This window comes from Odocoileus virginianus, chromosome 6, assembly GCF_023699985.2.
Source record: "Odocoileus virginianus isolate 20LAN1187 ecotype Illinois chromosome 6, Ovbor_1.2, whole genome shotgun sequence".
In the NCBI taxonomy this organism is placed as follows: Eukaryota; Metazoa; Chordata; class Mammalia; order Artiodactyla; family Cervidae; genus Odocoileus; species Odocoileus virginianus.
In genome coordinates, this window is record NC_069679.1 from 72,995,056 (window position 1) to 73,065,732 (window position 70,677).

A 70,677-nucleotide genomic window follows, 5' to 3' on the forward strand; every position below is an offset into this window, starting at 1 on the left:
TCAGAATGAAGCCATGTTTCCATCTCTTGTGGCCATAGCCAACTCCATGACTACTCGTGAAGCCTCTGGGTTCCTGGAAAATAACAACTGTCTTTCCTCTGCCACCCGCTAGTTATTCTGACCATAGCAGGAACCCTTTGATTGCTGTTAGTGTTGGAGATACATCCTTCTTCCCATTCACTCAAGATTTTAATTTCATTCACTGATCTGCAGGCCAGCCCCGTGCTGCCAAAATCAACACCTCAGGTCTGCTTTGTCTGGGAGAGTAAGTTAAAGGGGAGCCGGTCCCAAGATGATGGACTTCCCTTTCCTAGCCTTTCCCTGGTACTGCTCAGGTGTGACGGCTTGTTTATGGCACAGTGAGGGGCTTGCTCCTTCGCTCTGTTTGGAATCCATGTTGCAAGGGTACTTACTTTTTGAAAATCAACAGGGAGATGAACTTCCCTCCCTTTGGGTATGTGTAAAGAGCTCAACAAATTTCACTTGCGCTGTTACTTGACACTTAAACTAAGACCTCCAAATGCATAAGCAGAAATATCCCCCCTCCCCACTTAAATTAAACAGGAACGACAGAAACTATGGGAGTGGGTGGTGATGGTTTTGGGCGCTTAAGCCTTGAGGGAAGGAAACCCTAAGGAAAATGAATTGTTTATATGTCTGTCTCCCCCACGAGACTGTGAGCTGTTCAGAAGCAATGATCACATTCTATCCTGTGTGTCCCTAGCTCCCTGCCCAGTGCCTGATCCACAGATGTTTACTGAAATGCACAGATGCAAAGAACTGAAGGGAAAAGCAAAGCCATAAAACCAGGGAAGGAACAGAAACATCAGATTTGTTTTTGATAGTGGTGGCAAAGGAGGTACATTTATAGGAAATGAAGTGACAATTTAAGAGTAGAATTAGACCCAGGATTTATGAGAACTAGCACAAAATGACAACACACATAATCTTCCTCTCACACAATAACACAACATTTTGTTTTCAACATAACATGAAAACCATCAAAGGCTCTCCAGCTGGCTTGCAGATACTGCTATCCCTGACTCTGTCCCAAGACATTCTTCTATGGGCAAATAGAAGAATGTCTTGGCAACTTTTTAGAGTGGGAGTTCTGAGTAGACAGCGAGCATTGTTGTTCCATCAAAAGATGAGAAGATTCAGAAAAAAAAAAAAAAGATGAGAAGATTCAGAAACTTCTCCGTGTGCAAATCCATAATGCAGATGACACGGCAGTAGCTGAAACAGTGACCTCACCCTAGAGGTACAGGATCCCTCACCCTGCAGAAGATACTGTGCTTAGAGTCTCAATAGAATCAGTCTTGTTTGAGGTGTGTCTCCCTTTAACTCTGGCATTCTTGAAAATGTTTGCTTCCTCTGCAAGATAACCACCAGAGATTTGGCCTTTGCCGAACAGTGCTGTGTTTCATGTAAGGGGAGTTTAGAGACAAAAGATTTAAATGAGTCTTTTTCTGCAGAATTTGTTACCAAGAGATAAACATCAGGGTATGTTGTACCATGTCTGACCTCATTCTAACATTTCATTTGCGTGCAATCAATGGATTTTCATCCAAAGTGGGGATATTAAAATTTCAGGCTTTTCTTCTTCAGTTATAGCCTCCTGAGTGTCATGTATACTTTATGCAAGATTCCTTTAAACTTGGAAGTCACTTCACTCAAGTCATTAGTTGATATTCTACGGAACTTTCAAACACAAAAGATTTTAAAGCTACTGCCAATAGCTGAATCTCTTAGAAGTTCTGCTGAATCAACAGGGTCTTCTCCTCAGAAATCCCAAATCCTCAGACAACTGGCAAGTAAACAAAGTGTTCATCTGTCACAGAGTGTCACCAAGTATATGTGAGACACGATCAGTGAACACAGACAGGTGGCCTGGTGACTGGGTTGTTTCTCAGTCTAAGCTAACCTTAGTGTAAGCTCGACACAAACCCGCCACATGGAAAGAGTTTGGGCTTTGATATGAAACAGACCCATGTTCAAACACTGCTCTGCCACTTACTAAGGAACCCTGGCTGCTACTTGTCTTCTCTGAGCCTCAACTGCTTCACGTAGCATGGAGAAAACAACTCACCTCACAGGGTCGTCAACAAGAGACAAGATAACCACAGAACGTGGTTTGAGATGCAGTCCCCTCAGATACTTCCTTTGGCCTATGGAGGTTCATATGAAGGAGAGAGAGGAGGTCTTTTGTGACCTGAGTTCTTCGTCCCACAGGTGTGTGGACTAGGTGTCCTGAACACCCATTCTCTCTGGCCTGCCTGGACATGGCAAGGTGGGACAAGAGCCCCACCCTATACTAGTCATCCACTTTAGCATCCCCTGATGCCCCGAGATCCGTATAACCTCCTAGTCTGGCAATTACAAGGGCCCTGAGCTATAATCAAATCTGAAGAATTGATGCTTTTGAACTATGGTGTTGGAGAAGACTCTTGAGAGTCCCTTGGATAGCAAGGAGATTCAACCAGTCAATCCTAAAGGAAATCAATCCTAAATATTGATTGGAAGGACTGATGCTGAAGTTGAAACTCCAATACTTTGGTCACCTAATGCAAAGAACTGACTCACTGGAAAAGACCCTGATGCTGGGAAAGATTGAAGGCAGAAGGAAAAGGGGACAACAGCAGATGAGATGGTTGGATGGCATCACTGACTCGATGGACATGAGTTTGAGCAAGCTCCGGGAGCTGGTGATGGACAGGGAAGCTTGGTGTGCTGCAGTCCATGGGGTCGCAAAGAGTCAGACATGACAGCAATTGAACTAAACTGAGCTGTAATCAATATGGTATCTCACACACCTATGTAGAAAAACTTTTTTCCAAGGGCTCCAAGTTATTAGTCAATTTCCTTTAGTTAACAGCATCATTTTGCAGGTCAGAAAACTGATGCTAAAAGACTGTCTTGCCCAAAGTTGAACCATGAGAGTTAAAATCAGTTCATGGCTCTCTACTCTTTTGAGGAGATGCAAAAGGATTCATGGGCATCTTCTTTGAGAAAAGGCCAGATGTCAGGAGAGGCCTCTCCCACAGGGGAGGCTGGAGGCCCAGGAGCGCTGGAGTCAGAAACATAGAATACAAGTAGGTTCCCAGCGTCAGGAAGAGCCACTTGGTCTAGGACACAACAACATTTAGAAAAGAAATTTGTATCTTTGCCTAGCGCCTTGAGTTGTCCAAGACTGACTTCTTCCTAGAATCACCCTTAAGAGATGAAGTCCTAAGACCTTGCTCACTCAGAAAGTTGCCTAGTTGGCCAGCCAAACGTAGTTTAAGGCATTCATGGCCATCAAAGACCACAAAGGCCACACTGGCCTGCTAACTGGGACTCCAAAGAAGTAGCAACCACATCCACAGGCTTCATCCTGAATAAATTATCCAATTTAGAATATCTGGGGGAACCTTTGCAGAGACTTGATGGTCTCTGAAATGGTCAAATTTCTGGAAATTTGGATGGTCAAATATCTGAAAATGGTCAGTTTTCATTCCAATCCCAAAGAAAGGCAATGCCAAAGACTGCTCAAACTACCGCACAATTGCACTCATCTCATACGCTAGCAAAGTAATGCTCAAAACTCTCCAAGCCAGGCTTCAACAGTACATGAACCATGAACTTCCAGATGTTCAAACCAGATTTAGAAAAGCCAGAGGAACCAGAGATCAAATTGCCAACATCCACTGGATCATCAAAAAAGCAAGAGAATACCAGAAAAACATCTACTGCTTTATTGACTATGCCAAAGCCTTTGACTATGTGGATCACAACAAACTGTGGAAAATTCAAGAGATGGGAATACCAGACCATCTGACCTGCCTCCTGAGAAATCTGTACGCAGGTCAAGAAGCAATAGTTAGAACTGGACATGGAACAACAGACTGGTTCCAAATCGGGAAAGGAATACATCGAGGCTGTATATTGTCACCCTGCTTATTTAACTTATATGCAGAGTACATCATGGGAAAGTGCTGGACTGGATGAAGCACAAGCTGGATTAAGATCACTGGGAGACATATCAATAACCTCAGATATACAGATGACACCACTCTTATGGCAGAAAGCAAAGAACTAATACAGATGACATCACTCTTATGGCAGAAAGTGAAGAACTACTAAAGAACCTCTTGATGAAAGTGAAAGAGGAAAGTGAAAAAGTTGGCTTAAAATTCAACATTCAGAAAACTAAGATCATGGCATCTGGTCCCATCACTTCATGGCAAATAGATGGGGAAACAATGGAAACAGTGACAGACTTGATTTTGGGGGGCTCCAAAATCACTGCAGATGGTGACTGCAGCCATGAAATTAAAAGATGCTTGCTCCTTGGAAGAAAAGTTATGACCAACCTAGACAGTATATTAAAAAGCAGAGACATTTCTTTGCCAACAAAGATCTGTCTAGTCAAACCTATGGTTTTTCCAGTTGTCATGTATGGATGTGAGAGTTGGACTATAAAGAAAGCCGAGTGCTGAAGAATTGATGCATCATATCTGGAAATTTGGATGGTTAAGATGGAATGCAAATGGGTCTTTTCCAGATGTCTTTTTCAATACTTTGGCCACCTAATGTGAAGAGCTGACTCATTTGAAAAGACCCTGATGCTGGGAAAGATTGAAGGTGGGAGAAGGGGACGACAGAGAATGAAATGGTTGGATGGCATCATCGACTCAATAGACATAAGTTTTGAGTAAACTCCAGGAGCTAGTGATGGACAGGGAAGCCTAGCATGCTGCAGTCCATGTGGTCTGCAAAGAGTTGGACACAACTGAGCAACTGAACTGAGTCTTTGAATATGACTGATTCATCAGATTCAGCATCAGGAATCTGAACTAGATTCTCATGGGGCAATGATGGTTTCAGATGACTTTTTAAACTAACTGGAGAAACTGACCTTGGTTAGCATCTTATCAAGGGACCACATGGGCTCATTCCCTCCCCACCCCGCCACTGTGATTTTTGGGACAGGCTCATTGAAAAGGGGACTGGTGAAAAAAGTATTCTAAAAGTCAGAAAAACAGTTACCTCCGGAAGGGTGAGGTAGTTGCTCTGCAGTGCTGTAATGTACTTTCTTTCCTGGATGATGGTTGCATATGCACTTCTCTTATAATTATTTGTTAAAGTGTATATGCTGTATGCTTTTTTGGTATATATGTTCACTTCCAAATAAAAGAGGAGTTATTCATTTTTAAATGAAAGTATATTACAGGATACCTGGAGCTGGTCTGTTATGCTTGAGGGTCTAAGTGAAATCAAAGCAGAGGTAAAGAGCCCTCTGGTCAAGCCACCTGGAGAACCTCCATTGTTTCTTAAGAGAAGTGTGGCTGAGCAGAGGTCTCAGAGCTCAAGCTGCTATGGCTTGGAGGTAACACTGCATGAGAAGCTGAAGGCAGTATTTTATTGTGTTAATCCAAGAACAATCTACCAGCCTCTCGAGTCTTATGAATAACTTCATGAAGGGATGAAATCACTCAGTGATGAATGTTCATCAAAGCCACAAGAGCAGCAAGTGTAAAAGATTTAAGACTGTTAAATAACCTTAAAGTGTAAAGCTAGAGGGAGAGAATTTTGTTTTGTGTGTTTAAGACATCTCATACTACTCAGGAGAGCTTGATGAGGTGGGAGTAGATTGAATGCACTCTAAAGGAGTAATTTTCAAGTTAAGATTCCAATTTGCTGAGTCTGGGAGGTGGGGTCAGAAAGGAAAAAAAAAAATCTGTATTTTAGAAACAATTACAGGGGAATTCCCTAGCAGTCCAATGGTTAAGCCTTGGTGCTTTCACTGCTGGGTCTTGGGTTCAATCCCTCCTTGAGTAACTAAGATCCTGCAAGGTATGCAGCGTGGCCAAAAAGACAAAACAAGCAAAACACAACAAAAACAAAACAAAACACAATTATAACGGGGAATTTGTTTTGATTTTCCAGAATGAGAACCAATGTCAAAAACAACATGCTCACTTCCCCAAGAAAGCCAAGGTCCCTAACATTTCTCCTACAAGGCCTGTATCAGAGGTCTGGTTTTCTCTGCCAAGCTTATCTATGGTTGGAAAAAGAATATATTCCACCTGCCACCCCAAAACTTTTGAGGAGCAGGGTTTTTTTTTTTTTTTTTTTTTTGTCATACTCAAAAGCACTTATGGGAGAGTCAAGGGTTGCGGGGACTTTGAGAAATACATGTGCAATTATATGCAAATACCACCCACCAAAGTGTTCTTCCCTCTGGATGGCAAGTAACTTATTTTCTTGTACTTTGTTTTTAGTTTCCAAATTTTCTACATTGAGTTTCTTATGCAGTAAAACAATAACGAATTAACATTGAAAAGACTGATGAGAACAGACATCCTCTGTTTTTGCCAAACTGGTCTCTCCCCCTGGAGCTGAGTACAAGCACTTGTCCCAGCTGTTGGCTCCCAGTGCAAGGAGGCACCGAGGCCCTGTGGGGCATCACGGACAGCAGTCCGGGAAGGGTGAGAGGGCAAGCAGGTCTGGACCAGGTCAGGGCTCCGGGAGTCCATTCTATCCCAAGCTGACTGCTTCTGAAGGGTTACTGGGGAAATGCAAAAACATTTCTACAGTTTTCTTTTCCTTCCCCACCTCCAATTTAAACCCTGAATCATCACATACAGCAGTCACTTGCTTCTTAGTCCTTTTAAACATTCATTTATTCACTGTACAAAATATTTACACTACTGCTGCAACTGTGTGGCCCTTTGGTCTGGCCTGACAACTTTGCAGCACGGCTTGGTCTCTGCTGGAGTTCTAGAAACATGCCAACACTTTCCTTGGTGTTCACTTGGTGCCTGTTCTCCTTCACTAGCCAGGAGGTCAGCTGGCCGCCCAAGTACCTGGGCCACAAGGGCATAAATAAAAGAACTGACCAAAATAAGAAACGTGAATAGGAAACACTTCCAATAACAGGCACTCTTTCTTCTCTCTGACACGGTGTACGTCTCCCCACACCGGCTAATTTCAAAGCAGGATTAGAAAAGAAGGTCAAAGGAAAGGGCAAAAGAGCAAAGATACTTTTGAAGAGCTAGGAGAGAGAGAGAGAGAGAACACTCGAAGAATACAAAACCACAACAGTACCAAACGGTTTTGTGAAACAAAGACCCTGGGGCTAAGGACCACCACAGGCTGCAGCTGCGCTGCCATGGTACCCAGGATGCTCTGAAACGTGCTATGACTAGAGCTCAGAAAGGACAGATGGAGCCAAGAAAATCAACTCGCGCTCCAGCATCAGTCTCTGGAGGGGCGGGGGAGCACAGGGTTTGGAAGAGGAACAACGGCCAAAGACAGCAGAGCCAGCCCACGTGCCCCCAGCTGGAATCCCTCTCTGGGCCCAAAGGGTGGCATCATGCTTCCCAGGGGGATGATGAAACTTGCCTGTACATATCCCATGGGGCAGCACCTTGTCCTGGTCCCTGAGGAGAGCAGTGACCGTGTGGTGTGGAGGACCTGGGGTAGAGAGGGCCCCAATGCTGGACCCTGGACCCCAAGGGTGAGTGAGGTCAGCATTCAGCACCCATGCCAAGGACAAATGACAACTGCGAAGGAGTGAGGTCAGGCAGGAACTGTAGCAGCTCAGAAAGGCTTGTTCCTTGTGATCCCTGGGAACAGGAGGGCTCAGACGTGCTTCCAGCAGGCCAAGGCATGGCCTCAAGTCCTGCCTCATCTCTGGACTCTTTGTACTTGCTGGTTTTGGCAATAAAGATGGCTTGTTAATGTTCTCAGAGTCGAATGCCCCATTGGGAATGGTCGCTTGCAGCAAAGCCTTCTTAGAAACAGAAACTTCAGAATTCGATGAGATTCTGAGTCTTGAAAATGTCTTCATTCAAATCATTAATGGCAAAGGTTGTTGTCATCTTCCAAGAAACAGCTGCAGGCTCTCTTCAATCATGTCACAGTGAACCTACTAGTGTGTCTTCCTCCCTCCTGAGGTGCCCTTGCTGGTAACTGAGGGAGTGACAGAAGTCACTGGGACAGCGAGGCGTTTTATCGTCTGACACAGCTCCTCGATGTGTGTCCCTTGTGTCCTGACCCTAAGGACCTCTGAGAAGCAATTACTGATCCCTTCTCCCTTGCCTCAGTGCTGCCAGGGAACACCAAGCAGAGAGAACCAGGGACCAGTGGCATGCTATCAAACTGGCATGCTATCAAATTTCTTGCTCCAAAATTTTCTTCAGTGGAAACCTAAAGAATGCCCAGCTCTCAGCAGACAGCAGCACAAGTTGGAGGTGAGGAGCCAGGCCCAGCGACACCTCAGTGTAAAGAACAAACTCAGGGACAAGCATCAGTCGTCTTCAAGCCAGTCACATGCCAAGAAATGCCTGACAACCCTAAAGGAGTATCGCCTTCAGCACTGGCGGCTACAGCCCGGCTAGCTTTCACATTCTTAGGTCTGTCTCAAAGGTTTATTATACTCAAAAAAAAAAAAAGCTTACTAGGGAGTTCTTCTTTATGAATTAAATGATCATTTCTGGAAACTTTTGCAGGGAAAAGCTCCTTTTCCAGTTATGACGCCACAGAAAAAAAGGACCCTTTGGTACTATCAGTAACCACACAAGCTAGTCCCATGCCTGCACCGGCCGTTGTGCAGAGGGACAAAGCTGAAGTCTGTCTGTCGCTGTGGGCCTCCTCCGGTCTGTGCTCCTCTTGGCGAGCAGTCACCTGTCCCCGAGAAGGACTCACAGACTCTGAGTCAAGGGGCCACGGAGGGAAGCCCTGCGGAGCATCGACAGAGGAGGCTGAGCGAGAGGCAAGGACCCCAGCACTCCCAGAAAGGCCGAGCCTCGGTGTCGCCTCCCTCAGCGGCTGAGGCAGCTCCCGCCTCTGAGCTCCTCTGAGAACCAAGGGTGAGCGCAGCGGGCCCCCACCCTCCTCCTGCGACTGAGCCACTTGCTCAGGGTAGGGACCTGCCAGAGGGGGCCGTGGGGGGAAGGCGGGAAGGGAGGGGGTGAGGGAAGGACGGGGCTGGGAGGTGACCGACTGCTCCACACGCCGGCTGATGGTTCTGTGTCTGTCGGGGTCAGCGGGCACGCCGCCTGCAGGCTCCGGGAAGCCACGGGAGCCGAGCCGACGGCGGGGAGCGCGGTCAGAACATGCCGAAGCCCTCGCAGCCCTCGCTGATGGCCAGCTGCAGCATCCTGTGCACCTCTTCGTAGGAGTCATACGTAGGGAGGCATAGCTGGTTGAAGCTGCAAGGCCGAGGGGGGGGGGGGTTAACTCACGGGCAGGCCACGCCGCCGCGGGCTGCAGAGACAGCCCTCTGTGACAGCCTGCACCGGGCCGTCGGATACCCACCACGTGTGTGCAGTTGGGAGTGTGCTGTGGGTCGGGGCCGCGATAATCTGGAAGGAGGGACAGAGGGCGGCAAAGCCTCCGGGTGGCAGCTGAGAGGAGCCTGTGGTGAACTGCAGCAGCCGCGCCAACTCTTCCTGTGTCAGACTGGAAACCACGGTCCAAAACCACCTCATGACCTGTGGGGAGAGCACGAGGCTGGGGTCACACCCAGGTGTGGCTGCGGATCTGACCCCTGGGGCAAGGAATGGGGTGCTCTGAAGTGGGAGGAGGGGGCCCCGGTGACTTGCACGTAGGTAGGAACGGCTAGAATCAACAACCTCTTTAAGAGGGAGTGATGCGGACACAGCCTGGAGGGCAGTCCCTGACTGCTCGGTTCTATCTCTCTGTCTTTTCAACATTATTGCTTCTGGACGCAGCATCAATAGCCCTTAAGGACAAGGGTTCCCGTCTGTCTGGATGACCACCTGCCTTTCCCCATCATGTATCGTTTTTTCCCAGTTAACATATCTGCTTCTCAGCTTTTTCTGAAACTTTTTCTGTATAATATGGTACAAATTCAACTGAAAGAATTTTGGCCCACTTACCTTTTCTCTGAAATGCCACGAGCCACCAATGACCACTGCGTGGGCTTTGAAGTCAGATACACTGATGTCCCCAGTCCCACACATCAGCAGCTGGAGAAGACAGTCAGGTGTTTACTGGGACAGTCAGAGGGGTGAAGTCCCATCATAAGGTCAAAACATGTTAACATGCAAAATATGGAATACAGAAACATCAATAAAAAGATGTATGGTGACGTCATAATCCAAGAATACTACTTTAGGAAAATCAATTATAATAGGTCAATGGTTCCTAACCAATGCAGTAAAACTCACAGGGCTTTAATCTACATATATAGATATATAGTTGGCTATAGCCTTACCCCAGACCTAGTGAATCAGAATCTCTAGGGACAGGTTACAAGCTTCTGTACTTTGAAAAAGTTTCCCAGGTGTTTCTGATGGGCACCCCTCATTAAGAATTGCTGCTTTATGTATCATTTTGATGAAACAAAGGACAAAAAGGGAACCAAGTGTTTACTGACTGCTCTGGATGTGGCCTGGGAATACCAGCGGGGAAAGCAGGCCCCTCTCCTTCGATGAAGACCCCAGCCCCATTTACTAATCTGTTAGGTGGCCTTTCCTTTTCCCTAAATCCACCCTTCTTTTGTAGACTGAACTTTTACTACTGTCCCTTCAGCTCCACCTCTACTTGATCAGATAAATGAAAATGAATGCCAAAAAATGAGAACATTAATGACATCAGAGCCCTAAACATCTTGTCGATGTCCTAATTTGGTTCAGGATCCAGCAAGTTACTTAGCAGACTATGAGTACTCATCCAATAGCTGTAAAGGCAGTCCTAATCAAGAGACAAGAGAAGCCCAAATGAACTGTGAGAACCTTGGTACCTTCAAAAAGAACTCGCTAATGAGTAACTAAGAGCAGGACGGGGAGCAATCCTGAGAGACTGCGCCTTCCTCCTACACACTTTACCAATTGTTAACGAATGTTTTGCTTCAGGATAAAATCCACCAGTAGCTGTTTCTCAGCCCGGAAAATGCTGGCACTAGGTGACAGTTCTGCCGGAAACTTCGGGCTGAGAGGTGGAGACTGCATTATTTGGATTTTATACCTAAAGGTACAAAACGTGCTGAAAATTATCTAAGACGTTGATTCTTGTTCTCAAAGCCAGTTCAGTTAATAAGAATAAAAATGGTGCAAGACTACCTGAAATTCCTGATTCCTTTTGGGGTGGAGGGGGAGGGGGCATACTTCATGGCATGTGGGATCTTAGATCCCCAACCAGGGATCAAATCCATGCCGCCTGCATTGGGAGCGCAGAGTCGTTAACCACTGGACCACCAAGGAAGTCCCCTGTCTCCCCATTTTTAAAGAAGAACTTCCTCACTGTAGGAAACAGCTTAGAGAAACTTTAATAAAGACTATGGGACGTTAAAGCTAGTAACTTGCATTATATGTATCATGTGTGAGCAGTGGGTAAAAACAAACTGGTTTTACTTTTTGCCTATACCCAAGTTCATGGAACTTCAGTCTGTTCATTATAGCAAGGTATTTACCATCTTACAGTGCATTCCGGTTGTCACAGGATCTAAAGGAAGACTATATTAACTCTGTAGTGTTGTCAACCAAAGCTATGACAGGCCTCACATCCTTTGGATTGTCTCCTTCACTAGAATGTGGCTCCATGAGCCCCCCAGTTCCTCAAAAGCACTTGCCATATAGGAGGCACTCGATATGAATAGTCTCTGAACAAATAAATGCTTCTAACCCCTTAAATCAACTTAAAAGTTCATAGGATTTATAAAGACTGTACAAGATACCAACATTCTTTACCATTCAACCAGTATCAATAATATTTGATGAGTAAATAGTCATTATTACTATTTATCAATAATTATTCCACATTCAAATTTTTTTAAAAGCTGGAGAAAGGGTCCATGACTGGAAGAGCAACAAAAGTGAAACCAACTCTGAAAGGGCTTTCTTACCGCATCTCATAACAGAAGGTGCAGGAAGCTGGTTCCTGTGGGCATAATAAAATAGCAAGCCAGGGACAGGGAGTTCCAATTGTAAGCACTTACCTCAAGCTCATTCTCATCAAAAATAGCCAAGAGGTTTTCAGGGACTAACTCATTCAGGCCTGAAACAAAATATCCAAGTTAAAGCTATATCCACACCATGTGATACAGGTATTTACACCTCAAAGCCAAGAGACAACAGAATCCTACCTTTTAGGAAATGTTCCACCTCCTCTTTCACTTGGCTGGCCAGTCGATACTGGGCCAGCAAATTTAAATAGAAGATTTTATTTGCGTTGGTGACAGGGGTTTGAGCTCCACCTGTCATAAGTTCTACAACCTGAAAGAAGAAGCGAAAGACAGAGAGAGCGTGTGGATGGGAGTTTAAAAGACGACAGCTACCCAGCATGTCCCACAAACAGCACATTATTGAACTGCACCATGGTCACACGTTCCTGCTCAGCATTCAGGTTTTCAACACACTTGGTTTTACTCAGTAACTAAACTTCAGGGTTCCTACCACTATTGCTGTATTCTACTCACTACTGTTTCTGAAGTGGGTCTCTCAGGGAGTCTTCTCTGACCTGGTCAAATAGTGGCAATGCAACAGGAAGATATGTATGTTTCCTTGTTAGCAACATTTTAACACTCCTCTGATCCAAAATTAAACCATTACTGACCTCTTCTCTTAAACCCCTGAGACAACTGAGGGAGATACCTATGTTTCCTTGTTAGCAACATTTTAACACTCCTCTGATCCAAAATTAAACCATTACTGACCTCTTCTCTTAAACCCCTGAGACAACTGAGACTCTATAAAGCCAGATAAGTAGTAAAGAAGCATAATCTCAGAAATTCCAAGACGTGCACAGATGTTCCCCTACATTCTTCTATTTCTAACGTGAGGCAATAGAAAAAGCCATGGCTTGATACCTGGAGACTAACTACCTATGGAGTTTCAGTCACTTAGCTATTTGGACTCCCAGTTTTTCCATCTGCGAAGAAAAGGCTGAACTGTATGATTTTCAAATAGAACTGGCACCCTCCTCCAATAAGCAACTCCTAAGGGAGCCACCTTCCCTGGTGGCTCAGACGGTAAAGTGTCTGCCTACAATGCGGGAGACCCAGGTTCAATCCCTGGGTCGGGAAGATCTGGAGCAGGAAATAGCAACCCACTCCAGTATTCTTGCCTGGAAAATCACATGGACGGAGAAACCTGGTAGGCTATAGTCCATGGGGTCGCAAAGAATCGGACACGACTGAGCAACTTTACTCACTTTAAGGGAGCTTTGAGGAAGCCCTGAAACAGTTTAAAGTTACCCTGGGAAACCTGTGCACAATGAGCAAGGTTGTCTTCACAGGTGAATGAAGGCCTACATTTAGTTACAGGATCATATTTTAAGGTCCTGACCACGGCATGGGAGGGACAGAACTTTGGTCCAAAGCAAAGATTCTCAATGGATTTAAACATGTAAGACTTTTTCTGTTATTGTGTGCACAGCTCTGGTTATTTTTACGTGTGTAAGCACTTCTAACTATTAGCCTAAGTAGTGACTAAGATTTAGTATTCATATCAAATCCAATTAAAATCAGTACTCCCCTAGGCCTGCAGACCCTAATTCAGTCTTCTATTGACTCGAGACGCCTTGCAGTGCTGGGTCAAGAAAATGGGCTCCATCCACACAGGTGTGAAGGCCAGTGGCCAAGACCCACACAGGGCTCACAAGGGTATCTGATTATCAGTTCAGTGCTATTAGTGATCACAAACTTTCAGTCATTGCTATTTTGCTCTCAATTATTTCTAACTGCAACTTCAGGTTTGTCATGATCATTTGATATTATTTAACCCCAGAATGCAAACAAAATCACATGTGCATCAGAAATACTTTTGGCCGTTTTCTAATAAAAACCTTAAAAATAAATAGGCACAGTGTTAAAATGGGAGTCAACTACCTCCCTGCTCCTAATGTTGAGACAGACACTGTCATCCCTTCCAAAACTGCCTGTGCAGTGACACTTCACTATCACTTGGTTCTTTTTCTACTGGAAAGGAGGGACTCGTGGGATGGATGGTGTATGTCTCCGGTTCCATTTAAATAGGCCAAGGCCATACAATGTGGGATACAGTGCCCCAAAGCTACACTGTCCGATACGGCTGTCACTAGTCACAGGTAGTTAATTTAGAAATTCAGGTATTTGGTCATACCAGACACATTTTGGGTGTTCAAAAGTTTAAATACAGAACACTTCCATCATTGCAAAAGGTCTACTAGACAGCCCTGATGCAGAGGAGGCTGGGAAATGGGACCCACAGGCTTCAGTTCTCTGTCTCACCTTATCCAATTGACCTGATTTATTATATTTCTCTTCTGCAAAGACCAGCTCCATCTCACTCATGTCATTGTTGAGGATGAAACAAACTTTAGATTTGTAGAATTCTGGGTCATCTGTTTCAAAATACTGAGGAGACAGAAAGACACAGAACACAGCATGACCACTCTCACCCAGAAATAAAATTTGTAACTGCTTGGAACTACTTACCCCCTCAAACCTCAAGAATAATAAACAGAGGGTGGAGAGATTCCAGAGCTAATGGCCAGGGGACTTAGCAGAACACACATACCTAAGACCTTACCTTGTAATGCATGCGCAGTCCTATGATCTGGGCCAAGAAAGAACGGGTAAAGCGAGCGCGAACCAGCTGCTTGTAGTTGCCTCCTAGAGAGGACTCATAGAGACACTTGCCCACCAGGCGCCCTGCAAACTCGTACATCTTTAGGCGCAGGTGAGTGGGGCGATTAGGGTTGGGGTGCACCTGTCAAAGAGAGAGATTAAAAGGTTGTGGGTCGTTTTTCTTCAAGCCTAGTTCTGGAAAGATTCTCCCTCCACAACTCTATCCCAAGGGAGCAAAAATTTCAGTGTTAGGATCAAGGAGCCCATTCAAATGGCATTGTTTGGTAGCCACCACTGAGTAATTCAAAGTGACTGGAGGATAAAGGACAAAGATGGACTTATAATAAACTGAAAAATCTTCTATTGATTTTGTGGTCCCTGGCTACAAACGGAAGTCAATCAGTGGATGATATAATGCCTCTTTCCTAAACCAGAACCTCTTCCAGCCAGAGTCTACTTCCCTACCTCCCCTAGTCAAAGACCTTGTACAGAGTTCAGTTGCTTCAGGGATGTTCTGAAAAAAGTGGCTTAATTATTAAAATACTAAGGAGTAGAACAGCCACTGCACTATAATGCTTTTTATTCATCTGTCTGCATTTTCTCTTAGAGATGAAATAAGGAAGGCAAAGAGGAGGGAGATAATCTGATTAGTTCAAATTCTTACTAGTCTCTCCATCATAACATAATTCACATTTTGCTCCCACCCCTGGGGAAGTCACAGACTCACTAATGCTTGGTTGGTGTCACTGAATCGGGTGAAGAGCTGATTGGTGGTGTCAAATAGTGCTTTGCAGATTAACTCAAACCATTCCCGACGAGGCCCTCCCCAGTCCAGAGCTGGAAAGGATAATAAAAATAAAAAGTGACACTGGCTTATCACCTTTTATCATTTTTGTTCATTTATTCATCATTTTATACTCTCTGATCCTTCCTCCCTCCATTCCACCACCTTGGTGTCCCATATTCCAACCCACCTTAACAGTGGACTTTTTTTTTTTAATCCCACCTCATTCTGTAGGATTAAAGGTATTCCAATCACTAAACTGATGCCCTCTAGCGTGGGAACACAGATCAGAGATCCCAGGAACTGATGCTTCTCATGGTACTACAAAGGTTACTCTGCCCTTCTACTTCAAACTCCTAAAAGCTCACCCTCCAAATCCTTGGCCATCTGTGCTCTACAAGCTCAACCAAGCCATCTAGCCAGTAAACACCACCCTTTTGGTCTTGACTCATGACTTCTTTTTCCCAAGGAAAAAGAAGCTGGAGCAGGGGTGGCAAGCATGTGTAGGAGGGTTGTTCTCAGTTTCTGTGGATATAGTGTAAGGAGATAGGGAGGAGTGGGAAGGAGAGTTAAAAAAGATGAGTGGGAGATTTCAAAACTGACCTTCTTCATCCTGAAAAACCACTTCAAAGTTCTTGCTCCAATCTGAGATGGAAAAATTCCGAGTGGCTTTCAGAGACTGAAAAGCAGTAAAAGAAAAGAAATTGTCAGAACACTGGCCAGTACCTCTTGGGTGTTTAAGACAAAAACACAAGAACATTACCACTGTCCATTTAATAGTCACAAGTATTTGGAGGCAATATATTACTCAAAAATAAGCTTTAATAATACCATCTTAAATTTAAAATGCACATATCTCCAGAAGAAGTTTAAGATAAAAAAAATCAAATTCATATTTACACCACTGCTTGGCTGGAAAGTTGAAACTTTTTTTTTTCTAACAGTCCTCATTAATGAGAAAACTCTTAAAAGAAATAAAAACGGCTCAAATCAGTAAGCTGTCAGCAAGAGAATCGAGGAGTCTTGGTTTTCAGTAAAGTACAGTGTCCCCACTAGACATCTTAGTCCACAAGGCTAGGTTCAGACAGGGAGCCATGCCACAAGGAGAAAGTGGCTGAGAAAAGGGGTTTCCAGGCACACCTACCAGAGCCAAACATCACAAACACTTTCTGGACAGGGACCAAAGCCTCCTCATTGTCAAGGAATGTGAGAACTATGCCAGTGTCTGTGTAGTGGAGACAGAAACACATCAGGTGTTCCTTTCCCATCAGACCAGAGTGACAACAAAAATCATTTCCTTTTAACCCCGTAAGAGCTCTTCTTAATCCTGGGATTCAATAACAGGAACTTCCTTCTATAACAACAACTTAATACCTGCCTCACATAGGAAGTCCATGAGATTGTTCGGCAACTAGTCAAGAACAGGTTTTACAGCCAATGTGTCAGCTAGTCTCTCCCCTCAATTAACATAGCTGCAACAAATCTGCCCCAAATTCAGTATAGCCAAACACAAAGAACAGTGCTTAACATGTTTTAAGAAGACAGAGATGTGTTTCATAAAAACAATAACCTGCAGGATATAACCAAATAGCACAAAGGTTTCTAGCTGGAAAATTCTGACAACTGTTCAACTGCTGACATGAAAAAAACTTTACTCACTGATTCCAACAAGGCATGTCTGCTGACCTTCAGGGTGACTTTAGAATGTGGTCTTTTCATATGTACCTGCCGAAGCTCTCGATGGAAAAAGTTCACCTTGTCCTGAAAGGTCTCGGAGCCTCCTGAGGAGCAGCAATATCCAACGTGATTACGGTCTCTTTACAAGACCCCTGTGAAGGCCACCCCTATACCCTCATGCACTCAGGGTATCTGGAGTCACTGCCTTCCCCATCAGACTCCCTATCCAACCTCACCTATGTTTTTATGGAGCGAGCGGATAAACGTGGCTGCTAAGATGTTTCTCTCCTTACAGCTGAGCTCCACCGGAGGCTGAATGCCGTCATCCACCACAAGGGTGAGCAGCTTATGGACAGGGTCAGGGCCAAGGTATGAAAACTAACGAAAGGGAAAAAAAAAAGAAAGAGTTACTCTATGAAGCCCTCAAATCCACCAAAAACCCTTCACATCCCTTCCCTTCTGCACCAACCAACAAAAACAAGTTAAGCCTATTTTTTCCAAGTAAGTACCTAAAAGGAGTACATTTCCTTGTTTTTCACTTCAGGTGGGGGTCAGGGGTGCAGCTCAGTGGTAGAGTGCATGCATTGCATGTATGAGGACTGGGTTTCATCCCCGGAACCTCCAGGCATTGATTCCATTTTGAGTCTTTGTCCTCTACCACTGTGCCAATGGTAAAGAACCCGCCTGCCAATGCAGGAGACACAAAAGACGTGGGCTCGATCCCTGGCCTGGGATGATCCCCTGGAGAAGGAAATGGCAACCCACTCCAGTATTCTTGCCTGGAAAAGTTCATGGACAGAGGAGCCAGGTGGGCTACAGTCCATGGGGTCACAAAGACTCAGACACGACTGAATGACTGAGCATGCTCTATGATTCAGATTTTATTTTAAACTTGAGTCACAGAGACCACCTGTAAGGATCACAGGCAAGGTAAGTAAGGATCACAGGTAAATACTACAGACTTTCAAACATAAAATATAAGAAGTGTGAAAGCCATAAGGATATGTAAAACAGCAAATGAATACCTGAATAGGTTGGGCAAACTGGCTGGAGGAAAATGATTTGCCAGTAGATTTCAAAAGCTCAGAAAAGTTAAAAAAAAATTAAATTTTTTTTAAATGGATGAGACTATGGTGCTGAAACAGTTAGTTTTGGCACATTAGGAAGCCAAGTTCAGGTCAGAGCTCCAATACCCTCTCCATTAGCTTAGTCTTAGGGGCAAGAGAAAGTTGTTGAAGTATTCTGACTTCTACTAACTACTGTTTCTGTAGGCATGTGTCTTCCTACAACTATAGCCTTCATGAGGAGGTAGCATCTGCTTCTTTATTTGGCAATGAATCCTGTGTGCACAATGAGAATTTCCAGAAACACCAAAAGCCCTTCTGGGAAAAAATAAAAGGTTGGACGCTGAAGCCTGTTCTACACGAACCGGATATAAGGTTCAACTTACTTTGGTTCCAGGGCACACCCGGAAGGTGTAAAGGCGCCAGGGAATGATTTTCAGGTAGAACTCCTTCACTGAGAATTGCTGTAGAACCAACATAAAGAAAATGAAATGAATGATTAAGAGGTTCTGTTTGGGTATTGTATTTCAAATACCTGTCCCCATCTGTATGTTCCATGATAGCCCTCTTCCTCTCTAAACAAGGAGGATAATTTAGTCAGGACTGAAATCAAATAGAAAACATCAATTCCACCTTAAAACAGGCAAATTTAAACTACTGTTGTCACACTGCAATTTCACAAAGATATCTCATAACCTTAATATCCAGGTCTTACTCAGTTCAGTTCAGTTCAGTCGCTCAGTCGTGTCCGATTCTTTGCGACCCCATAAATTGCAGCACGCCATTTCCAAATATCTGAGATCAGGTTTTCACTTAACCAGTATAGAACATTTCACAATCAACATTTCATTTCACAACAACATTTCACTAGAAACAATTAGACTCTCCTCCTGCTTAGCCAGATACTTCTCAGAGAGACTTCTTCCAAATCAGTGGACAGGGAACACCAGTGGCCCCTGCCCACTGCTTTATCCCTATTAGAATGCCACCAAGGATGCGCTGGGGATGATGGTGTTGGGGGGTGGGAGGAGTCACATACAAAAGAGTTCACAAAAACCCTATAGGTAAGAATAAAAAGAAGTCTCTTGTCATTTACAAAAAAAAGGAAAAGATAATGCAGTAACTTTTTAATTTAAAAAGACCCCTCCATTATCTGAACAAATAGGTCAGGTTTTTTTCTTGATTTTTAAAAAAAATTCATTAAAAAACATTTCAAACACATACTAAAGAAAACAGTACAATGAATTATCACCAGCTTCAACAATAATCAACTCATAGCCAATCTCATTTCGTCTCTACCTCACAATTTCCCTCATTGCCGTTCTCCAGGACAAATGAAGGCTAGATGTTTAAATGATGAATGGTACACAGTGAAGTGTTCTGAAGTAGAACAGAATTAGAACTCAGTTTTCGCTATGAGATTAAAGGAATGTAATGGGATGGTTCAAGTCTCGTTTTTCTGAGGTCTGTATGAATAAGCAAAATACAAATACTAAAAAAGAAACTCCCTAACACAAAGTGTCTCTCAGCTCAGGGGCCTTGGGAAGTTCACCTCCCTTGTCTCTGCCAAAATTTCTCTATTCTAACCCTGTACCCCGATGATGACATCTCTTGTGGTTTCACAAATCACAGCATGAAAGATCAAATTGTTCCCAAACGGCACAAAGGGCCAACAGTAATTTTTATACTAGTGAGAAATTATTAATGGTTAAAAGTAGCTTTCTTTAAAATCTAGAGCCATGCCTTCAAAAATCTTCCCAGGAGCGATCAAACAGCAGAATGCCCCAGGTGGTCGAAAGTACCAAAGCACAGACTCTCGGGACAGAGCTGTAATCCAGTCCAAACCGGAAAGAGGCAGCAGAAGAGGAGGTACAGCCTCTTGCTCAATGGGAAGCCATCTCTTAGTATCCCTGAACCACAAGGTGATGATCGCACCCTGATTCTCAGACCATTGCTGGGCGGGTTTTGTTACCAAATAAGAGCAAGTTCAGGCAGGGGCAAGGGGGGGTGCCAACCTTTGGTGACACGTAGCAGTACACCTTCTTCGGTTTCTTCACCTTCTCAGGGGTGTGACACTCAGAGGATGAGTCTTCATCTTCCTCCTCCAGAGCTGTGGAGGACCGGCGCTGGGCAGAGCTCGTGTGCATGGGCGGAAGGTGCCATGGCGTGCTGGTGCAGTTGGCAGCATTATACAGATAAGCTTCAAAGTAAATGCTCACTCCTGAGGTGGACACGTTGCGTTCAACGATATTCCTCTCATTCTCTGAAGTACAACAAGGAATAAGGTTTATAGTGCAACACAGGAGAGGAAACTGCCCATCACTAGACCTTCAGTCCACAGGTCTCTAAACCAAGTTTTGGCTCAAATACCAAACATTTGGGGTGGAGGGGTTGGTCAGATGACTGCGGATGTGCAAAGGACAAGTGGCTTGGGAAGAGGACTAATTCACAGCTCTCCTCTCAACTCACCACTTAGGACAATGATGTCAAATTCACCATTGTTGATTGGCTGGTTTTGGTATGAGATGCAGGCATGGAAGCAGCCTCGAGAATGCAAGGTGAGCCTCAGGAACACCTGGCAAGTCTGCCGGTTGGATGTCACTGACTTCTCAAATGAGACACCGGTACTCTCCTCTTCTGGAGGACCAAGCTACAGGAGGAAAACGAAGCCATCAACAATCACACATAATTTTCCCTGCTTGTGCAGAAATTTACAAAGAACTTTCCTACCTTGAGCTAATCTAAGTCTCAGAAGGCCGGAACCATGGTCAAGGAGGAGACGGATCGAAGTGACCTAGATGGGAGCCTGCTCACCTCATGAATGGACAGGCTGTAGTTGTGCTCATCTCTCAAGGACGTGGAATTGTTGGTAGGGTTGTCATACTCATCTCGGGGCACTATTTGAAGAGTGTGCGGCTGCCCACAGGTCAACACCAGGGTAGAAAAATGACACACGATTTTGGTCTTGGAAGGAACCACCATTCCTGGAATAAAGACAAGGGAAGGTAACGTCAGAGAGGTGATTTTCAGGGCACAGAGATCTACTCAGTCAGTAAGTCCTAGAAAGCTGGGTGCCCGCCCAATTCCTAGGGATAAACAATACCATTATGAACCAGAGAGAAAGAAAGAAAACAGAGATTAACTCAAATGAACTTTTGGGAACTCATTTTTACAAATTCCTAACCACTGCAAGCACTAAAAACAATGACAGAATAACTTGGAGGAAACAGAAGTGAGAGTTACAGATATAGTGCCTAGAATCCCACTGGGAACCTACATGTGAAACTGGCCTTAAAAATAAGTGAATAATTGTAAGACAAACAGACTCAAAATATTTAGGGGCAAATCTAACAAAACCTGTGGAAGATTTGTATATTGAAAACTACAAAATGTTGATTAAAGAAACAAGTTCAGAGGCATACCATGTTTATGAATTCAGAGACTCAACATAGTAAAGATGTCAATTCTCCCCAAATGATATTAGGTTTAATATAGTTCTTTTTGTTTGTTTGTTTCTAGGTTTAACACAGTTCTTATCAAAATCTCAGAAAGATTTTTTGGTAAATTTAGACAGTATTATTCTAAAATTTATATAGGGGGGCGGCCGAGGTGGTTTTGCTGGAGCACCAGGCGGCGGGGCCCTGGCGGTGGAAGATGGTGCAGCTCGGCAAGAAATACTGCGTGTACTGCCTGGCCAAGGAGGACACGGCAGCTCATGTCGGCGCTTCCCGGACCCCCCAGGAAGTGATGGAGCATTACGTAAGCATGTACATCCACGGAAACCTGGGGAAGGCCTGCATCCCCGACACCATCCCCAACCGGGTGACCGACCACACCTGCCCCAGTGGGGGCCCCCTCTCTCCCAGCCTCACCACCCCCCCCTGCCTCCCCTAGACATCTGGCCTTTCAGGGACTTGGGCCCGCCCAGGCCTCAGACAAGCGGGGCGGGGCCTCGCAGGTCACTGGGACACGGGCTTAAGTCTGAGAACTACCGGCTTTAGCCGCTCCAGTGTCACCGATTTTCTACAACAGATTCCTAGTTTGGTGAGGTTTTAAATTTAAGTCTTATTTTTATACAAAATGATTGGCAGACTTTCACTAATCTTGAGAAGCAAAAGCTCCATGTAAAATGTGCGTGGACCCCACCAAGAGCTGTCAAACGATAAGTTCTGTGCTTAAGCAGGTTTTCAGTGTGTGTGTCTTTTCTCGATGGTATGAAGAATTTATTTAGGCTTGACTGTTTTAAAACACCATTAATGAATGTATAATTTATGTTGAAAGTGTGAACCCTTTGTTACAAGGGAAAAGTAATTTTATGATTGGTTGCCTCTTGCCCCATCAACTCCGGCTATTACTGTCACATTAGTCCCGCCCCTGCTGTTTGCTTGGAGCGTTTAAATTTCTGTATTTAATTCTTATGATAAATGAGTCACCATAATCCCATGGAATTAGGTCTTTTCAAAACTGAAACTCTCTCGAGTCACAGAAGATAATCAGCTGTTCAGAATGATGCTCTGGATGGCCAGCATTCCAAGAATGTATTCAGACCAAAACTCTGCCTACCACCTCTTTTTTCCCTTTTTACACATTAAACAGGTTGAGAACCAAAAAAATAAAATAAAATGTATATAGAAAGGCAAAAGTTCTAGAAGAGCTAAAACAATTCTAAAAGAGAAAAGTGGAAAGAGTCAGTTTACCCAATTTCAAGACTTACTACACAGCTACATCATTAAGACTCTGGTATTGGTGGAAGGATAGACACATAGACCAATGGAACAGAACGAGAACCCAGAAATAGATCACCATAAATATGCCCAATATATCCCTGACAAAGGTGCAAAACCAATGTAATAGGGGAAAGATAGCCTTTCCAATAAATGATGCTGGAGCAACTTGGACATTTATAAGAAAAAAAAATACTGACCTAAATTACAAAAGTTAACTAAAAATGGATTACAATCTTAAATACTATAAAACTGGAAAATTTTACAAAAAAAAAAAACACAGGAGAATATCTTCAGAACCTCGGACTAGTCAAAGAGTTCTCAGATACCAAAACATGATCCATAAAATGAAAAATTAATAAACTGACTTCATCAAAATTAAAACTCTTGTTCTGTAAGAGACCCCATTAAGGGGATGAAAAGAAAAGCTAAAGATTGAGAGAAAATGTTTGCAAACCACATCTGTAACAAAGGACTTAAAGAACTCTCAAAACTCAATAGTAAAAAACAAAAAATCCCATCAGAAAACAGACAAAAGACATTTCATCGAAAAGGACACACAGATGGCAAATAAGCACATGAAAAGATGTTCGACACTGTTAACCACTAGGGACATGCACACTAAAACCACTATTCATAATGACCACAGACTGGAAAACAACCCAGATGTTCTTTAACTGCTGAAAGATTAAATCAAGTATGGTATACTCACATCAGGCAATAATGCCACCCAGCAATAAATTTTTAAACCATTAAATTGTGTATTTTAAATGAATGAACTATAAAGCATGTGAATTAAATTTCAATAAAGGCATTATTTAAAAAGCAAAGGAGAAAAAAGGAAGGAAGGAATGGAGGGAGGGAGGAAAAAAAACAAAACACCTACCAGGCTGAAAAATCTTGTAGTAGGGACTATAGGCCACATTTAATCCACCCAGCTTCACTGAGATTTCATACCGCCCAGCTTTGCGCACAGTGAAGGCCACCTTGACCACATTGGAACTGGGCTCGTGGAGGACTTCCTGGGTCACTGGAATTTCCACTGCTAGCTCAACATGAGAGATGTGGACTCTCAGTCCCACAGGCCGGTGTGCAGGGAAGGGCTGCCCGTTCTTGTAGAATAACTGTGGTGGGGAGAAGAAGGACACCTGTTGGTAAGCAGGGGGACAATAGCATTTCCTGTGCAACTTGAGAGAGTATGGGGTGGGGGGGGTGGCTGGTAAATCCCCATGCCCACCTAATCCTACAGTCCTGCTCACACAAGGAGAAACAAATTCTCTCCATGCTTCAAAGAAAACCAATAAATCACAGACAAATTCTTAACCATTTCAGAGGAAGGGGTGAAATATACCACTGAATCCACTTCAACTTAATGAACCACAGAGGCTGCCTCCCCTGTCTTACTCGTCCTTTTTTCTTACATTTATCACTGCTAGCTCAAACATAAAGGGAAGTCAGTGGGAATCACTGGCACTGAGTGAACAAAAGCTCTAGGCAAGGCTGGGGGTTTCGGACTACGAAACCAAGAGGAAGGCTGCAGTGCAGAAGTCACCGCAGAGGCAGCAAACTTTCTGCAAAAGGCCAGAGAGTTAATACTGTTAGTTAGCAGGTCATACATAGTTACTCAACTGTGATTAATGTCTCAAATGTGACAGCATCTATAGGCAGTACAGGAGGATGAATGGGTGTGACTGTGTCCCAATAAGCCTTATTTATAGAAGCAGGAAGTGAGCTTGATTTAACCCTTAGGCCATGGTTTGCCAACCCCTCATCTACAACACCTACCCTCTTCAGTAACATTTTTCTCATTTTGAAAATGTAACATTAAGCTTTATACTTCTTCTAATCTTAGCACCTATTAAAGCCAAATGATAGAAAAATTGACTCTTCAGATGTTAACAATTCCCAAATTCCAGGGCTGGGGGGAGTAGGGGGGAGTTGAAAAACAAGGGAAAATATTAACCAGTCCAGGCCAGACCGGACTGACAGACTGGACTGGGCTCTGGAAGGCAACTGACTCAGAAACCCCAGTGCGTATGAGACAGAAACATTCCCTTACATGCACTCGGAAGGCCATGCTGTGGCCCACCTCATAGGGGTCCTTCCAATCCCAGGAGACTTTGCAAGACCGGGGATCCAGGTAATTTCCCCGCACGTAGTCATATATAGTCCGGTCCCCTCGGCGCTCTCGGTCCTCATTCTGGAGGAAGCTGACTACACGTGCGGCAAGCTCAAAGAGGAACTTAATTGTGAAGAAGAATGCAACCACAGACACTGTGATGCCACCTATGTGAAAGAGAGAACACACACCACCTGCCAGTTACACATGACAGCTTCTCCTTACGGAACAGGCCAGCTATCTGTCAGGGGAGAAGTCCAAAGACCCACTCTACCGGGTCACCACCTCTGTGGGTGAAGACGGGAACTTCCTTCCATACCAGGGTCAGAAACGAAGGTCCTTGGGCCAAATTCCACCTACTGCCTGTTTCTGCAAATGAAATTCTACTGAAACACAGCCCCACCCACTCATTTACTATTGTCTAGGGCTGGTTTTGCCCTAAAACCACAGAGTTCAGCAGTGGTGACACAGAGTGTATGGCCTGGGAAGCTGAAAATGTTTACTCTTTGGCCCTTCATAGCAGAAGTCTGCCAAGCCTTGTTCTATACCATGGACCGTATACAATGCCTGCCCTCAAGCTCCCTGCTTGTGCTGGGCCCTGACAAGAGGAGTAAAAAGAACGTGTGTTCTGTTCTCTCCAGTTGGAAGCCCTTCCCTTCCTTGTCCCCTTGGCAAAAGCCCCCCCCCATCCCCACCACAGTTAGGGGTTCCTTCTTCTGGGCTCCCGCAAACTCCTGTACATTCATTCATCTACTCAACATTTCTCCCCCTTTGTGTTACGAACTTCATGGAGGCAGATTTTTGCCTTATTTGACTTTGACTCGACAGGAAACAGTGTCTGGCACCGGCTATAATTACTCAATAAATATTTCTCAAATGAATGAATTCTGCTGCTAACTCTGTGAAGGTACATTCTGGCATGATTGGAAATATTTCTAAATCTCTTTTCAAGGACAAAGAGGGAGGCAGAAAAGGATATAAGCAACCCTAACCAAAAAAATGAGAGAGGGCTCTCTCTGTGACGTACCAATAACGTAAAACATCAGGTCCCTTCAGTGCCAACAGACAGCCGAGGATCACAGCTGCAGCTGCAAAAGAAAACTTGTTTAGTTTTCCCTGACTCTTCCCTGCAGCCGTCTCAGGGAGAGACAAAGCAGAGCATGTGGCTTGAGCCAACCATCTCTGGCCTTCCTGTCGCTGCTCTCTCTCTAGCTTGACAGGTGCCCTACAACATTGCAGAGAAACAGACTGCATCATTGCCCCAAAAGATTTCCAATCTACCGACCACCCTAGGAATACCACAAACAGCCACTTCTAATTACGAAATGCAGTAACATGCCTTTCATCTTCCTGGATCCAGGGCCCCAAGACAGTTTCCCTCCCCCATGCAAAGTAGTGCTAATTAACACAAGCAAAGAGGATAATGGAGTCACTTTCCCCTTACATTTGCCTTCTGGAAGTAATTCATCTAAATAGAAATAGTTATATAAAATGTGGATTTTTTAAAGCAAGGATTATTATCATCATGTTGGCATTATGTAATTAAAATGAACTCTGGGTCATCTCAATAATAAGCAGTGGGCATGTAAGAGAAGCTGGCTTTTTTTTTTTTTTTTTGCTGTTACCAATCAGACAAACTAATGGGCCTTGTGAAAGATGAGCCCAGCAGAGGCCAAGGAGAGGAACCAGAGGAGGAGACTGGACTTCTCATCCCAAGTGATGTCTGCCAAGGTCAGAACAATTCAGACAGGGGCCAGAGTCTGAGGGGAGACTTTCACTATTAGTAGACTTATTTCCAGAGTAAGACTTCAATCTTATTACTCATTTGAACCACCCAAGGTACTGCCAAGGAAAAATGCAATGCACACTGACATTCCTATCTCATCACTGAGTTCTGACCTTAGCACAGGCTATACTGTGCTCTCCAATTCACAATGCACTAAAGTCATCCTTTCAAGTCAATAGATATTAAGGTTATTGATATGATCTCAAGCCAGCACCTTTAATCAGCACTAATATATAATTTAGAGACAAGACATATGAAAATTTCTATGCTCAGATTTGGGAGGAACCAAATCATTTTTTTAAAACAGCTTGTGCTTTGATGTCTAACTGTGCTGAAAAAATTTAAGAGAAAGAGTGGCTGAAAATGGCCATTAGATCCTTTGATAACAATATATCCAGTGGAAGCCATAGGGAGTAGGTAATATGAGGAGTGACCGTGTCAAGTCTCTTAGAAATCCCTATTGAGACTGGTGTCTCAAGTCCTACCATAAAAGAAATCCACACAGGGAACATTAGCACTATCAATACACATGGGTTACACTGCTCTCCAAAGGGTCTATAGAGACAATATACTAACTCAAAATTTGAGATCACAACTAGTGAGTCTCCTTCGCAAACAAGTACTCATCTCCTAGGCTGAAAAGCTGCTATCATTTCTCCAAAAGCATCTGTCTGTGCCTCACAGGATGTACTAGGCGACCTGGTAGAATCAGAACCAGCAGTTTAATTGTCCCAGACACTCCCTCATTTGGATGTCATTCAATCTGATCCTGGATGTGAACATTCAGTCCTCAGCAAAGTTACAGCACTCAGTAGAAAATGAAGTATATGTAGGTGATGCTACGGACTTGTGTCTTAAGTCTCTTACTCCTTGGAGGAATAAAAGCAACGCTAAATTTATGGCATACATTATGAGGGCTGGGGAAATTCCTATGTATTATCTCTCTGACAACTACAACAACATTTCTGTGAGAGGCAGCTGACAAGCAGTAAGTCAGAGCCCAGAGACCAACTGTATGACCTGTCTAAGCTTCAGAGTTCTCACTGCTGTAGAAAGAGTTGAGGTTTACTAATTCCTATGGTACCATCTCCTTTAGTGTGATAGGACTTCAATATCACTCTCCACAACTATCAAGACTCTTAACAAGTATAGCAAAAAGAATAAATACAGAGGATGAGGGCATAACTAGACTAAAGCTAGACTACCTGGGTTCAAATCCATTCTCTGCCACTCACAACTTATTTAATCTCTCTATAATCTGCCTGTTTCCTTATCTATCAGATGGGGCTAATATCTGTGTGTACTTCATTGGAGTACTGTGAGGATGAAGAGGGTTAATATGTGTAAAGGGTTAATACGTGTAAACAACCTAGAATGGGGCCAGTAAGTTCTCAGTTTTAAAACTATTACTATAGCTGTTAGCAATAGTAATAGCAGCGTCACTGCTTCTTTGCTTCAGAGCCAATACAAAACTGAGGGAACCTCTCTATAGGGTCAGACTTCATTCAACAAGAAACGCATCACAACTACAAAAAGAAAGGCTTCCTCAAGCCTTCCTAACCATACTTAAAACCTCTGCCTACACTGGCATTTTTATACTGTTCTAATTTCATGTTTGAAAATTTTTATAATCAAGAGTTAAAAAAAATTTGTACTAAAATAATTCATCCAACAAATATTGAGTACCTACTTCATATGCCAGATACTGGGGGGATGGTATTATACAACAGCCATAGTCTCAGTCCTCATGGCTGATAATAATAAACTTGACTTTGTTAAGACCTTGTCACCTTCCCCAACTCACTTACTGCTCAACCAAATCATCGCCAGTGATCTAGATCACCTATATCTTTTCCAATACGTCAATTCTACTTTTCTATTCCAATTTCCTCTGTTATTTAAAACTCAGCATACCAATTTTTTTTTTTTTAATTCTCTTCTCCATGAAGCCGCCTTGTGACCAGGGAATTAGCTCTGTCAATTCATCACTCATTAATGTGATCTTTATGAACTATCCCACTTCTCTACAATACCATTCCAAAAAACCCCCTAACAATACTTTACCCAGCTCTCAATTTTGCCCATGGTCACATTCTAAACTTGCCTTCTGCATCTTCTCTCTTTCTGGATGCTGTCACAAAGCCTCCAGGCTTTTGGGTACAGGGTTTCCCTAAAGGGTGACTGCTCAAATCACTTTTATTCCAGATTCACTTCTTCTGTGGCAGTTTCTGTCCTCTTACTGTACCTGTGGTGTGCTCTCTGCCCCACCTCTCCTCCTGTCCCACCTCACAGTAGTAAACCCGTAACTTGCAACCCCCGTTATTGATTCATTACCACAAGCCAACAGTGTACTAAGTGTTTCACAAGTTAGCCTAAATAATTGTCACCAATACAACTTGGTAAAATGAGCATTATTCTTCTCATTTTACAGACTTAAAAAAAAAAAAAGCTAGGGTTGGAAAAGTCGACTTGCTGAACATCTCCCAGCAGGATAAGTGACTCAAGCCCATGTCTAACTCTGAAGCCCAATGTTCTTAACCTCACATAACTGTGAACCATGAATCATGAAAAAAGAGTGGAGTCATACGGATAGTTAAGTATTCGGGGAGAGAAAAGATTTAAGAAAACAGGTAAAAGAAAGTATGAAAAACATTACCCAATCTTACTGAGGCTAAAATTAGAAAGACAAATGTTTATGGCCTCCTTTTTAATCTTTTGAAATAAAAATAAAGCATTACAAAGGAAAATGGAATGCAGTACCGATTATCTAATGCAGAAATACCACTTGCTTACTAAAAGATCCCGGGCAAGCTGCTTAATACTACAGCACTTTGGCTCACATTATCTACAAAAGAGGGAAAGGGGAAATACTTGAAGCTATTTGTCTCAGGGGAATGTTAGAAAGTTGACTAACATGCATATTCTAAAACTTTTTGCCTTTTTTTAGTACAAAGATTTATAATTACAGTATCAAATAAATTTTAGCGCTAACACTGAAGATCCAGTGTGAAAAAGTCAATTCCCAGAAATGGAGAACTCATTTCTTCATACTTGAATCTGCCCTGCTGGGAGCAAAGTCAATTCTAATCGCAACTGTGCACGTCGATGCTAGCTGGCCCTTGCTGAGAGAACTCAGAAACTGGTCACTGAGTCCATATTCTACATCCTAATAACAAGTGAACCTTAACTTGTCTATCACCTTACCTTTAAACGAGGGCCCATGTTCTAAGAACCAACGGGAGCACGTCTATTCACCAAAGCAGGTACCTTTCGGCCACTTTCACCTTGTCTTCCAACTTCCACATGAAAAAACAGCTGCAAGGTCAACAGAAAGTGTTTGTCCATCAGATCTTCAGGAAAAGGTGTGTCACACAAGCAGAGGGTCAATGTTTCTGGAATGAACTGCATGAATTCCAGGGGAGAGAAACAGAATCCCCAAATATATCATCCCTGGACCTCTTTCTAATGCGGGGTGCAGTCAGCTGCAGAAGGGTGCATCGGGTCTGCTGTCTTAGGATCCTATCCTACAAAGAAAAAAAAAAGAGTCAATGGGATAGGTTTTTATTTCTCATAGAGAACTCCCAGCAAACAACAAAGAAGAGGTACAGAATAGGCAGTGGAAACACTGTGGCACTAAAAATAACCAAAGGCAGGTGAACTCTGACCAAGTTTTTCCCAATTAAAATCACGAGAAAAGCCAAGAGGTGATCTTCCCACCTTAGCTGGTCACTTCCCAGAAAGGAGCTCTGGCACTTCAGTTGATTCTAACCCTTCAGCAGAAGCAGACTAGAGCAAAGACTTAAGAGTGAGTCTCCTCCCAACCACACAACCAGTTTCACTTTAATGGGACTGGGAACAAGGTGAAGAGAAATGAAAGGAGACGATACGTGGGGCTGGGTTGCAGGGGGCCTTATAAGCCATGAATAAGGAACCAAGGTATCACTCAGCTGGAAAGGGGAAACCACCCAAGAGCTTAAAAACTTAATCATCCAACTAAAAAGTAAATTAAATAAAAACCTGATCAGTCAGCCTATATACAGTTTGTTCCCTTTGTGCCCATGTATGCATTTCCAAGACAGGGTTAAACAATACTGACTTTAATACTGACTTTATCTTTAAAATTTTAATAAAATTTGCTACTAAGAGTGAGGGGAAATTTTCTGTGAACATTCAAGATAAAGACACTGAGTAATAAAGTTGAGTAAAGTCAATCTTTAACGACCAAAGATATTCATGAACTAAATGTAGCAGAAAGGGGGTTCTGGCAAGAACAGCCACCGAACAAGAGACTACTGATACTAAGTGAAAAGAGACAGTCCCTTTCCACAGGGCAGAAGCTGTTCTCAGGCCTTCACATGTATTAACTCACAACCCGCACAGACACAATGATCTCTATTTTACAGATGAGGAAACTGAGGCATTTTCTCAAGGAACTTTCTCAAGATTACCACAGAACACAGTAGACTTGAGTCAAGCCCAGACAACCTGGACTCAGATGCCATGCTTTGGATGACCACTCTACTGCCTTTCGATAGTGGGAAACTAAGAAACAAAATTAAGAAATGCTAACAAGAGCAAAAGAACAGAATGCGTGAAAGTCACCAGATCAAATAAGTTGGCAAACTTTTATAATTAAAAATAAATAAGCATGTGTTATTATTTTAAAATATGGTGATAGACTTGCCAAGTACATCAGCCAAAACCTGGGTCAACTAGCAATTGGAACCAGTTTAAACGAGCCACAAACAAGAATTACATAAACTATAAGAGATCCATCAGAATGTAATATAAGCATTAAAAAAATGACACTTTTAAGGAATAACAACACAGTGAATCACTCACAAAATGTTAAATGAAAAAGCAAACACAAAATTATTTACATTTACATTGTTAAAATATTACATTATATAAAGAAGACTGGAAAGAGCAACATAAAAATGTTCATAGTGGTCATCTCTTGGTGTCTGGAATTACAGATATTTTTTTTTTTCTAACTGTACCTTTTAGTGTTTTCCAAATTCTTTTCTTTTTTTTTTTTTTGCTCTCACCATGTGGCATGTGGGATGGATTGAATCCGTGCCCCCAGCAGAGTCCTAACCACTGGACTACCAGGGAAGTCCCCCAAATTCTTAATGATAGGAAGACATATAAGAAGTTTCTATTTCTGAACAAATATTGTTTGGTTTTCTGTTTTTTTTCTAAAAAAGGGAGAGAACAGGCAAGAGATCTTTATTTTTCAACCAAGGAAACAGTATTTTAAAACTAGTTAAATATAATAGAATGTACTGAACTTTTATTTTTACTCATAATGATCTCAGTGGGTCTCCAACCCTGTGATCAGCTATTTGATTATTAAATCCAGTAACTCCCAGATCCAACATCATCTTTATGGTGCCCCACCATGAACTGCCACACTTACCCCGTTCCCCATGCTTCAATGCCTCTAGTGAGCTTCAAGACTCAATTCAAGCCCCCACCCCCTTTCCTGGTCCAATTCCTAAGACCCTCTGAGGACTCCCCACACCAGGCAGAACCAATCACTTCCTCCTTTGTGATACTCCTATGCTGAAGATACCTCTACTGAAACATTTATTAGTCTGTATTATAATTATTTGTTTATTCAGCAGTCTCTCCTAATGAACTGTACACTCCCTGAGGACACTTACTGGGTCTTACTCATCTTTGCCTCCCAGTGACTAACATGGTGTTCAAAGTCATCTCAGAGTCCATACTTTTACAAGTTCCGCAGGTGATTCCTATGCGTCTTAAAATTCAGGAAGCATGGCCTTGACTCTAGAGCAGCCAGCCTGAGAAGGCACCTACTACTCTGCACCTCTCTGAGGTTCACAGGTGATGCTGACACTGCGGTCTGCAAACCATGCTTTCAGGAGCAGCAAGGGTCTACAGCAGGAGGCGTCGGCAACTACAGCCTGCAGGCCGAATCCAGACAGCCACTGGGTTTTGTTTAAAAAAAGGAAAAAAAGTTTTGTCAAAAAGAATGAATGCAGCCAAGTTCCTTCGTTTACATTCTATCTTTGACTGCCTTTGAACTACAACACAGAGTTGAATAGTTGCAGCAGAGATGTATGGTCTACAAAGCTTTCCTATCTGACTGTCTGTCTACAGAAAAAGTTTACCCATTTCTGGGACAGGTGACTTAGTTTTAAAGTTACATAAATGTGTAGTATTAATAAACTCATTTTTATGTATAAAAAAAACATAAAAATCACCTTCCAGTTCTACTGTCCCCTCTTAAGAAAACAGCTATAAAACTGGCAATTTTATGCAAATGTGTCTCCTGGCTAATTTCAACTGTCATTCAAAAGTTTTATGCCTTCCATACCCCAAACAGGCATTTTATACAACCATTTCCCAAAGTATGTGCTTCATACAATCATGCTTAGATTTCATCAAGGCTACAATTTCCTAAAACCAACGAGTACCTCAGGGACCAAATACTATATCTGGATTTCTAAAATTACTGCCATACATATTCACTCTGTCGCTACTTTTAAAGTGCTGTTCTAAAAAGCTGAGATCTACTGTATAGCACAGGGAGCTCTATACTCAGGACTCAGTAATGACCTACAAGGGAAAAAATCTAAAAACAGTGGATAGATGTACATGTATAACTGATCCACTCTGCCGCACACCTGAAACTAACACAACATTGTAAATCAACTATAATCCAATAAAAAATTCATTAAAAAAAAAAAAGTATGTGAACGTCCACTTCAGAATTCAGATACATAAAGGGATAAAGGGATAGGCAGCACACAGGAGTACCAAATAACCACCACCAAGTCCCACAGAACGAGTCAGGACAAGATAAAGATGTGTGCTTTGTAAGATGTTAGTCTCCAGCATTTTCTACACAGAGAAGTGCCGACCTCAAGTCCACGGAAGTCGAATAAAAAAACACAAATCATTCAATTAGCCAAAGGCCCACAAGTTAGAGTGGCCCAATTGAGGATGTTCCAAGAAATAAAGTGCACTATCAGACACTTGAGATTGTTAGTTTACCTTTTCCTTTGCTTAAATTTCACCCTTGGTTTATTCTCCCCACTCCTAAATCCCACCATAAAAGACCACCCTCCCCCGTCAAGTTTATACTCTTGAGATATTTATACAGTTGTGTATTCCTGCGACCTTGGCTCAGCCAAGTTATAGTTTTCATTTGTATTCTTTCCTCATCCATCAGCCCCTCCAGTCTCTTCATCATTCCTGTGGGTCTTCTGTGAACTCTCTCCAGCTGCTCCCCAGCGATCTGGTAATGAGGTGCCTCCAAATGACTGCAGCCCTCAGGAACAGCCTCGTTAGTCAGAACAGAGTGAGCTCACCCTCCTCGGTTCCATGACATAATACTCCCAAGCAGACGACCCTCCAAAACAGAAAGCTAGAATGCTGCTGTATTAGACTATAGCCCATTCCATGCTTCCTAGATCTGGGCAACGGGGCGTGCCAGAATGTGGTAGGAGACAGAGGATAAATGGACATATTTCCACTTGCATCTAGCTAGAGGATGAGGTGGATGGGAAGAAAAAAGTATTCTCATGTTATAACAAACTCATTTAGATAACAAAATAGGATGCAAAATATGCATGAATTTCTAAAGATAAAACATGGAAACATGGACATGAACATGGGCATGTTCAAAACATTCATATGCTTTGTGTCACTGAGGCAGAAAGGCTACTTCAAGCTCTGTTCCCAGCCCCCAAAGGGTTACACACCCACTATCCTCTACCATTAGAGGTACCAGAGCTGAAAATTTTGAAAAGCACTACAACCCCTTCAACTACTGGTATACTACCCCATTACCACTCATTTCATATACTCACATTTTATTTTTTCTATCTTCCTCCATCCCTAGACATCTGTATTTTCTCTTAGCTTAAATGCAGTTTTAGCAAATTCACTACTGACATCTTTCAGTTCAGTTCAGTCTAGTCACTCAGTCGTATCTGACTCTTCACGACCCCACGGACTGTAGCACACCAGGCCTCCCTGTCCATCACCAACTCCCGGAGTCTACTCAAACTCATGTCCATTGAGTCGGTGATGTCATCCAACCATCCCATCCTCTGCTGTCCCCTTCTCCACCTGCCCTCAATCTTTCCCAGCATCAGGATCTTTTCAAATGAGTTACCTCTTCAAATGAGGTGGCCAAAGTACTGGAGTTTCAGCTTCAAGGTCAGTCCTTCCAATCAACACCCAGGACTGATCTCCTTTAGGATGAACTCGTTGGATCTCCTTGCAGTCCAAGGGATTCTCAAGAGTCTTCTCCAATACCACAGTTCAGAAGCATCAATTCTTTGGCACTCAGCTTTCTTTACAGTCCAAATCTCACATCCATACTGGAAAAACCATAGCCTTGACTAGCCCCACCTGTGTTGGCAAACTAACATCTTTAGGTTCTTCTGTATCATTCATTCTTCATTTTTTTTTTTTTTTTAAAGACTGTGTGCTAAAAGCTAAGGTCACAAGGACAAGTAAGACAGTCTTTTCTTTTTTTTTTTCCCCCCCCTGGTGGTCCAGTGGTTAGGACTCAGTGCTTTCACTGCTGTGGCCCTGGGTTCAATCTTCAGTCAGGGAACTAAGATTCCGCAAGCCATGTGGCTTGGCCAAAAAAATTTTTTTTTTCTATTTTGTAGTTTTAAAATAACATGTAAAAAAATAAAACAACATATATATTGAAAAACATTTTAAAAATTGCAAATGTGTAAAGTTAAATGTTAAAAATTCCCCTCACTTCCCTTCTAATGCAGGTGTCAAAAGCAAATACCAGCAAAAACCATTTTAACAACTTTATTGATATATAATCCAAATATTTTACAATTCACCTATTTAAAGTGTACACTTCATTGTTTTTTTAGTAAATTCACAGGGATGTGCAACCATTACCACAATCAAATTTAAGTACATTTTTTTATCTCTCCAAAGAAACTCAGTACTCATCAGCTTCCCATCACCACCTCTACCCCCTCCCAACCCTAAGCAGCAACTACTAATCCACTTCCTCTCTAAAGGTTTTTTTTTTTTTTGCCTTTTCTTGGACATATCATATAAATGGAATCATATAATATGTTGTCTTTTGTATCTGGCTTCTTTCACTTAGCATGTATTTGAGGGTCATCCATGTTGTAGCATGTATAAGTATTCCATTCCTTTTTATTGCTAGATAGTATTCCATTGTATTAATACTGCATGTTGCATTTATCCAGTCATTAATCAACTATTAGCAATTTAATACCTTTCATGTATTTGTTCAGATTTGCCTGGGTTTAAGTCCCTACAGGCCTAGACGAGTGACTCTGGGTAAATTATATCTCTCCAAGCTTGGTTCAGTTTCCTCAGCAGTAAAATTTGGATAACAAAGGAATCTACGTAATAGAGTGTCATGACTGTACTGTCACAGTAATTATTATTTGTTGAGCACTCAATATGTGCTAGGCACTTTAAACTGATACATGATTCATACACTAGGGAATTAAGGTTAGGAGAAGTTACATAAACTCCCAAGGTTACTCCCAAGGTTACCCCTAAGAAAGTGATTGAGGTGAACAGAATCACAGGCTGCCTGGAAAACTGTTAAAATTATGGAATAGCAAAGCACTTATCAAGAACCTTGCAAAGAGAATGTTTAGTAAATGATAATTGCTATAACTATAAAAAAGTGGGAAAAGATTAGCAATTGACTCATTGTCTAAAGACACCAACCCCGCAAACTTCCCTGGTGGTCCAGTGGCTAAAACTTCATGCTCCCGGTGCAGAGGGCTCTTGTTCTATCTCTAGTTTGGAAACTAGATCCGGCATGTTGCAGCAAACACCCAGAGAAGCCGAATGAACGAATGAATGAATGAATAAAACTTAAAAAGATAGCATCTTAAAAAAGCAAAAGACACCTGTCATTCTCATTTTGGCATATTTCCTTCCAGTCTTAACGGAATATTTCAAACATACCAAAAATCCAGAAGATAATAAACACTGATGGTTCTGTTGATGTCTTTTTTTAAGAACACAAAACTTAGTAGATTAGGTGGTTCTAGCGCCAATACTCTTAGATATTTTTTCCCCATGCTTATTTTTCCTTAAATTACTAGTCATACCACACCATTTTCCATCTTTTAAAAATCCTATCCTGAGCATTTCCCCAGCATATAAATTATGCTACATGATTTCTCATGTTACATATATTATACTGTATGGGTAAAACAAGATTGATCAATTCCTCATTGCTGAGTATTTACGCTCTGTCTCAGCAACATTATCATTGCACATTGATCTTTCTTCAAGTATCTGATAATTCCCTTTCAGCAAATTCCTAGAAAGACCGAAAGGTCGGAGACCGTGCTTCTCATTAAGGTTCTTTACACTTCCCTGCTAAGTAATTCCGATGAATGGGAAATGGAAGGAGGCTGAGGTTTGTTTCTCCCCCCACCTTTTAGAATGTTTTATTCAAGTATAACACACATACAGAAAAGTGCACCTATGCATGCAGCTCACTGGATTTTCATAAATGGAACAGAATACACCATGTACCCAGCACCCAGGTCCTGAAATAGTGCGTTTCCAGCAGCCCCGGGCTGCCTCGCCCCTCGCCATCGCTACCATCTGAGGAGTCTTTAATGCTGGAAAGACCTGCGAATCCAATTATGTCTTTGGAAACTTACTAAACTAAGTTAATACTACTTCTACACAACCTAGACAACGAATACGTGAGCTTAATGTTCACCAGAACGCTTAACATTCTGATTCCAAGACAGTCTTTTCTCAACCTCTATTAACCCTGTCCAGTGTGGGAGACAGATAATACAATGTAGCGAGTGCACAAAAGAGGAAAAACCAATGTGTGGAAGGCAAAGGAAGGAGAGAGGTAATCTTGCCTGTGTGGGGAAGTCTTCACAGGTCTGGTAATGGGGCTGTTACATAACAATGAGTAGGCCATTTGCAAGGCTTTGGAAAAAACCACCACCAACAACCAGTATCCTAGGTAGAAGGAACAGCCTAAGTAAGAGTACTGAGTCAAGAGAGAGTGATGAAAAGCATTATGAAAGCGAAGTGTTTGGAAAACCATGGGGCTAAACCAGGGTGCCTGATACTAAGTACAGCACAGTGCAGTGGTCAAGAGCATGAATTTTACAATTAAGTGATCCTGAACAAGCTATTTAGCTTCTCTTCCGTTGCCTCGAGTATAATATGGAGATGCACTGAGAAAAGGAAGGAATTCAGCTGCCCTCGGGGAGCAAGACTTGGAATTTAAGGGAAGGGAAGGCGGGTTGAGACTGGAAACTAAGCCCAGGTGACTTGGCACGGCAGGAGAACCCCAGGGGACATGGCTCAATGTGCTACCCAGGCTTCGGGCCTGCCAGGTTATGACGGCGGTTTGTGCCCAAGCCGCCCAACCCAAACAGATGAGCAAGATGGCAGTGAATGTACCTGAGGGAATTTGACTCAGCCAAGTTGCACAGCTTTCACTTATAATCTCTCCTCATCAGGAAAGGTGAGAGATCCAGAGAAATCTCATTTTGAACCCATGACAGCAACAACCCAAAACACTAAGTTTTCTGAATTCTTTTTCCAGTATGATGATAAAAACAAGAATCCACCTCTACTGAGGACTTACTACATGCCAGCAGTTTGAAGTATTTCGTGTATCATCTCATTTAACTCTTATAGCAACCGTGTAAGGTAACCATTTTATGATGCCTATTTTATAGTTTAGGAAACGGAGGTACAGACAGCTAAAATAACATGTCTGTGGTCACTAAGTTGACAAGTCAAAGGACCAGGCAATGTGATCCCAGAGTCTACCCTCTTATATAGGAATACTGATGCATCAAGAACCTCCAAAAGGGGTAGGGAGGGAGAGACATTCTTGAGATAGGAAGAATGAGAGTTCAGAAGTATTTAATTTGGAATTTTAAAGGAATATGACTTCATTTGATTAGACTCTAAAAAACAGCAAGAAAGCCACAAGATAAGTTTTTTAACTAAGGGAATAACAGGGTCACACATTTAAAGAGAAGTAACTCTGGGGGCAATGTGAGACTCTGAAAAGAAAGATCAATGGCTGAGAAACAAGAGGATGCTGTCCAAGGAAGCTTCTAGGCACTGGTCATGACGTAGACAGGAAGAGAATAGAGTGTGCTCTGTTTCTGTCAGAAGCAACAGGATCAGTGATCTTCGAGGCAAAAAACTCAAGGAGAGCAAAAAGGCAAGGACAAGTCAGGATTTTCTATGCTTGGGAACCTGGATGAATAATGACAGAGAATTAAGAAGGCAGAGCAAATATGGAGGGAAGGTAACGAGTGCAGAAGTGAACTTAAGTTTAAAGCGTCTACAGGATATCCCCTGTCAATGCAGAAGACAGGGGCTTGATCCCTGGGTCAAGAAGATCCCCTGGAGGAGGAAATGGCAACCCACTCCAGTATTCTTACCTGGAGAATCCCATGGACAGAGGAGCCTGGCGGCCTTTAGTCCATGGGTTCCCAGGATCGGACATGATTGAGCAACTAAGCAGGCACATAGGCAGAACATATCCAGATGAGGACATCCACAAGACAAGTGGAAATCAGCATCTGAAGCTAGAGACACCAGGATCCAGAGGGCAGTCAGAAGACATGGGGAATGAAGAAAGACTGCGAGAGGGGACCAACTTTATATATATCCTGCCCTTGCCTCCTCAGAGGAGCGAGCAAATCAAAATGAGAAGAAACTCAGAGGAAAAAAATTTTAAAGTAATTTATTGGAGGCAAAAGGAAGTGACTATTCCTAGAAAGTGATGGTGAATTGTATTAGACCAAGTAAAGATTTAGGCAAGAGGGGGGAATTCAAAATCAGCCCTCAAGTTTTTTTCCTTAGTTATTTGGAACTCTCATTCTCTGATACAGCAACTTCTTCATGTAAAATTTATATTTTATCTCCATCTATTTTTGCGAATAATATTAATTTAAACTTGACCCAACACATAACTAGTAAGCTCTCTGCAACTCAGTTCAGTGATATTATTATTTCAAAATTATTTTAATGTCTATAACAAATTCAAATCCAAACTTTAAACCCATTCTCTAATCCTATATAAATCACTAGTTAAAAAAAAACAACAACAAAAAAACCTCTTTGTCAAATCTCTTGTCAAAATCAGTTTCCCTAAAGTGTCATTTATATGTAGTAAGTCACCAATTCAAAGCATACAATTAAAAGAGTTCTGACAACTGTATAAGGTAATGATATAAAATACAATCATGATCCAGAGCATTTCATAATCCCCAAAAGTTCCTCAAGACCCTTTGCAGTCAGCCCCGCTCCTCCACCCTCCTGTACAACCACTGATGTACTTTTACTTTGCTGTAGTTTTGCCTTTTGCAGAATGCCTATAAATGACATCACATTGAAAATATAGTCTTTCATGTGTGATATAACACTTTTGAGCTCCATACATGCTGTTATTTGTATCCGTAGTTCATTCCCCTTTGTAGTAGTCACCCATTATGTGGGCATACAGTTTGTTTATCCATTCCCCAGGAAAGGACATTTGGATTCTATCCAGGTTGGGGCGACTATGGGTAAACATTAAAATACAAGTGTAATGTGGACATATGTTTTCATTTTTCTTGGATAAACAGCTAAAAGTGGGACTGTGGGGTCATGTAGTAAGTATACATTTAATTTATAAAAAACTGCCAAACTATTTTCCAAAGCGGCTGTACCACCTTGCATTTCCACCAGCAGTGTATGAGAGCTCCAGTTACTGTATCTACCTATGCTTGGTATTATCAATCTTTTAAGTTTTACCCATTCTAATAGGTGTGAAGTGGTATCTCACTGTGGTTTTAATGTCCCAAGGACTAATAATACTGAGCATCTTTTCCTGGGCCTGCTGGCTATTTATAAAACTTCTCTGGTATCCAAATCTTCTGTCATTTTTTAAAACTGAGCTGTCTTCTTACTATTGAGTTGTAAGAGTTCTTTTAAGTTATGAATACAAGCCCTTTTTAGATGCACATTCAGCAAATATTTTCTGTGAATTGCTTTTTCATTTTATTAACAGTGTTGTTTAAAAAGTTCCTAACTTTCCTAACTTGATGAAATCTAACTTATAATTTTTTTCTTCCTTCTATAGTTTGTCCTTTCCCGTATCTTATTTCTTTAAAAATCTTTGCCTAACTCAAGGTCACAAAGATTTTCATCTAGAACTTTTATCTGAAAGCTTCATCTAAGAAAATCTCATCAAAGTTTTTAACAAGATTTTTCTTTAAAATGCCTGCATTCCATTTATCTCATAATTAGTCACACAATTTTATTATCCCTTTGTTTCTTTTAAAATCAACTTCCCACATTACCAAACACTATTGAAGTTATAGTCTATTTCAGAATTGGAAAGATTTTTATCTTTTAACAGATGTTCCCCTTCTTCAATCTAATAAATGGCATTTCTAAATGTAGGCAAGATTTTAGTCCCTCAGTTCTCTTCAAATTGACATAAAACTTCTGGACCCCTGACATTGGTTCTTAAAAGTAACTTTACATTTCTTAACTCAACTTGGATTCCATTACATCAGTCTCTTTAAAATAAGCCAGAGCTCTTCAGACTCCAAATTAAATGAACAGGGTATACGACTTTCTATTCTATGAACCTTGGAATAAAATATAGTTCATAGGAGGAAAAAGGTATACAAAGCTAATGTGACTGAAACAGGGAGAAATGAAATGATAAGTTATCATTGTTCATTTCCTAACTTCACAGGACGTCTGGAGAAAAATAAAATAGAACACTGGCTCATCTAGGCCTCTGTCACAGTCTTTAAATCAAGAAAATAGCAGCTCTGATTTACAACTCCCTCTTACCCTGATGTTTTTTTCTATTTACCAAGCTGACTCTACTGTACCCGATCCACAGACTTAGAACAGGCCCCTGTGTTCCCATACCATGGCAGCTTTTATGCTTAGGTGACCCTGGGCCACCGAATCTTGGTTTTAACAGGAAAAAATTTAAACTAATTCTCTGAATCTGACAAGCCGTCTCCCTCAATAAGTCTAGGAAGTTTTTATTTCATTAACTGTGCATGAAATGGCAGGCAAACAGCCAGATCTACAGCCCAGTGGGGTGAAACTGCAACTATCACACACATACTCGAAAGCTAACAGTTTCTACCTCTTCTACCATCTATTGGGCTTCCCAGGTGGCGCAGTGGTAAAGAATCAACCTGTCAATGCAGGAGACCGAAAGACACGGGTTTGATCCCTGGGTCGGGAAGACCCCCTGGAGAAGGAAATGGCAACCCACTCCAGTATTCTTGCCTGGGAAATCCCACAGACATAGGAGCCTGGCGGGCTACAGTCCGTGGGGTCACAAAGAGTCAGACACAACTGAGCAACTTAGCACACGCATGCACATGCACACACACACACTACTATTACTTTCAATTCTACTCTTATTTTTTAAGGAAAATAAATTGTTTATATAATCAGAAGAAAGAGCAACCTTAAATGAGTATTTTATACTTCTCTGATTAAGATTCTGGGAAGAAACACTCAGCTGGCCACAGAAATGGCCACTTAAGAGGCCTCTATTTGAAGGAGAAACTCAACACATGTGGCATTCAAAACAAAACTTCTGTTGACCTAATAAATAATCAATGTTACCAAACGAGGACTTATTAATTTCTTCAAATGTGTATTAAGAACCTATTACATGCCAAGCAATATGCTGGATGCTTGCTGTTGTTCAATTGCCAAGTCATGTCTGACTCTTAGCAACCCCATGGACTACAGCAAGACAGGCCTCCTAGATTCCAAAATAAGTAAGATAGTCCTTGACCCCTTAGAAACACACAATTCAGTAAAGAGGAAGACAAGAAATAATTGGGGATAGTTCCATGTAATAAAATCTATAAGGTAAACACATGGTTTTAGTAGAAGCCAAGAAGGGACCCACAATCAGGATCAGCTCTTAAGCTTCTCAGGAAACGTCACACCACCCTCCTGGGAGCAAAGCCAACTCTTCCACTGGCTTAACACTGCTTTGAGCATCAAAGGCTACAGAAACCACCTATGTGGTACTGTTTATTCTCAAGGTCAATGACTTTCCTCAGCACTGGTCAGAGAGGATTATTGGACCACATACATGGCAAAGAAAAAGCTCACTGAAAACCCCAATCTATTTATCAAAATCATACATGATCTAAATGCAGTGTGGTATCCTGGAACCGAAAAAGGATATTGGTGGAAAATTCTGTGAAATCCAAATAAAGTCTGTAGTTCAATTCATATCAATGTTAATTTCTTAGATGTGACAAAATGTACCACGATTATGTAAGACATTAACATTAGGGAGAGGTTTGGGTAGAAGGTACAACAGAAACTCCTTGTACTATTCTGCTTCTTTTCTATAAACCTAAAATGATTCCAAAACAAAATCTGGTATTAAAAAAAGTACATATGGTTCCCCACTTTCCATTCACACTCCCCCTTAGGATTCTGATCATGCCTCCCAAGTCATTGCTCCAATTCAGGTAATGCTTGCTTAAAACGTTCTCCAAAGCCTTATCTGTTAAAATGGTTTTCTACAAACCATTTATGTAGCCCAACCGGGTTTCCTTCTTCACCAGGATATGAAAAACCAGATCACACTTGGAAGGTTTTAACTGTTTTCCTAACAGTTTTACCACATACACCAAGGGGTATCCTCGGAGCTAATCCTTCAAGCTAGGCTTCAGCAGTATGTGAACCAAGAACTTTCAGATGTACAAGCTGGGTTTAGAAAAGGCAGAGGAACCGGAGATCAAATTAACAACAAATTCTCTGGATCACAGAGAAAGCAATAGAATTTCAGAAAAACATCTACTTCTGCTTCATTGGCTACACTAAAGCCTTTGACTGTGTGGATCACAATAAGCTGTGGAAAATTCTTAAAGAGATGGGAATACCAGACCACCTTACCTGCCTCCTGAGAAATCTGTATGCAAGTCAAGAAGCAATAGTTAGAACTTATGTGGAACGACTGACTGGTTCAAAATTGGGACAGGAGTAAGAGAAGGCTGCATGTTGTCACCCTGTTTATTTAACTTAGATGCAGAGTACATCATGCGAAATGCTGTGCTGGATGAATCACAGGCTGGAATCAAGACTGCCGGGAGAAATATCAACAACCTCAGATATGCAGATGACACCACTCTAATGGCATATAGTGGAGAAGAACTAAAGAGCCTTTGATGAGGGTGAAAGAGGAGAGTGAAAAAACTGGCTTGAAGCTCAACATTCAAAAAACTAAGATTGTGGCATCTGGTCCCATCACTTCATGGCATATAGAAGAGGAAAAAGTAGAAGCAGTGACAGATTTTCCTTTCTCGGGCTCCAAAATCACTGAGGGTGGTGACTGCAGCCATGAAATTAAAGACACCTGCTTCTTGGAAGCAAAGTTATGACAAACCGAGACAGCATATTAAAAAGCAAAGAGACATCTCTGTGATGACAAAGGTCCTTAGAGTCAAAACTATGGTTTTTCCAGTAGTCACGTACAGATGTGAGTTGGACCATGAAGAAGGCTAAGTGTCAAAGAATTGATGCTTTCAAATTATGGTGCTGGAGAAGACTCTTAAGAGTCCCTTGGACAGCAAGGACAGTAAACAAGTCAATCTTAAAAGAAATCAACCCTGAATATTCATTCGAAAGACTGATGCTGAAGTTGAAGCTCCAATACCTTGGCCACCCGATGAAAAGAGCCAACTAACTGGAAAAGACTGATGCTCTGAAAGACTGAAGGCAAAAGAAGAGGGCGGCAGAGGATGAGGTGGTTAGACAGCAGTGCTAATTCAATCGCCATGAGTTTGAGCAAACTCCAGGAAATACTGAAGGACAGAGAAGCCTGGCGTGCTGCAGTCCATGGGGTCGCAGAGTCAGATATGACTTGGTGACTGAACAACAACAATCCTTGGAGTTAAACTTCCCTAAGTGGACAAGCCAGGGGTTTTAAATAACCTGGGCTGGATCTCTGGATAAAAACAAAGGGAGGGACACAATAGAAAATGCTGTGTATTATTAAGTTATCTTTACCTAATCTCTGACCAAAAAGAATAATGAATAGAAAACACAATGAAAGCACGAGGAAGGACTTTTCCAGAAGCCAAGAGCAAACTTAAACCTCTCATTTCATTGACCAAAATTGAATCGCATTTCCTCTCCTAAATTAGAGACTGGTAAAGATGGATGGAATTATTCTTAGCCAACCAGGCCCATTCTTTGGCATGAAGATGTGGTTGGCTTCCCCTAAAGCACATGGCTGCAAGGGAGGAGAGAGAATACATGGAAGAAAAATCTGTTGGGAGGAAATGGATGCTAGGGTTAGGGAGGTGGAGAAATCAACAAAAAGAATCCTCTGCACTTTATAACCACAGTAGGCTAGCAATTGAGGAATTTTAAGTGTAAAAGCAATTTTTAAAATGTGATTACTTTTGCTAGCACGTGTATTTTCTCTTGCTTTGTCAAAGTTCTTGGGGTGGACAAGGGAGCTTATACAAGTGCAAAAAACAAAAACAAATATAGAGAAGTATGGCTAGTAGATATCTAAGAGTAGTGGGCTTAGCGTCTGGTGGGTAGGATATGTGGGGCACCAAATTCATGTTCCTTGTATGGTTCAGGTGGAATCAGATGGCCTTGAAGACATACAGAAGCATAAAGACAAGTCATCTAGTTAAGCCAATCCCAATTTTTCAAGGTAGAAATATATTTTAAATGCTTTTTAAAGTGTTTTATTTCATTCTTTGTTTTTAAGACTAGTCCAAAAAGAACTACCATTTATTAAAGGATAAAAATAGATGAATATGCATTGGGAAGAGAAAGTAGAAATCACATAGGAACACTGTATAAGATCTTAAGAGTACCTAAGTGAGAAGGAATCTCAAAACCATTAGTTGAGTGAATATACTAGACCACTTAAGCTTTTAATAAAATTTATTGTCAGTATTTTAAAAAATACAGTGAACAGATGTTGACAATTAGCATCTCAACACCAAAATGCAAACTGCAGTGAAATGAATGCTTCAGCTAAAAGCTCTGAAAAACATGGTACAAATTTCTCAACTTCTCAAGGTAACAAAAATACATATTAAAACCATATGACACTGTTCCAATTCAGGCTAGATGGCAAGCCATATGCCTACCATAACTGTTTGGTTTCTAATAACTAGATGAATACTTATTTCCTTCTGTTAAAGCACATTTTGTAGTACAGGCTTCAAGAGTCCCACCAGGAAAATGTCATGGAGACACAACACCGTATCAAGCCTCAGGCATGCTCACATATACACACACACTACAATAAGGTTAAACAACCTCAGAACTTTGGAAACTACTATGCAAAAGAACATTAGTGAAGCGTAAACAAAGAAACAAAAGAAAGACAACTGAAATTTACATCTAAACTATTTAATGACTGAAGTCATTTAAAAGATAAATTGATGTACTAGAATCCATTATGGTCATAAGATTCAATCTGTTATATGTTATAGCACTAAATAAATATTACATAACAGTACTCTGACCTGGTCCATTTCCATAAAGATGAACAGGTAGAATAAATTCTCTACAATATTTCAATTTGCTACCCCCAATACAAAATTTAAAAAAATTTTTTAAATAAAATATTTCAATTTGCATACCTTGGTTCAACCACCTACCATAATTTATCTGCTCACAGCTCTTTCTCTAATACAGGCCTGTGTTCTTGAAGAATAACCAGCACATTGCCTGGAGCAGAATGGGCCTCCAATAAATGGCCCTGAATGAATGAACACGCAGCAGTAACACACTTCTCAAGTATCCTGACAAACCAGTTCAATATCGATATCTTACAAACAGACTGCTGTACATATACCATGCTACCACATTTAGATGCAGTCAAGCTAACTGAGAAATAACTAACAGCAACTAATGTTTGTTGGGGAAAAAACTCCTATTACATGAGACATAAAAGTTAGTGTAAAGGGACTTTGCTGGTGGTCCAGTGGCTAAGAATCCACCTTGCAACACATGGGATACAGGTTCAATCCTTGGGTCAGGGAACTAAGATCCCACATGCTTTGGAGCAACTAAGCCCTCACGGCTCAACCAGAAAGTCTGTTCACAGCAACAAAAGATCTCACATGACATGACAAAGACCCTGAGTGCCACAACTAAGATCTGATGCAGTCAAATAAGTAAGTAAAGAAATAGATACATCTTCTTTAAAAAGTGTAAAAACTGTAACTTGAAACAGAAGAAAATATATGTGATTTTTTTTCTTAATGGCCACAAAGTGAATATACATCGAACTTTCTAACACTGACATACAAGATTCATCATCCAAAATTTTAAAAAGCAATTTGTTAACAACTTACATTAGTAAGTCAGGGCAATTAGTGAATGGAATGAAGTCCAAGCCCAATTATGTGTTCAAACTGTGGGTCGAATGCCTTGAGCAATTCTTTCTCTTCAAGACTGCAGAAAAGAACCAAACAACCCTCTTGACTGTTGAGAAGGACTAAAATCACTAATTTTTCTCACAAGTATGTAATCAAAATCAATTACTTTCTGCTCCCACCCAACACAAAGCAACACCATCTGTCCCTCCCATCACTACCAAAATATGCTATAGGATATCCTGGTACTTTAATCTTAGAACATAAGAATCTTGGATTGGAACAAAATTACAAAGCAAAAAAAAAAACAACAACAAATAATATTTTCCTAAGTATGTTCTCATCCTCCATAGTGTTCCCACACTAATTTAGCTCCCTAGCAAGCTTTAACAATCAAGGAAATCAGAAAAGTCTCAGAATAGATATTACACACTACTTGTTTTTTTAAATTTGTTATTGTTCATGGAATTCAAAATTCAGGGTACACATTACCAAGAGAGTGTTTTTCTGTCGATGCCTGAATTTAAATGCAAATTACTATTTAATTATATGCAATTTTCTCTCTAAACCTATATATAATACTAATCAGTCTCCAAATGTTCAAAATAAACACACAGATCATGTTTACTTAAAAAGCTTATTGCCTAATCACCATGAGGTTCTAATGCATCAGAAAAGTTGTGGCTATCGTGTCACCATGACAGCTTGGCAGAAAGGCTGTTTCCAAAAGATTAGGAACTTCTAGTAAACCACAAATGGGGTAAAGCAGGAGGCATACAGAGTATCTGTAGATGCTTCTATAACAAAATTATTTCAATGTCAAAAATTCAGAGCCTACAAAGTCAAATATGTGCCCTACAAAGCTATCTACATGCATGCATGCCTAAAAGGGAAAGTAGGAATAAAACTGTGTACTCAGATCAACTCAAGAAATCACCCTGCAAATGAGCTTTTCAAGAACTGAAAATGTAATAAAGTTCTTGAGGTTATAACACACTCAAGTTCCAAAACTGAGCAACTATATTAAAATACCATTGGAATACTTCGACAGAAGACACACAATGATAACAGAAAATACTTTAATAGGGTTTACTCGATGTGACCACACTTCTAGGGACTTCCTGCTTTAACTCACTTAGTCCTGATTACTGACAGCCATTCTTGTAAGACAGATACTATTTATTTTACAAATAAACTGAAGCACAGATAAAATCACCCAATGACATACAAGTAATTAGAGGTCAGAACAGGGATTTTTAAAACCCCATCAGTCAGACTCCAAAATCCATGTTAATACAAAGTCCATGTTAATTTTTCATGATAAGGCTTATGCTGCTATCGTCAGCTTTTTTTTCTTTAACCTCATAACCTCTTTGGATTTCAAACATCAGGACAGCTTTGTGCAGTAAGTACGGACTGTGGAATTAGACACAAACAAACCCCTGAACAAAGTCTAGGCCTCAGCTTCCCATATGTAAAATGGGGGTAAGTGAACTAACTGTGAAGGTCAAAGAAGGTAATATAGTTAAAATACCTAATACAATATATAGGATCAGGGTTCTTAACGTCAAGCGCAGAGACCTAGAGGGTTCACAGATAGGCTTTGAGGTCACCAGTCTCATAATTGTATGACAAATGTTGCAACGTGTACCCACTTATTAAAGAACTGTCCCTGGATCTTCGAAAGGTTAAGAACCACCAGAGTACTTAAAAAGGTACTCAAAAAAATGGAAGTTATCTTACCCTTCTTGTTCTCAAAAACTCTCATCTTTTCCATGAAAGATAACACACCAAGGCTTCAAAATACAATGCTAATTATTTCCCAGCATTTTCCTGGCTTGGTAACTATTAACACTGGCAAGCGTCTGTCTCGATTTTTCTAGAGACAGTCTAAAGAAGGCCCTCAAAGCCCTCAAATGCTGCTCCATCCCTCATCCCTCCATCCTTCATGGCTTCACCAAGACGAATACACGGTGTTCACTCGGGGGAAATCACGAGAAGCGTCCACTTGGCTACTCCAAGCACAATGCCGGCTGGGAGAACCAAGGAGGAACCAGAGCCTCCGCGGAGAACGATAAAGACCTGATGCCGCCGCTAAAGGATGAGGAGAACGTGTTTCCCCCAAACCTACTGGGCAACCCAGAATGTCGTTCCCTCTACCCTTGTTCTCCCTTCTCTCTAGAACTCTACAATGCAGGCAGCTCCTCTGGGCTCTGCCTCGTGCTGAAGCGATGTAAGAGGGAAACATTACCCAAACTGGGGGTGCAGCACGGCGAAGTCTCAGCTCTGCTACCCTGGGAGGCGGCGGCAGCACCAGCAGAAAATACGGCCCTAGACCCTCCCACTCAAGAGAACCCAGTACAGACTCCCCAGCCAGCAGCTGGGAACCCGCTTCTGGGCTTTTCCGTTTCCCAAAGCGGCTTCCGCTTCCGGGCTAGCCTTTGACGGAAGCGGCGTACGGATGACGCAAACGAGCCGCGCCGCCGGTGATTCCGGAAGTAACAAGAGCGTGGCGTGAACATGGTGAGACCCCAGGGAATCCGAGAATGGGCATTGTCAGACCACGTCTGGGAGGAGATTCAGGGAGTGGCCCTTGGCCAAACTCCCACGAAAGTCTCCTTGCTTATTTTCATTCCGATCTCACTTTTTAAACTGCGGGAGTAGTGCTTGTTATGTTTTAGCGAGTTGGGAGGATGGGTTAAGTCAGTTCAGTTCAGTCGCTCAGTCGTGTCTGACTCTTTGTGACCCCATGGACTGCAGCACGCAAGGCCTCCCTGTCCATCACCAACTCCCGGAGTTTACCCAAACTTACGTCCATCGAGTCGGTGATGCCATCCAACCATCTCATCCTCTGTCATCCCCTTCTCCTCCTGCCTTCAATCTTTCCCAGCATCAGGGTCTTTTCAAATGAGTTAGTTTCTTCGCATCAGGTGGCCAAAGTATTGGAGTTTCACCTTCAGCATCAGCCCTTCCAATGAATATTCAGGACTCATTTCCTCTAGGATGGACTGCTTGGGTCTCGTCGCCGTCCAAGGGACTCTCAAGAGTCTTCTCCAACACCACAGTTCAAAATCATCAATTCTTCGGCACTCAGCTTTCTTTATAGAGTCCAACTCTCACATCCATAGGTGACTACTGGAAAAACCGTAGCTTTGACTAGACGAGCCTTTGTTGGCAAAGTAATGCCTCTGCTTTTTAATATGCTGTCTAGGTTGGTCATAACTTTTCTTCCAAGGAGCAAGCGTCTTTTAATTTCATGGCTGCAGTCACCATCTGCAGTGAGTTTGGAGCCCAAGAAAATAAAGTCTGGTTGAGGCAGATAGAAGGAAGTGGGTATTTGAGGGAAGAAGGGTGTGGACAAAAGAAAAGGAACTCAGGAATATGCGGTGTATTTCCAACTCTTTTTAACTGTAAAATTTTTGTTTCAAGGGGAAGCAAAAGAAAACACGGAAGTATGCGACCATGAAGCGAATGCTTAGTCTCAGAGATCAGAGGCTGTGAGTGTCTGGAATCATCTGGGTTCCTAGACTGCCCAGAGCTATAGAAATCACGAGGGGATAAGTAGTATAAGTTTCTGTTGTTATTTTTGTTGTTTTGTTTACTTTTGGTGTTATTATGTCTCGGACTATTAAAGAGTAATAAAGTACAACAGTCCCTTAGCTGCTGAGCAGGTGCACTGGTGAATGGGTTGGGAATTCAGCATCTCTTAAGTATTCAATTTGTATCACCGTTTCTATGTACTGTATATGCCATGTCACTTTTAAGCCTCCTGACTGTTCTGTGAGGTAGGTACGATTTTCTTTAGGTTTTTGTCATTACACTGCTACATTCCCCAGGAGGGGAGAAAAGTTTGTTATAATTTTTAAAAGACAGTGAGGTCAGAGATTATCATTGTCTTGTGTACCAGCACCTGATAACTCAAGTATTTTTGAAACAAAAAATGGGAAAACATCTAGGTGTCTCCATTTGATAAATCTTACAAGATTTATGACTGTGGAGGAAGAGAGCAGAATGATATTACCTAGTATAAGTAGGAACCAAACAACTTGCCAGCTTGGTTAAGAATGGATGGAGTTATTAAACAAAGACTAGGCTTCATTGTGTTTAAGAGTCTCAGTACAAAGGAGTAGTCATTAGAGTCTTCATTGTTGTTAAATTGTATTCTTGACCTTTAGTACGTATTATGTAATTTTAAGGAAATTTGAACCACTAATAATAATTTGTTTCTAGTTAAGGTTAAATTCTGTATATATATATTGTCACATTTTAGCGTTTTACAAGAGACATGTGGGGGAACCCTTTTCCTCCTGCTGTTGAAGCATCGGAGTCTTCAGCGGATAAATGTCAGCCTGTTTACCCACTGCTTGGAGGTGGATTTTTATCCTTCATATGAGAGCTTCTGACAAAGAAAGAAATAATATAACCAACATTTATTTATCCACTAACAATTTATATGGATTATTAGCTAATGATTTTAAAACTTAATTAGGTTTTACTGATTAACTATGTAATCACTGCTGTGGACTTTTTTCTCCCCTACATTGAATTTTCTTTTCTTTTTTTTTCTAGTAAAGAAAAGGATAGATTAAAACCAAAAAAGAAAGAAAAGAAAGATCCCAGTGCACTCAAGGAAAGAGAAGTGTGAGTAATCAAAAAATTTCAAGTTTTCCTTTAAAACTCGAAGAAAGATTCTAAAACTATAGACCTCCGAGCAACTCAGGCATCCCCTGAACTGACTTGCTCAGTCATTTAAGTCTGGCACAGCTAGGCAGATGAAGTGGTATTGATGAGTATAAACCAATTCTAACAGTTCAAAGGTTTTTGGACTTCATGGAGCAGTAAAAGTTTCCCTAAAATCCTAGGGATTAAATCTAATATCATTTTTTTTCTCTTTGCCAAGAATCTTTCAAAAGAAAATTGAAAGATTGTTAATTAATATACCTGCATTTCATAAAAGAGACAGCATATCACCAAAAAGTAGTAAGAGCATAGTTTCAGGATAAAGGTTATTCCTTTTACGTAAGTACATTTAACTTTAGGAAACCTCATCACATTTTTCTTATTTTTCTCATTTTGCCCTAGATTGGTGATGGATATATCATCACAGGATTTACTTCCAATGAACAGGGGGAAAGGAGCAAACTATTCTCCAAGCAGAGACTTCTTTTTTGTTTATTTATACCAGAATATCAGTGTAGACATTACTTGGTGTTTTTTTCCTTTTTCTTCCAGCCCCCAACACCCTTCCTGCTTATTCTTCCAATATAACACACAGCTGGGCCCACCTTACCACATCCTGGTCGATACCAACTTTATCAACTTTTCCATTAAAGCCAAACTGGACTTAGTTCAGTCAATGATGGACTGCCTGTATGCCAAGTGTGAGTATCAGACATTTCCATTTCTGTAACATTTGTAAATAATAATCATACTTACCCAAATACATGAAAAAAGGGAAATAGGGTTCTAGTTAACTGAATTGCTGGCCATTTAATTTGCTCACCATAGCAGGGACCCTTTTCAATGAATTGAAATATAATGCAAATTTGACTGGGAATAATTAAACTTTGACAATTGAGAAAACACTTTGTATGCTTTGACCATCATTACAGACATCAACTTAGAAAATAGATGGGGAATTTTCTGTTTTAGGATTTAGGATTTTAAAATTCTGGATAAATAAAAACATTTAATTTCTCACTATATATATATTATTTACATTAAGTAGGAAACATTCTCCTATCCACTTCAGTGTGGAAAAGCTAAATAAGACATTTTGCCAGCCATTTATAATCTCAGAACTAGAAATGATTATGGTCAACTATTCCTAAGTTTATTCAGTCTGGTGTTTATTTGTACCACGAAGGATCTGAGGTAGTTTATTTACACCTAGATATGTAGTTTACCATTAATAGATTTCCCTTCTGTGTTTGGGTGTCTCCTCCTTCAAATGGTCTTCTTTTCCTACCATGAGGAGGAAAAAGATAGTTTAGGACAAGTACAGGGAAATAACTTCATAATAGTGAGATCTGTTTTATTTTGTGGTGGGTTTATATTCACACATTTTCAAGTCATCTAGTTAAAGGTACAAATGAAAATTAAACTTACACTTTGCCATAAAGAATAAACTATTGGAATCAAAGGAAAAACTTCATACCTCCTATAATATATATAAAAGACACTACATAGTGAACATTTAGAGAGTGATAGTAATGTTAATGCTATTTATTGATTTATTAAAATTAGCAGGGTGGGATAAGGGATGTGTGATGGATAATTCTTTAAATGCCTAAAATTAATATAAAAATTAACTGCATAAGTTTATTATATCAGTTATGAATGTAACCACCAAGTGAGAAAAACAGCCAATGAAATTAAAAGTCATCTCTAAGGATCAGAATTTGTTCAGTCACTCAGTCATGTCTGACTCTGTGCAACCCCACATAGTGCCACACACCAGGCTTTCCTGTCCTTCACTATTTCCCAGAGTTTGCTCAAACTCATGTCCATTGGGTCAATGGACTCATGTCCATTGAGTCATGTGGTGCCATCCAACCATCTCATCCTCTGTCTCTCCCTTCTCCTACCCTCAGCCTTTCCCAGCATCAGGTTCTTTTCCAGTGAGTTGGCTCTTCCACCATGTGACCAAAGTATTGGAGCTTCAGTTTCAGCATCAGTTCTTCCAACGATATTCAGGGTTGATTCCTTTAGGATTGACTGGTTTGATCTCCTTGCTGTCCAGGCGACTCTCAAGAATCTTCTCCAGCACCACAATTTGAAAGCATCAATTCTTCAGTGCTCAGCCTTCTTTAGAGTCCAACTCTCAGAATTGGTGGGGTGGAAAAAGATCAAGGGATCATTATTTTTTCATATAGGCCTTTTTGTATTTTTTTAAAGCTATGTACATGTAATACTTAAAAAATTTTTTTCTTAAATCTCTTAGAAATAATAAAGGGTGGTCTGAAGTTGGAGCATGACCATGCCTAAAATTGGACTAGAGTGGCCTGATTAAGGGAAGAAACAAATCTTGGTAGACTTCTATTCTAAGAGTGTTTGTTATAGCTGTCTTAGCTGCTTCTCCAGGAATGCTGTGACCTATTTATGAACAAAACGGATGGAGGGTTCAAGCTTGGCCCCTTGGCGTTGCATTGCTTCCCTGGCTCTCTAGCTCTACTACTATTATCTGAATGGTTCAGGGGAAGTCCATGGTGGCCTAGTGCTTAGGACTCGGCACTTTCACTGTCAAAGATGCAGATTCAGTCCCTGGTTGAGGAACTAAAATCCTATAAGCCACATGGCATGGCCAAAAAAAAAAAGATGATTGTTTGGGATAGCGTTGGTCTTATAGTTAGGTCTTTCTCCAGTTGTAGATACCATAGAGTACAGCTATAATGCATACAAGCTAAATGCTCTCACAGTGCCTTTTCTGAGAGAAAAAAACTTACTAAGGAAAATGCCACTTTTCTGTGTAACATAATATCTCAGAGCAAAGGCTGAAGAAACATTCAAGTGCATTACAAGTTCAGTTAGCTAGGAGATCCCTTAACTGTTTTAAGCTCTGCTTATTTCATTTTTCTTCACTTGCCTTTATTCTTAAAAGAAGGCCTTTATCTTCGTTTTGGCTTGGAGATGTCCCTTTGACCTTTTCATAGCTCCTGGTCCCTTCCATTTCTGTTTGACACTCCAAGAGAGGAGGATGGTTATCTACCTATGGGCTTTCTTTTCTACTAAGAGTCCTCTTTGTAGTGATCTTCCTGACCCATTTCCCTGCTCCAGATGCAAGCTCTTGCTTCAGTGCTGCATGGCTTTGAAATTGACCCTTTTAAGGCATGTATTGCCCTCTTAATTCCATGCCTACCTGCTCCTCCTATCTTCTTTCCTCCATTTTACAACTGCTTTTTCTTCTAGGCATCGTATTTTAGTTTAAGATGTCTTAACTTTGTCTGTTCTCAAGAGTGTTCGTGTATTTGTGGAAAAAAATTAATAATCCATTATAAAGAAAATGAAAGTTCCCTATTATGCCTTTCCTCAGAAAGGGGCAGTTTTTAAAAATTCATATACAGTTTCTGTGGGGTAATTTTGTTCATAATAAATAACCTCATTCTGTGAGGTTATTTTTGTTCACGAATAAGAATAGATCATGCATTATTTACTTTTTTATCTTCATGCTATTTAACAACTTCAAGATTCAATCCACATACCATGTAAGTCACTCATTTAAAGTATATAATTCAGGGAATTTCCTGGTGGCTAGTGGTAAAACTCTCAACAGGATAAAATTCAGAGAGTAAAATCATTTCCTTCGCAAGTTTGTTGCTAATTTTTTTTTTTTTCCTGGCAGGTATCCCTTGTATAACTGACTGTGTAATGGCTGAAATTGAGAAATTGGGGCAGAAGTATAGAGTGGCTTTAAGGTAGGAAGGAGCTGATCTAGATTTGTTTTAGATTGGTGCACTGAAGATTCTTTTGACCCTCCTTCTTCTGTTTGCTCTCCAAAGATTTCTTGTCTGGTTAGTTTAAATAAAAATCATACAAAACTAGTTAACTTAGAAAGCAAACATTTGAAGGTTAGAGTTTTCAAGCTGAAGCTTTTTGAACTAAAGTTCCTTAGTCATACAGGTCTCCTGGGCCTCCTTTAACGTTCCTCTAGATTTTCACTTAGAAAGTGTCTTTCTGTTAGTTTGTTATCTGGTTATCTTCTTCAGAATCTCACACTTAAACAATTTTCAGTTTACTTACAAGAAGTTTTGAGTTCACTCTAGAAAGTGCCTTTCAGTTTAGTGGTTCCCAAAGTGTGGGAACCCTCCTCCACCCCCAGAGTCCCAGAGACCTTTGCCTGGAGTTTGCAAAACTGTTTTCATAATACTACCAAGGTGTTGCCTTTGTCACTGTGCTGACATTTGCACTGAATGCAAAAAAATGGCAGTACCTTAGTACAAATCAAGACATTGGGGCTAAGTAATGCTAGTAGTTTTTTTTATTCTTCGCTGGCAGTTTTCTTTTTTTTAATACCAGAGTCACTTAAGAATATCCTTAATAGAGCTGTAAAATTCATTAACAGTGTTAAATCTCAACCCTGGAATACACATCAGTATTCCTTGTGGTGAAATGAGAAGCACACACAAAGCACTTCTGCTGGTGGGTGCTCCCTTAACATTTCTACGGCAGTCATTTCATAATAGGTGTAAATCAAGTCATCGTTCTATGGACCTTAAACTCACACAGTGCTGTATGTCACTTCCATCTCAGTAAAACTGGAAGGAGAAGGAAAACAGAGCAAAGGATGAACATTATCTCAACGAGAAGTATTTGTGTGCTTGAGCTGTGAGCTGAACGAGCTGCTTTTTCATGAAATACCATTTTCATGTGAAGAACAATTGACAGACACTGATTTTGAGTTTGGGATAATCATAAGCTAATCACATTCCCAATGCTAAGGACCTTTCTATTGAGACCAGTGAAAACAGTGATGAATGTGATTTTTTAATGTTATATATGTGTCTGTCATCTGCTTTGTTTATTATATGTCCTCCCACATTAGTACATACAGCTCTACCTCTTTTTTAAAATAGGATAGAAATACCAAAATGTATTTAACTTTTACCTTGCTGATGGATATTCAGATCATCTCCAGTTTTCCACTGCTATAAACCATATTGTAGTGATCATCCTTGCACCTGTATTCTTGTGTATTTGTGTAAGACAGCGTCCTAAAAGCAAAATGGTTAGGTTTAATTTGATTTAGTTTTGAATCCTGGCTTTTCCCACCTGTATAGCTTTGAACAAATTAATCAAGCTCTCTGAATCTACTTATTTATCTGTAAAACAGAAATATAATATTTCAGATTTCTGTAACAAGTGTGTGATGTAATGCTTGGGAGCTCTCAGTCAGTAAGCTTTAATTCCCTTCTCTATAAATTGTCTTCCCAGTTATATAGAAGATAAGCTTCAGGGGGAGAGGGGTGTCTTGAAATCTCCACAGAGATCACATTACTCTTATTTCACTGGTTGAAAGTTGTGAAGTTACTTAGTTGCTTGAATGTTTTTATTAATCCACTTTTATAACCATATAGGATTGCCAAGGATCCAAGGTTTGAGCGATTACCATGTACACACAAAGGAACCTATGCAGATGACTGCTTAGTGCAAAGAGTAACTCAGGTATCATCATTTTTTAATATTTACACTGTGCTATTTAAAAAAGATAAGCTATTATTTCCTAAATGTTCATGTATCTAGGAATATAAATGATAAAAAAATCACATAGAATCCCTTCATGGGACATGTCGGTGTCCTCATTCACTTGAGAGAGTGGATTGGAAGTGCATACTGTAACCATAATGAAGAAGGATCATGGGTTTGGGGAGGAGACATGGTCTCAGATCTTGGCATCTGCATTTATTGGGGGTGTAATTTGGAGCATTTATTGATTCTTTATCCCACAAATCTCCTCTATAATATGGTTTAAGTGGGTGAGTATAGACATACTAATATATCAGGTTCCATCTCCCTGTGAATCTAAAATAAGGTTCCACGGACTTGCCTGATGGTCCAGACTATGCATTTCCAATGCAGGAGGCACAGGTTTGATCCCTGATTGAGAAACTAAGATCCCACATGCCATGCAGTGCAGCCAAAAAATAAATAATTGAGTAAAGTTCCATTTACTCCCTGTGTAGGAATTTTGAGTCTGAGTCTGCCAGGGTGCTATTTCACACATACCCTAGAATAAGTAGAATAAGTAGGTTTTTGATTCATCTGTTCTTCCTTGTCAAACACTGCCAGAACTTCTGTTGCTGATTGCCCTTAAAAAGCCTGTCTATGCGGAAAATAATCATCTTTCTGTAGTGACCACACTGCCATTCCTTGAACCACTTCATCCCTTGGGTGGGGCCGGCATTTCCCTTAATTCCCCATAGCATGGCTGGCCCCAGTCTACAACTCTTTATAAGACTCAGCAAGAGATTTGGGTAGGAGAAAAGTAAAGTATCAATATAATACAAATTAGTTCCAGACGGGTTGCTAAATGTTAGTGCTTTAGAGCTGTTTGACTCTGACTTGTCCTGGAGATCGTCCTATTCTGGCTTCAGAGCCCAGGTGGTAGCCTCCCTCCACCACGAGGAGGCCTCCAGAGTAGGACCAGCCCCGGAGATCCTTCTAAAGGCAAAAGCTGTGCCTTCAGATCTAAGGCTGTAACTCTGCCTTTGCATAGTCTTTCTAAGGGTGTTTTCAGAAAACCGAATTGTCTGCCCTAGACATGAAAATCCCTTCCATTTATGAGACAAAAAACAATTTGCAGCTTTTAACTAGTTTTTCTATCTTCTCCCCATCAAGATTCGTAGAGCCACAATCAGCCCAGGTAACTTGTTATGTTTTATGTGATAAATATGAGCTCCTCAATCTAGAACTACTCACCAATTTCTTTTAGCCTTTCTTTTCTTGTTTACTGTAAAAATGAGTAATTCTTCAGACTAACCAGTGATTGTATCCAGTGTCATTTAGTGAGCTCTGTGTGAACACCAAATGCTGTCTTTTCCAGCACAAGTGTTACATTGTGGCCACAGTTGACCGGGACCTTAAACGAAGAATCCGGAAGATCCCTGGAGTTCCCATCATGTACATTTCTAACCATAGGTGAGAAGTTTCTCTTAGAGAAGTGATTAACTGTACATAGTTGATGTCAAGATATAGAAGGATTTGGAAAAAAAAAATTGATGTATAAAATGTTTACATGGTTCTATTTGAATAAATGAGACAAAATATTAATGACAAGAACACAGGCAAAAGATAAAGCTAGGATTTAGGAATGAGGCAGACATTCACATTGTTACAGTAAGATCACTAGAAGGAATAGGGAAATGTGTGGCCTTAAATATTGATACAAAGCAGTAACTTAAGCTTATCTTTTTGGCTAGAAATACCTTTTTTTTTTTTTTGAAAACCTAGTGCAGGTAATTAGCACCTTATCTGGGAAACTGGAAGTTCATATTTTTTTTTAAAAAAGCTGCTTTTATCCTTCTTTGATGTTCCTGTGTCAGTCCTCAGACTATTATTGGCCAACTTTTTATCCTGGGACAAACACAACAAAATTGGAAGAATATGGGTGAGGGGCTTGGGCACACCTGGACTCCATACCTGGCTCTCCAACTTGTTAACTTTCTCACTTTGAAGAATAAAGATAATATAGTCAGCATTTTGCTGTAAATCATTCATTATGATAGGCCTTTAAAATGTCCCCACTGACAAAAAGGATTCACAGCAGGAGGTGACAGCGATATAATCAATAAAGGATGGGCTTTTAAGGTGGGATCTGGTTTCTAACCAATGTTAATTTTTTGTCCTGATCAGGTACAACATTGAGCGGATGCCAGATGATTACGGAGCCCCTCGGTTCTAATGAAAAGAGAAAATTTCTCCATCTTCCTTTGACCCATTTTCTCTTTTGCCAGTTCACTAAACATGCTATAGCGTGAATTACTATTGCACTCACCCACTTGCTCTATAGTGAGCTGAGTATAGTTAAATATACTCACTTTTCAGTGTTGTCTTTAAAATTAAATTTTGTGTCATTTTAAAATTTCCTGCATCTTTTTATAAATCAGAAAATTGCTCATATAATATGATGGTCATTTTATATTGATTTACTCAAATGTTTATTAAGTTTATGGTAGGCATTTAATAAGATGTGGTCTTATCCTCAGAATATTCATATTATGGTAGAAAAGAGACATGTAGTGAAATACAGTGAAATAGTGATGCTAGGATAAAAGTATGATGGAGTAGACATACAGGTGGAAAGAATGATTTCTTTTTCCTTGGTTGAGATGGGGAGAGAGGAAGGACTAAAGGTAGTTATGTTTGAGTTAATCTTGAAAGAGAGCTAGAACACAGAAGGGAGGAGTCTATGCTCCCATCTGAGACTCCAGAGGTAGGAGGTGGGAGGGAGGGGCTTTATATGACAGGATGAAGGGTTTGGACTTAATCCTGAGGTCAACAGGGAGTCATTTAGTTTTTAATTCAGATGGATAACATGATCAGTTTAGATGTTTTACATGATCACAAGACAGTATAAGAACAAATAGGTCATTGAAACAGACTAGAAAGTCCATAAATAGACCTATGTATTTATGGTAATTTAGTACATTATAAAGCTGGTATTAAAATAAAAAATGTAAAAATCTATGGGAAAAGAAAATTGCATTAGAAGACCAAATATTGTGGAGTCATCCCACTAGGGTTAGGATCCTGATTTTAGCAGTTAATATTTGTATGAATTGGGCAAATTACATAAGCATTTGATGCTTTCGTTGTTTCCCTTTAAAATGTTTTATTTAGGGACTTGCTTGGCAGTCCAGTAGTTAAGACATCGTACTTTCACTGCAGGGGGCCTGGGTTCAATCTCTGGTTGGGAACCAAGATCTCGTATGCTAGGGGTAGCCAAAAAATAGAAAAAAAATAAAAATGTTTTATTTAATCCTCAAAACAACCCCAATAAGATAGGATTGAATTGAATAGTACCTGATAGAAGTAAGTGTTGTTCAGTAAATGATAGTGATTATTCTATCACTCTCCATTTGAAAAAAAGTTGGTTATCCATTTGAAAAAAAAATTATATTTCTACTTCATATCCTTCAAGTGGATCAAAGTCTAAATATTTTTTAAGCCATGGAAGTATTCAGTTCAGTTCAGTCACTCAGTCGTGTCCTGCTCTTTGCAACCCCATGGACTGCAGCACTCCAAGCTTCCATGTCCATCACCAACTCCCAGAGCTTGCTCAAACTCATGTCCATCAAGTCGGTGATGCCATCCAGCATGGAAGTATTAGGAAAAGAAAAAGGAAAATGTATGTAAGCCCTGAGTAGAATTCTAAAAGACGGCTTCCTGGTGGCGCTAGTGGTAAAGAACCTGCCTGCCAATGCAGAAGACATATGAGACGCAGGTTCGATCCCTGGGTTTGGAAGATCTGGAGGAGGGCATGGTAATCCACTCCATTATTCTTGTCTGGATAATCCTATGGACAGGAGCCTGGCAGGCTATGGTCCATAGGATTGCAGAGTCGGACATGACTAAAGTCATGTCATTGAAGTGACTTAGCAGCAAAATTCTTGAAGATGAAGAATGTAAAAGCCATAAAAGAAAAGATTGATAAGTGCGGATACATTAAAATTAGATTTTTATGCAAAAAAGAAATTCCCCCAAAATTAAGACAAATGACTGACCAAAAAAATTTCCAATATATATAATAAGGGCATAAGGACATGGGCAGTCATGTAGTGCTGACAAGAATGCAAATAAGTAAAACCATTTTTGGACAGCAGTAGTTTAGTATCCGTTAGGCTTCCCTGATAGGTCAGTTGGAAAAGAATCCACCTGCAATGCAGGAGACCCTGGTTTGATTTCTGGGTCAGGAAGATCCCCTGGAGAAGGGATGGGCTCCCCACTCCAGTGTTCTTGGGCTTCCACTGTGGCTCAGCTGGTGAAGAATCCACCTGCAATGCGGGAGACCCTGGATTCGATCCCTGGGTTGGGAAGATCCCTTGGAGAAGAGAAAGGTTACCCACTTCAGTATTTTGGCCTAGAGAATTACATGGACTGTATAAATCCATGGAGTCACAAAGAGTCGAACATGACTGAATGACTTTCACTTCACTAGGATCCATTAAAATAAAAATTACAGATGCCATGTGAGCCTAATTCTATTGTTTAGTTATTTATAGGTATCATAGGTGATTTCCTTTAAAATATATGATCAGTGTGAGATAAATGCATGATAAATATGTAAACTTCACATATGTGTACAAGGAAGTATATAAAAAGAGGCTTACTATACCACTATAACAGAAATATTGAAAAGAATGTAAATATCCATCTGAAAGTTTTAATTTTCATCTATACCATGGAATGTCATGAGCACTTAAAAACAATGAGGTAGAATTAAAAGTAAGAGGACTTGAATAGATAGTTTTCTGGAGAAGACATACAGATGGCCAAAAAGCACATGAAAAGATATTCAAGTCACTTATCATTAGGGAAATGCAAATCAAAATCACAGTTACCACCTCATACCTATTAAGATGGCTGCGGGTAAGCATAACTAAATAACAAGAGTTGACAAGGATATGGAAAAACTGGAACTACTGTGTACCGTTGATGGAAATGTAAAATGGTACAGTTGCTATGAAAAATAATACGCTTCCTCAAAAAGGAAGTTTTATAAAGAACTACCATATAATACAGCAATTCCACTTTGGGGTATATATACAAAAGAGTTGAAAGCAGTATCTGAAAGATATTTGTATACCCATGTTCATTGGCATCACTATTCACAGTAGTCAAGAGGACAAAGCAATGCAAGCGTCCATCAACAGATGAATGAATAACCAAAATGTGGTATATACACACAATGGAAAGTATGCAGCTTTAAAAAGGAAGGAAGTTGTGACTTCCCTAGTAGTCCTCTACACCTTGTAATGTAGGGGATAAAGGTTTCATCCCTGGTCAGGGCGCTAAAATCCCATGTGCCACAACTAACATTCGAAACAGCCAAATAGATTTTTTTAAAAATACAAAAGCAAAATAAGTAAATAAAAACAAACAAACAAATACAAAAGCAGAATACGCCACCGGAGATCTGTATATTTCAGTATATGTTAATTTTAAAAGGAAAAGGAATGCAGAATCAGGTAGAGAAGAAATAACAGTAAATAGAAGACAAAGTAAGTTGGCAGGAAGAAGTCCAAACAGTACCCATGATGAATGTGACTAGTTAAGTTCTCTTATTAAAGACAAATGCTCAGATTGGATGTTTTTAAAATCTTGTGGCTATATGGTATTTACAAGATGTGCCTAAATCAGAATGACACAAAACTGTTGGAAATAATTAGAAAATACACTGTGTATACAACCCAATAACTCCACTCCTAGGACTATACGGAGGACCTTTGTCTGCAGAGTAATGTCTTTGCTCTTTAATAAACTGTATAGGTTTGTCATAGCTTTCCTTCCAAGGAGCAAGTATCCTTTAATTTCATGGCTGTAGTCACTGTCAGCAGGAATTGTATTTGTAAATTAAAGTTGTATTTGTAAATTACACTTCAGTAAATTAAAAGATGGCATAAAGTATGCAAAAACAATATGCTGCTTAAATATGCAATATGGAAAATACTAAGGTTTTCTTTGTAGCCTAACATGAGGTCAATTTCATGAAAATTCCATATACAGCTGAAAATGAGATATATTCTGTATTACCTGGTGTCATCAGGGTAAAAGGTTTGGTATTTACCCATAAGATCTACCTGATTGTTTTAGTCTTCTGTATCCATATATTTGTTTTTAACTCTTTGATCTGTCTCTCACTGAGAAAAAAGTTTTCTAATATTAGTATATTTTGTCTATTTCTTCTTGTACTTCTTAGAGTTTCCACTTGTTGAAAGTTGCTACTGTGTTGTTTTGTGCATGGATATTCAGTATACTTTTTTGTGAATTGTAGCCTTTTGCATTATAGTGTAAACTTTTAGTCTCATTTAGTGCTCTTTAGCCAGAATTCTATTTGTTCTAATATTATTAACAAGAACAGGATCTTTGCTTTCTTTTTCTTTTTTGTAATGCATTTGCCTTACATACTTAAGTTTTTTAAAATTTTTTAAACAAATTTTTTATTTAGTATGCCTTATATACTTTTGCCTGTCCTCCTATGTTTAGCTTTTCCGAAAAAGCTAAAGGTGCCCTTGCATGGTTCATCTTGTAGTCAGAATTGCTAGAGACTAGTCACTTCTGTGTGTTTTGTTTTGTTTCCTTTTCTGAATAGGAGTGTTCACTGTGGTTGTCCTGTTAGTATTTCACCAACTGTATATATTTGGTGTATGTGCTTAGTTGCTCAGTCGCATTTGACTCTTTGCGACCCCATGGACTATAACCCGCCAGGCTCCTCTGTCCATGGGGATTCTCTAGGCAAGAATCCTGGAGTGGGTTGCCACGCCTTCCTCCAGGGGAACTTCCCAATCCGGGGATCGAACCCAGCTCTCCTGTATTGCTGGTGGAGTCTTTATCGCCTTGAGCCATCAGGGAAGCCCATATTTGGTGTGGGGCAGATAATTTGCCCTCTGGGTGCAGAAGTCTCGTGATCAAAACAAGCCACAGCTCCCGGTTCTGGCGCTACTACACGCACCCCTTGCTGCAGACTGCTGTGCCACATGCACCTCGATATCCTGGACTTTGAACATGATGTGATTGGATAGGGCTGTGAGGGTGTGTGTGGGGGAGGGCGTTGTATGCTGTATACCTGACCTGTGGAAGAAAAAGTGAGATCAACATTTGGTAACTAGAAGGGCAGAGTGTAGCGGCTGTTTGTGCTGTTCACCACATGTTTCCGGCTTTCTGCTATTCATGAACCCAGGGTAGGAAGGCTTTTCTCCACCACCTTTGAAGTGAAGTGTGGCAAAGTGAGTGAAGGTGACACATGTCATTTAGGTAGAAGTTTTGAAAGTCAGTATGTGGGGCTTCCTCAGTGGCTCAGTGCTGGAGAATCCACCCTGCCAGTGCAGGAGACACAGGCTCGATCCCTGATCCAGGAAGATCCCACATGCCTCACAGCAGCTAAGCCCCTGCGCCACAACTATTGAACCTGTGATCTGCAGCCCAGAACCACAACTACTGAGCCCTCGAGCCACAACTACTGAAGCCCACACACCCTAGAGCCCAAGTTCAGCAACGGGAGAAGCCACCACAATGAGGAGCCCACACAAAACTAGAGGGTAGACCCTGCTTGCTGCAAAGAGAGGAAAGCCTGTGCAGCAACGAAGATCCAGTACAGTAAAAACAGAAATTATTGAAGCCTCATGTGTGATCAGAGGATCATACTGGAAAGTAATATTAAAAAAAAGATCACTATATGTTGAGCTAGCTCCCTTTGGCCTCTCTCAACAATCACAAAAACATAGAGCTGCAACCTTGCTTGCCTGGGTCCCACAGAACATCTCAACCAAATGATGGGGACACTGGGGTAATGATAAATAAGCATTTGCTCTTTTAGCCACTGAGATTTGGGTTGGTTTTTTTGTTTGTTTGTTTTTTACTCCAGCATAACTTAGTCTATGCCAACTGATAAAGCACATGTTGAAAAGTCTGGGTTAGAACAGTTGGAAAAGAAAAAGAAAAGGCATTCAAATTGGAAAAGAAGAAGTAAAATTATCTCACTTTACACGACATGGTCTTATTGGTAGAAAACCCTAAAGAAACCATTTGTAAAATGTGTTAACAACTAATTAATGATTTCAGTAAAGTTTTGGGATACAAAATCAATAAGGAAAAATCAGTTGCATTTCAGTACACTAACAAAGACCAATCCAAAAAAAGAAAAGAATAAAAGAAAGAATGAAACTAAGCAAACAATCCAATTTGCTATAACATCAAAAAGGATAAAATACCTAGGAGTAAACCTAACTTAAGGAGGTGAGAGGCTTGTACACTGAAAATTACAAAATATTGCTAAAAGAAATCAGAGAAAACACAAAGGAATGGAAGACTCAATAGCAATAAAATGTCCATACCACCCAGAGCAATTCAATGCAATCTTAAAAAAAAATCCCAATGATATTTGTTGGCAGAAACAGAAAGGAAAAAAATGCTAAAACTGATATGGAATCTCAAGAGATCCTAAACCGCCAAAATAATCTTGGAAAAGGAGAACAAATTTGGAGGCCTCATGCTTACTGATTTCAAAACATACTACAAAGCCAAGAAGTAATCAAGACAGTGTTGTGATGACATAAAGACAGATATATAGACCAATGGAACAATAAAGAGCCCAGAAATAAACCCACACACATGCAGCCATCCCTCCGTATTAGCAGGGGATTAGTTCCAGGACCCCCTGAGACACCAAAATCTGTGGATGCTCAAGTACCATATATATTATATAAATGGGTGATCTTTGTATAACCTACACACATCCTCCTGTATACTTCAAATCATCTCTAGATTACTTATAATACCTAATGCAACATAAATGCTATGTAAATCGTTGTCAGTTCAGTTCAGTCGCTCAGTCATGTCTGACTCTTTGCGACTCCATGGACTGCAGCACACGAGCTTTCCCTGTCCATCACTGTTGTCAGTGCTTGCCAAGTTTAAATTTTACTTTTTGAAATTTTCTGGAACTTTTTTCTCCCAAATATTTTTATCCCCGATTGTTTGAATCTATAGGTACAATACCTTCAGATGGAGGGCTGACCATATTGCCAGATGATTCTCTACAAGGGTACCAAGACCACACGTGGGAAAAGGACAGTCTTCAACAGATGATGTTCAGAAAACTGAATAACCACATGGAAAAGAACAGAGTTAGGCACTTACCTTACGCTCAACAACACAAAAAGTAACTCAAAGTGGATTAAAGATCTACACTATAAAACTAGAAGAAGACATAGGGAGAAAACTTCAGAAAACTGGACTTAACAATGATTAATTGGATGTGACACCAAAAGCATAGATGGAAAAAGCAAAACTAGACAAATGGGGCTACATTAAACTTAAAAGTTTTTGTGTATCAAAGGAAACAATGAAGAGAGTGAAAAACAATCTATGGAAATGGAGAAAATATGTGGAAGTCATATATCTGATTAGGGATTAATATCCAGAATTTATAAGGAACTTCCATTACTCAACAACAATAAAAACCAACCTGATTTTAAAAATGGATAAAAGACTTGAACAGACAATTCTCTGAAGATACACAAATAGCCAACAAGCACATGAAAAAGATGCTTGACGTCATTAACCATGAGAGAAATGCAAATCAAAACCACAGTGAGGTATTATAGCTCTCCCATTAGGATAGTAACTGTCAAAAGAACAGAAAATGAACAAATGTTGGTGAGGATATGGCCAACATCTTATTAACTGAAACACTTTGCACTGGAAATGTAAAATGGTACAGCTGCTATGGGAAATAGTAGTTTTTCCCAAAAAACTAAATTATAGGATTACCATATGATTTGGCAATCTTACTTCTGTGTGTATGTACAATAGAATTCAAAGCAGAATCTGACAGATATGTGCACACCTATGTTCACTGCAGTGTTATTCACAATAACCAAAAGATGGAAGCAACTGAAATATCCACTTAAAAATGATAAAGATGGCAGATGTAACATGATACATCTTTTATTTATTTTTTTATTGTTTATTGTTTTATTAGTATTTATTCTTCTAAGCATTTTCATGAATTAACTATAATCCTTACAACAAGCTCTGAGGTAACCACTTATTCCCATTTTATGGAGGGAGGAACCTGAGGCCTTGAGAAGCTGTGTGATGTGCCCAGGTTCATAAACATTAGTGCATCCAGGACCCCAGCTCAGGCAAGTCAGTTCTATCACTGATACAGCTCAGTTCCCTGCTCAACTTGCAGCCACTGTGCTATTGATGGACCATGACTTGTCGGCCTTTCTGATTTTTTTCTTCTTTGTAATTTCAACACTTAATGAACACTTCTGTGTTCATCTTTATGAACCTCTATCTTTATGTCCTTTTACTTTTCTGTCTGAAACTTATCTCCTACAAGTGGGATTGCTGGGTCAAAGAATAGTGTATGTCAGATTTCAATTAAATTTATTTTCTGAGCACCTAGTAGTTGATAGCATATTTTCCCTTTCACCATCATATTGAACCTTTACAGCAACCTCATGCATGGGTATCATGGTTGTCCTCATAACCGGTAAACGTTAGGAGATGTGTCCTGAGTCCCACGGCTAATTAGTACATGAAATTCCTGGATCCATATCTTGTATGAATCCCACTGTACACTAACTTTTAGTGCTGTAATTGCAATGGCTTTGTGTGTGCGTGTCGTTTCTTCTTGGGAGTCAGAATTTAAGCTTAAATCACCAGGCCAGTCACGTCATGGGGTCTCTGTTTGGTCTCAGATAAGAGAGGGATTTTTGCTCCTAGGAAAAAAACCAGTATTTCTTTGGAATTCAGTGTAACTAGAATATGCTGATCCTGAAAAATGATTCCTATAGGAATTTTTCTTCTAGTTTTTGCTGTTTAGTCACTAAGTTGTGCCTGACTTTTTTGTGACCCTGTGGATTACAGCCTGCCAGGGTCCTCTGTCCATGGGACTTCCGAGGCAAAAATGATGGAGAGGGTTGCAATTTCCTTCTCCAGCATGATACATCTTTTACTACAAAACAAACAAACAAACAAACAAAAAACACCTCATTACAAGAGCAAAGCAATGCTCAGTGAGAAATGAAAGTTTAATGATCAAATGAAGTCACATGCCCATTAAGAATTGTTTCCTTGTTTGCTACGGTCCTGTGGGACTCATGGACACAAGCTCTGCTGGTTTTTAGAGCTAGGTGTTTTAGGGACTCATCCCAGGGGATTGCTTAAAAGTTGGGGTACTAGATGTGGGTCCAAACCCTTCACTCCTCAGGCAGAAGCTGGAAGTTGGGGGTTCCCTCCCAATTGCATGGCACTGGGCTGAGAGTGAGATTTACGGTGAGAGTGTATCCCAGCCTTTCCTACTCATTTTGAGGCGTTGTCTACTCATTGTGCAGAAGTCACTGGGCTAGTTTCTGGATTTTTCTCAGAGGGAATTGCTCTGTGTGTGGTTGTGCATTCTGTGTGTCCAAGGGAGGAAGGAAGTTCAGGAGCCTTCTGTCACTATCTTTGTCCCTCTTCATAATAAGGAAATTTTTTAATTATAGAATAATGCAAGGAAATACTCAAAAATTAATGGGGACTTGCCAAAAGAAACAGGAACCAGCCTGAAAAGGCTCAAGTTGGCCAAATTCAAGACAATTTAAGGATCAAAATTAATAGCGGTAATAGTGGATCATCATGACTATTTTAAAATTTATTGATATATATTTGATCTATAACATTGTATAAATGTAAGGTATACAATGCATTTTTTAATAAAGAATCCACGTGTCCATAAGACATTAGAATAAATAAAGAAAATGGAAGAAAGAGAGGAATTTTTTCATATAGGAATTTTACAACTAATATAGAAGGGATGATAGAAATATAAAATCATTTACAATCACCACTGTTATAACTGATTCAGGCAAGAATCATCAGTGGACGCCAGAACCACTGGTGAAAAACTGCAGGGAACAAGGTATTTTCAGATCTTCAAAGTATTACCCCATAGATTATTATAGGTAACTTTACAATAGAGAAATCTGATAAACACTGCATTACCCAAATGATCAAAATTGATATCATTGCTGATGGGACAAATTGACATAATGTATATCATGATGTGAGGTACAGAAGGATACATTAATTATGCATATTTCCACACCCCAAGTTAAAAAAAGAAATCTAACTGTGAGGAAACTGAAACCCAAAATTGAGGTACATTCTGCCAAACAGTTGGCTTGGAGTCTTAAAAAATGTCAGTGTTGTGAAAAAAAAAAGGGGGACTAGAGAACTGTTTTATATTAAAGGGACTAAGTAGGCATGAAAACTAAATGCAGTGTGTGATCCTTGATTACACTCTGAATTTAATAAGAAGAAATTGTAAAAGATATTATTGGGACAATTAAGGAAATTTAAAGAATGGGCTGATTGTTAGATAATGTAATTGTATTTATGTTAAATTTCTTTAGCATGAATATTATGTTGGGGCTTCCCAGGTGGCACTTGTGGTAAAGAATCTGCCTGCCAGTGCTGGAGATGCAAGAGATGTGGGTTTGATCCCTGGGTCAGGAAGATACCCTGGAGAAGGGAATGGCAACCCTCTCCAGTATTCTTTTTTTTTTTTTTTTCAATTAGCAATAATCGCGCCTCGGATAAACTTCATTGGCTACGATACTGCCACTGCGCAAAGCTCTCTCCAGTATTCTTGCCTGTAGAATTTCGTGAGTGCTTAGTCACTAAGTCGTGACTCTTTGCAACCCCATGAACTGTAGCCCACCAAGATCCTCTGTCCATGGAATTCTCCAGGCAAGAATACTGGATTGGGTAGCCTATCCCTTCTCCACGTGATCCTCCCAGTCCAAGGATTGAACACAGGCCCCTGCATTGCAGGTGGATTCTTTCCTGTCTGAGCCACAGGGAAGCCCTGTGGTAATTGCATGTAAGGATAGCCTCATTCCTAGGAAATACACTGAACATTTAGCTGCGAAGGGTCACAATATCTTCAAGTAACTGTTTAATGGTTTGGGGAAAAGCAGATAGATAGATGAAAGAGGGAAGGAGAAACAGAATGCAGTGAAACATCAACAAATGTTACACCTAGATGAAGAGTATGGGGTGCTTCTTTTCTTTTTTTGGCTGTACCCTGCAGCTAGCAGGCTCTTAGTTCCCTGGCCAGGGATCGAACTCGTGACCTTGCAGTGGAAGTGTGGAGTCCTAAACACTGGGTCACCAGGGAGTTACCGTATTTACTTACTCTGACAACTTCTCCACAGGTTTGGCATTTTTGAAAATAAAAAATTTGGTGAAAAATATAGTAGAGAGAAAAAGATAATTGACAGAGTAGGCTCAAGAGACGGGATCTACAGCATGAAGGCCAGAATTGACTTGGGACAGAAGAGCTGCTCCAAAACTGGAGG

At 40.8% G+C, this 70,677-nt stretch overlaps 2 protein-coding genes and 1 pseudogene across 8 annotated transcripts; 1 reads left to right on the forward strand and 2 right to left on the reverse strand.

Annotated features, from left to right (window-relative positions):
- Positions 1–5,897: 5,897 nt before the first annotated feature.
- On the reverse strand, positions 5,898–49,507 carry AREL1 (apoptosis resistant E3 ubiquitin protein ligase 1). Of its 5 annotated transcripts, none has more exons than XM_020906904.2 (21): positions 49,362–49,507; positions 47,090–47,189; positions 29,916–30,026; positions 25,953–26,013; positions 24,866–25,092; positions 23,693–23,930; positions 20,897–21,066; positions 20,552–20,732; positions 20,098–20,345; positions 18,469–18,546; positions 17,255–17,396; positions 17,001–17,122; positions 15,945–16,020; positions 15,285–15,394; positions 14,520–14,699; positions 14,219–14,344; positions 12,095–12,224; positions 11,948–12,006; positions 9,888–9,977; positions 9,304–9,479; positions 5,898–9,197 (listed from the first exon to the last, which is right to left on the reverse strand). In XM_020906904.2, exons 4-21 carry the CDS (start codon positions 25,966–25,968, stop codon positions 9,095–9,097), a joined length of 2,472 nt encoding a protein of 823 aa, XP_020762563.1. In that variant the 5' UTR covers positions 25,969–26,013; positions 29,916–30,026; positions 47,090–47,189; positions 49,362–49,507; the 3' UTR covers positions 5,898–9,094. The 5 variants fall into 5 exon arrangements, with proteins under 5 accessions (XP_020762563.1, XP_070325731.1, XP_020762562.1 ...); XM_070469630.1 differs by having other exon boundaries at positions 24,896–25,092; positions 29,916–30,235; XM_020906903.2 differs by having other exon boundaries at positions 29,916–30,235.
- Positions 49,508–49,531: 24 nt separating this feature from the next.
- FCF1 (FCF1 rRNA-processing protein) lies at positions 49,532–59,687 on the forward strand. 3 transcript variants are annotated; one of them, XM_020906908.2, is made up of 8 exons: positions 49,532–49,633; positions 50,540–50,607; positions 51,680–51,751; positions 52,343–52,491; positions 55,452–55,524; positions 57,184–57,271; positions 58,650–58,744; positions 59,459–59,687. In XM_020906908.2, the coding sequence occupies exons 1-8, from the start codon at positions 49,631–49,633 to the stop codon at positions 59,505–59,507; spliced, it is 597 nt and encodes a 198-aa protein (XP_020762567.1). In that variant the 5' UTR covers positions 49,532–49,630; the 3' UTR covers positions 59,508–59,687. The 3 variants fall into 3 exon arrangements, with proteins under 3 accessions (XP_020762567.1, XP_070325732.1, XP_070325733.1); XM_070469631.1 differs by lacking the exons at positions 49,532–49,633; positions 50,540–50,607 and adding an exon at positions 49,640–50,238; XM_070469632.1 differs by lacking the exons at positions 49,532–49,633; positions 50,540–50,607 and adding an exon at positions 50,632–50,895.
- A 10,132-nt stretch (positions 59,688–69,819) lies between these two features.
- Positions 69,820–69,952, reverse strand: LOC139035813 (U4 spliceosomal RNA; annotated as a pseudogene).
- Between the last annotated feature and the right edge of the window lie 725 nt (positions 69,953–70,677).

Bases quoted from the DNA above. Each gene is read 5' to 3' on its own strand.
- FCF1 (XM_070469631.1), top strand. From the start codon at position 50,114: ATGGACTGCTTGGGTCTCGTCGCCGTCCAAGGGACTCTCAAGAGTCTT. The intron at 52,492-55,451 runs GTGAGTATCAGA...TTTTCCTGGCAG, and splicing joins GGACTGCCTGTATGCCAAGT to GTATCCCTTGTATAACTGAC. The intron at 55,525-57,183 runs GTAGGAAGGAGC...ATAACCATATAG, and splicing joins AAGTATAGAGTGGCTTTAAG to GATTGCCAAGGATCCAAGGT.
- AREL1 (XM_020906905.2), bottom strand. The intron at 21,067-23,692 runs GTAGGTGTTTTG...TCTTTATTCCAG, and splicing joins CTACAAGATTTTTCAGCCTG to GAATGGTGGTTCCTTCCAAG. The intron at 15,395-15,944 runs GTCAGTTTTGAA...TATCCTTTCCAG, and splicing joins GGTTTTTCAGGATGAAGAAG to CTCTGGACTGGGGAGGGCCT.